The sequence below is a fragment of the Sturnus vulgaris genome, unplaced genomic scaffold (genome assembly GCF_052056855.1).
Source record: "Sturnus vulgaris isolate bStuVul1 unplaced genomic scaffold, bStuVul1.hap1 Scaffold_195, whole genome shotgun sequence".
NCBI lineage: Eukaryota > Metazoa > Chordata > Aves > Passeriformes > Sturnidae > Sturnus > Sturnus vulgaris.
The window spans coordinates 6,568,308-6,639,845 of NW_028276170.1; the positions used below are offsets into that span (position 1 = coordinate 6,568,308).

At 51.4% G+C, this 71,538-nt stretch overlaps 1 pseudogene; it reads right to left on the minus strand.

Moving 5' to 3' along the window:
• Window positions 1-308: 308 nt before the first annotated feature.
• LOC148218038 (uncharacterized) lies at window positions 309-55,353 on the minus strand (annotated as a pseudogene).
• Between the last annotated feature and the right edge of the window lie 16,185 nt (window positions 55,354-71,538).

A 71,538-nucleotide genomic window follows, 5' to 3' on the forward strand; every position in this document is an offset into this window, starting at 1 on the left:
CCTGCGTCAGAGCCCGCCTGGCCATGTGGAGGGAGCCTGGGCCGGCGTTACTTTGTGAGAGGCCAGAAGGGAAAGAGAACTTTCCCGGGTTTTTTTGTCTTTACATGTGTTTCACAAAGAGGCATAAACTTCCGTATTGGTGTAACAATGTGTCAGTATTAAAAATCCTACACTGATTGGTACTTGTCAGATACAAGGGAGACTGGCCAGGTCTCGGCAGATAAAAAATTTCAGGAAATCTTTACAAACCACCACAGTAGAAAAGACCTCCATGACCATTCAGTCAACAAATCCACTCTCCCCAAAGAATCCCCAATGTCGTGTCCTGACGTTCCTGCCCCTGAGTTCATCCAGGTGCCCACAGGGAGACAGGATGATGCAGACCCCCCCCAGCCAGGTGTCTTCCCAACACGGATCACCAGGACCACGGATCACCAGGGCTCTGCCCAACGGGGGTCACTGGGGATCATCCAACACCGATCCTCCCATGGGGGATGGAGCTGGAGCAGAGCACGAAGCTCCTCCCAGACCTGGGGCACTCGCATCCCTGGTGTGGATGCTCTGGTGTCTGATGAGATACGAGTTGCATGTGAAGCCCTTCCCACAGTCAGTGCAGCAGAAGGACCTCTGTTCTGTGTGAATGCGCTCATGTTCGAGGAGTTTGAAGGTGGTCTGAAACCTCTTCCCACACTCAGGACACTCGTAGGGCCTCTCCCCACAGTGGTTGCGCCGGTGGACAGTGAGGGTGGAGTTGCGGTTGAATCCCTTCCCGCAGTCGGGGCAGCGGAAGGGCCTCTCCTCTGTGTGAATCCGCTCATGTCTGATGAGAGTGGAGCTTCTCTGAAACCTCTTCCCACACTCAGGACACTTGTAGGGCTTCTCCCCAGTGTGGGTGCGGTGGTGGTTTATCAGGTCGGACATCCACCCAAAGCTCTTCCCACATTCCAAGCAGCTGTAAGGCCGCTCCCCTGTGTGGATCACCTGGTGCTGCATCAGGTTGGAGCTGTCGCTGAAGCTCTTCCCACATTCCCCACAAATGTAGGGCTTTTCCCCAGTGTGGATCACCTGGTGCCGGATCAGACTGGAGCTGTCTCTGAATCCCTTCCCACATTCCCCACACTCGTAAGGCTTTTCCCCGTGTGGATCATTTGGTGCCGGCTCAGGTGGGAGCTCTTGCTGAAGCTCTTCCCACAATCCCCACACTCATAGGGCTTTCCACCAGTGTGGATTCTCTGGTGCTGGATCAGCTGAGAGATGGAGTTAAAACCCTTCCCACATTTCAAGCACCTGTGGGGCTTCTCCCCTCCATGAGGCTTCTCCACCAGCTCTGAGCTCTGCCTCGATCTCCGGCCGCCTTCCCGGCTCAGGGAGGGTCTTTCCTCCTCGCAGCTCCCTGGGCTGGGTTTGCAGCCGCTCCTCGAGAGGAATCTCTGGGGCTTTTCCTCCTCCTCCATCTGCCAACGTCTTGGGAATGAAAAATCCTGGTTTGGGGAAAAAAGAAGAGAAGAGTGTGTTGGGCTGGGGGTTCTTCCCTGCCCAAGTGCAACTCAGGAAGACATTGGGCATCTTGCGTAAGAACCTCCAAAACACCAAGATTAAGACGAAAAATCCTCCCATCATGACACAGAACAAAACCCCCCCAAACACCAAGATTTAGACAAAAACCTCTCCAAAATACTGAGATTCAGCCCCTGCAAAAAACCAAAGCACCAACATTTAACCAAATAAAGCTCAGAAATACCAAGATTAACCCATGTGAAAATCATGGATCCCCCTCTCCGGTCACCTGCTGCATGTGATGGGGACAATGCTCCTGAGGCCTGGGGAGAGGCTGCAGATACAGGGAGGGGGGAACCTTGTGCTCCTTCCTGTTTCTGCTCTTCCTCCGCCTGTGTCCCTACTATTCCTCCTTCTCAATCCCACCATCTCCTCCCCGTGCATCCTTTGAACATTTTGTTCTCCATCCCTGCTTCTCCTTCCCTTCTCCTGCTTCCCCCAGGCCCAGCACCCACTGCCGGCTCCCTCTTCCCCCCAAACCCACAGCATCCCAGCGCAGGGGCAGCGATGGAACTGGGGCAGCTCGGGCTGGGGCAGCGCTGGGCTCTCGGCCGCTCCCGCCCGCACTCGCTCCCCACTGCAGCCGCTGCCGCCACCACAGCGCGGGGGGGCCCGGCCTTGGCGCTCCCCACCATGACTGCAGTCAAGTGACAGAGCTCCAGAGCCAGGCTGGGAGAGATTTAGGAGACATTCCCTGGCCTGAGGGACAAAATGTGTTTATGGATGGCTCTTCAAGGGCAGGAGAAGGGAAAAGAGCTCCAAGACAAGCTCTGATGAAGGAAAGGGAATTAGACCAAGCTCAGGTTACCGTCTGCATGGTCAGCTCAACCGGCAGAGCTGGGTGTGCTTGGAAGAGCCTGGCACTGAAATGCCCTGAACAGGAAGGCTCAAATATCTTCTGGTGACAGCATGGCAGCTAACAGGGTGAAAAAAGCTATTCTGACTTCTTCAGCAATCTCTGGATCACTTATTAAGGTATTTTTAAAACAAATAACTCCAAGATAAAGGATTGTGGAAAAAACAGACTCTCAGATGGGGAACTCTTTTTACAGCAAAGATCCTTCAGGGGGTTATGGCTGCTTTAGGAATACAATGGGACCTCCACAAGCCCTTGCACCCCCAAAGCTCAGGGCAGGTAGAAAGAACAAACAGGGAAATAAAGAAACACCTTTGGAAGCTGGTGATAGAAACCAAGATGCAATGGATACAGCTTTTGCCATTGGCTTGGGCAAGAATAAGAGCCAGACCCAGGGCAGATATTAAATTATTTCCCTTGGAATCGATCTTTGCAATTCCTTACCCTGGTAATTCTCCACCTAGTGCGGGCTGGAGATAAGGGATGGATATTTCAAGCAGTCTGTGGCCAGAATCCTGTCTCTGGTGAAATCTCTTCCACAGGAAGCTGGGCTGGCACAGAGCCTGCCTTGGCAATTTGCTGGTCACAGCATCCACCCAGGACATCGGGTCCTGCCTAAGGAGTGCAAAGAAGCACCACTGGTGGCCAAGTGCCGTGGCCCATTCCAAGAGTCCCTGAGCACAGAAACAGCCGCCAGCACAGCTCAACACGGGGAGACCCCTCACCCTGGGCTCAGGGGCTCTCAAACCCCGGAGATTTGGAATTCCCGGCTGCAGGAGCAGCATGGGAGGGCACCACTGACCCTGCACTGAAGGCAACGCAGCAGCAGCCAGGGCTCCACATCGGGCCAAGCCCCTGGGCCTGCCCACAGATCCTCTGCTGAAATCCTCTGCCTGGGCACCCTCCTTTGGCATCTCCACACACTGGGGCCAATCCTTGCTGCCACTGCTGCAGCTTCGCTGCTTTCTGTGCCTGCACTGCCACAGCTGCTGGGGAAGACAACGGCACAATTCCACTCTGCCCCTCAGTTACACTCACACACTGGGCTGCCCGGGATTCCATGGTCAGAAAATATACCAAGCTAAAATTATTAAAAATCTATTTCTCTACTCAGGCTTCATGTGCCTTTGCATTGGGGAAACGAATTTGAAAGAGATTTCTAAGGAATGTTCCTCCACTCAACAGAGATGAGTTTAACATCTCAACAGACTGGGAATAGCCCAAAAGATACAAAGATAACGACCATTAAGGCCCATCAGCAAACATCAAGGAACACCCACCCCAGACACTGCCCCTGGCATAGTTGGAGATGCCTGGTCTGCAAAAGGCTGAGAAGGAAATCCAGGAGTGCGGACCTAATTAATATAGAGGGGAAGAAATCCAGGGCCGATAGGAAATTAAATACTCAGAACTACACAACTTGGAAGCAATGAACATAAAACCAATGCATTTCTATAGGTTTTGGACTGTAAAAAGTTAAGGGAAAATCCTGTAAAACTCACATCTCTTGGAATGATTTCCTCTGCACACCCGGGCTATGTATGGCTGAAATGATTTCTGTTGCACATCCTGGCCAGAATCAAGTAATGCCTTGATTCTCTAACAGTAGAAATGGTGTTGAAGAGTTTTGGGTCCTCCCGCAGTTTTGGTGACAAGATTACATCATTAGAATGTTTTTTCTTAATAATCCTACTTTTATATTTTCAGTTACGATTGAGCCAAAGGTGTGAGAACCACATTTTAGTGTTAGGGGAATAAGCAGAAAAAATCTTTATTCCTTTGGGGATTTTTTGTGTATGTTTATGAGTGGCTGTTAGTGATGGCAAAATTTTGGTATGGAATTTGTAATGTTCACTGTTCACCTTTAGGCTGCATTTGGCAAAACCAAAAGCCCTGTATAATTTAATAGAATATTGTTTTAAAAAGAGAATAAAAAAGAAAAGCAGCGGGAGGGGGGAGGAGAGAGAGGAGGGAGAGAATATGTGAGTCCCCTGATGGGCTTTCGAGAGGTGCTTGAATTGGGGAAAAGGGGGTTGGATCCCCAGAGGTAGCAGGAGGGACCTGGAGCTGTCCTCTTTGAAACTACACCCCAAAAATACTGAAAATCAGGGATTCCTCCCAGGAAAAAGCTGCCAGGAGCTGTCCAAAAGGAGTGAAAGCGGGGGTTGGGAACCCGAGATTGAGCAGGAGAGGCCTGGAACCCTCAAAAGCAAGCACGGGGCAGGGAGTTTGATGTTGGAGTGATGATTGGGAATGGGCCAAAGAATGGGGGAAAAGAGGGAGCTGGGACGCCCAAAGATTGGGGGAGGGGGCTGGGAAACCCACATTGAGTCGTGAGGGGTCAGTAGATTTGGGGAATGATGAGAAAGAGGGGGAGAGGGGAGTGAAAGGTGGATTTGGGATGGAAGAAAGGTGGTTCCCTGTCCCTTAGCACTCGATCCCTGGAGCGATTATCTGCGGCTTGGATGGGGGGGCAGATCCGCACTGGAGGGGCCCCCTGCCCATCCCAGTGTGTCCATCTCGCTGCTTCCCTCGAGCTCCCAGCCCGGCCCTGGCTGCCTGCTCTGCTCCCTGATGGATTTCTACCCTGCCGACATCCAGCTGAGCTGCTTCCAGGGCCACCAGGAGCTCTCGGGACATGTGGTGGCCACCGACCTGGTCCCCAATGGGGACTGGATTTCTACCAGCTCCTGGTGCTGCTGGAAACTCCCCCGGCACGGGGTCAGCTCCAGCTCCAGGTGGAGCACGTCAGCCTGGAGCAACCCCTGAGCCGGCACTGGGGCACGGCCCGGACCCCACAGCGCCGGGAGGGGCTGGCAGGACACGGAGGGGATTGGGGGTCCTGGGCTTAACGTGGACACCCTCCCTGGGAACCCTCTTCCCGCTCTCCCATCTCCCTTTATACCCCCTCTCCCACCCCTTTCCCACCGGTCCCGTTCCCGCCCCGCTCACCCGAGAGAGCTCCTCGCCGGCAGCCGAGGGATGGAGGAGAAGGAGCAGGAGAGGGAGGAGGAGGAGCGTGAGGAAGAGGAGGGGTAGAGGAGGAGCAAGAAGAGGAGGAGGAGCAGCGAGAGGCGGCAGCCCGTGCGTCCATCGCTCTCTGGATGTGCAGCCCCTTCGCGCCCGCAGTATCGGCCCCCCCGTATTGTGTAGGTGACCGGGGAGGGGGACCTCGCCCCGAATATCTTGGGCGGTCCTGGCAGGGTTTTTTTGAAAGGGGGAGGGATATTTGGAGCTCACCCGAAGTATCTTTGGTTCTCCCTGTTTTTTTCGGGAGGCGGCAGGCGGAGCGATGTTTGCATCTTGCAGGGCTCCAAAGCTGTCCCGAAATCCCCTTTTGGGGGATCCTGCAGGGTCCCCGGGTGGTTTTTTGGGGATGTCTGGGTGGCGGCTGCAGACAGAGCCCCGGCGGTGGGTGGGGGATGGAGGTCCCCGGAGCCCCGTGGCGATCGCCCGGGACTGGCAGGGCGAGGGGAGCAGCCTTGAGGGGGGAAAGCGAAAAGGGGAGAGCCCCGGGAGTGCCGGAGCCTGAAATGGGGGCCTGGAGAGGGGGGACCCCGAGAGCCGGGAGTGAGGGGAGCCTGGAGAAGGGATGAGCCTGGAGACGGGGAACCCCTGGGACACCGAAGTGGGGACCACAAAGCCTCCCAGGGCTCTGGCCACGCCAGGGGCTACAAGGCCACGAGGCCGGGGCTGCTCCGGGCCGCTTCCAGGCTGTCCCTCTGCTCTTGGGTGCCGGGGGTGGCCCTTTGTGACACGGGCGTGTGTCAGGGCCCTCGGTGATGCGGGACATTGTGGTGCTGTCATGAATGAGAGCGTTTGAGATTGCTTAAAAATCGGTGACAAGGGCATGAACAAAAGTCAGATTTAATATTAAGCAACAAAGTACAATAAGTTTGTTGGCAAGATTCATTCTACTGCCTACAGGACAGGTGAGGCACAACAAGGCAAGAACAACACCAAATAAAATCCATGCAATCAGAACAGAAATTAACTGGGAACTCTCTAGGGGAGTGTGGGTGGGTCTGTGCTGTGTTTAGGTGCATGCAGGGATTAAAAGGAACACGGCCTAAAAACATTTGAACTTCTACCTTAATTTGTAACTTAACTTATACCTTAGGCCTAGCAAATCAACAGACGAACAACACCAAACTTATACCTAACTTAACTTAGAACTTAACATTAACAATTCCACAGAGCAGTAACACTTAACAGCATTTAACCTAACTTACAGCTGTAACTTCCAAGTTGTACTTAGCAACTTAATACAATAACAACACTTATGACTTACATTTAAGAACTTAGCAAAACACTTAGCATTTAACAGCATTTAAGTATCTTCATAACTATAACTGAACCTTGCTTACAGGCATAACTTAGATATCCAAGGTACTTCCACATCTAGGAAAGCTGTATTTCTCCCAGATTTGCTATAGCATATGTGCAGGGGCACACACACAGACAGGAACAGTCAGTGCAAGCAATTCCCCCCAGAGCTCAGTGAAATCCTCCCTTCAGATGTTTTTGCATCTCCCACTGGCCGAAGGATGGGGCCTTGAGCAGTGAGGGTATGGGCCCAGGACACGTCGTGTTTCAGCGATCCTCCAGGCACAGCAAAGCCGAGGGTTTGCTGGCTCTGAGAGGCCCCTCAGAGGGAGACTGCTGGTCACAGCCCACGGTGGCCCAGGAGAGCTCAAAGGTCTCCTTTTGGATTTCTGCTGACAGGGTCACAAGAGAGTGGGCTCCAGTCATAACAATGTTTCATCCTGGCCTCAGTTTGGGTTGGCACTTTCTCTAGGAGTGGGGGAATGCATCACCACACTGGGATCTCAGGGGTGCCCATGGCCTGAGTGATGCTGGCCCGATGCCAGGCACCCACCAAAGCCACTGACCCTGCCTCTCCAGCTGCAACAGTGGGGAGAAAGTTTAACCCAGAGTTCCTGGGATGGTGTAAAAAGGGGAAGCATCCCATACCAAACAGCAAAATGTGCATCACAGACCCTGCCTGGGCACAGAGAGGAAATTTATTACCAAGCAAATCACGGCAGGACAAGAAGAAGGGAAAGAAATCTCTCAAACCCCTTCACCCTCACCAAATGGGGGTCACTGGGAATCATCCAACACAAATCCTCCCATGGAGGATGGAGCTGGAGCACAGCACGAAGCTCTTCCCACACTTGGGGCATTCACAGGGATTCCCTTAGTGGAGACTCCGTTGGTGTTTGGTCAAGTGAGAGCTCTGTGAGAAGCTCTTCCCACACTCAGGACACTCGTAGGGCCTCTCCCCAGTGTGGATGCGCCGGTGGGCAGTGAGGGTGGAGTTGAGATTGAATCCCTTCCCGCAGTCGGGGCAGCGGAAGGGCCTCTCCTCTGTGTGAATCCGCTCATGGACGAGGAGATTGGAGCTGGTCTGAAACCTCTTCCCACACTTGGGACACTCGTAGGACCTCACCCCGGTGTGGATGCGCTGGTGTTTTCTCAGGTTGGAGCTCCAGCCAAAGCTCTTCCCACATTCCGAGCAGGTGTAGGGCCGTTCCCCTGTGTGGATCACCTGGTGCTTCATCAGATCAGAAATAGTGCTGAAGTTTTTCCTGCATTTTCCACACTCGTAGGGCTTCTCCCCAGTATGGACCCTCTGGTGTCGGATCAGCTGGGAGCTGTAGCTGAAACCCTTCCCACATTCCAAGCAATTGTGGGGTTTCTCCCCTCCAGGAGGCTTCTCCACCAGCTCTGAGCTCTGCCTGGATCTCCGGCCACCTTCCCGGCTCAGGGAGGGTCTTTCCTCCTCACAGCTCCCTGGGCTGGGTTTGCAGCCCCTCCTCGAGAGTGATCTCCGGGGCTTTTCTGCTTGCTCCATCCCCGCACACCTGGGGAATGAAAATTTCCGGTTTAGGGGGAAATAACAAGAAAAGAGCTCCATAAACTGGGTGTTCCTCCTTGCCCAAGTTCATCTCTGGAAGTCATTGAGGATCTTATGTCTGTAATAACCTCCCAAACACCAAGATTCCCACCCAAAATCCTCCAAACTTTAAGACACAGATCAAAACCTCCCCAAATATCAAGATTCAGCCAAAATCCCCCCCAAAATTGTGCTGATTCAAAAGCAAAACCAGTGAAAGACTCCAAGTCAGAAATACAGTTTTATAGGAAAAGAGATAAATTCATGCAATAGTACAAAAGAAAACAACTGACAGAATCAGAATACAACCTGACACCCCGCTAGTTAGAGTGGTGGTAGCAGTCCCAATGAAGTGGTCTTGTTGTAGTAGTGATGGTGTAGAAAGGTCTGGTAGCTCTTGTCCTCTGGAAACCAGTGGGTAAGGGCTGCCTTGGTGTTCCAAATCTCAGATTTTATCTAGGTAGGAAAGGCTTGGCTCCTCCCCCTGGCTGGAGCATCTCCCAATGGGATGATGGAATTTTATCAGTCATGCAGTGGCACTCAATGGCCCATTAACAGAAGATATCTTCCTGGAGGAAGGATGGGTTGTGGAAAAGATAAAGAACACTGCCCCACCTGGTTTTAACAGATGGCCCATTAGCAGAGGATATCTCCCACACAGATAAGGATCACTGCTCCACCTGGTTTTTTCCACCACTCTTTGTTCTTTTGTTTCTTCCTCTGACTGGTTACTTCATGTTTGCTGCTGATTTCCTCTCCCTTTTGAAGATGAAAATGGTAAAAGTGTCTTTGACCTGCCTTGCTGGATATTGTAAAGAGGAACAGTCATCTACTGCAAGTGGAAGTGTCACAGGTGGAGCAGAGTTCTGTGAGTGCTGTATCAAACCAGACCTCGTCAGACCTGCCAGAACAACTGGTCCATGCTGCCCTTCACTGCTCTGCCTGCTCCCCACTGTTTCATGCCAGAGTAATTTAACTGCTGTTAATTGGGTGTGTGTTTCACTCGAGCCAGTCCAGCAGAACCAGCAGAAAGCAGCCCCAGAATGAATGGGGCTCTGCAGAGGAGCCCCAGACTATTCATCAGCCTGCCCGCAGAACTGGCTCCAACTCTGAACCCTTGTGACCACACTCTGAAGAAGACACACTTCTGATATTTCTGAGGCACTTATGACTGAGGCACTGCATGTGCTTGTGCAGGTAAGAATCCCCAAGTTCTTTTTGTCAGGAAAATTAATCCACAAACACCAGAGGTTTATGTCCAAAAAGGAGACAGAGGAGTCCTTTTTGCTTTATTCAAATAAAGGGAGAGGCCATGGGACTCCCTTGGGATCTCTCAAATTTTTGGAGGACGCAGCCTCCTTTTTATCCTATTTTCCTGGCCGCATTTCCCTCTCTCTTTCCCCATTGGCTGAGGTACTTGAGAGGCACAGACTTCCCGGAATGCCTGATACCTGAAATTCCCCTCTAATGTATAACCCTCCCTTTTAATTTTTAATTCTTATAGAATTCATAGTTTTCCCCCCGTTGCTTCTTTCATCTTTCGATATCCAATTTCATTTATCAGCAGTCCTACAGTTTGTTTGTAAAGGCAAATATCTTTTTCCATTCATCAATCAGTGGAATCCATCCCATTGTTTCTTTTATCTCTCAGTGCTAGCCTTATCTACAGGCTGATCCACAGCTCATTTGTAAAGGACAAATTCAACATTCCTCTCAACCCCTCCTCTTTTATTTTTTAATAATTGTCTTTACAAACTTTAGCTCTCATTGACTTAATTTCTTGTTCCTGAGTCTTTTTTGGTTTTGTAATTATTTGGAGTGACATCAATTTCTGTCCTTTTGTAACCATGTCTGAATTAGTGGGCATGGCTGTTACCTGCATCCCTTTGATCACATGTTGAATAAGTTGTACTAAGCAAGGGAACATGCCTGGCAAAAAGATTAGAGTTGCTACAGCACATAAGAGGAAAAAAAGCAGTTGTTTAACCCATAGTCCACCACGTAGCCAAGAAAACATGTCCCATTCCCATCCTTTTCATCTTTGGACTGGTACATGAGCTAATTTTTTTAATTCATTTTGCAATTTGTTTCACCACTTTTCCATTGTCATCTATTTGCCTATTTAGGCAATAAGTGTCTTTTTCAGAAGAATGAAGCCGCCATGGACTTCCTTCTTCATCCCAAAATCCTGTTCCATTACGGACCTCAGTCAGGGTGCTAATCTACTATTGATGTTCAACTGGGCTGGCCACCCATGGCCCGTTTTCAGATTCTCCTGGCCCTCCACAGACCCAACAATTGCTAAGGTTAAAGGTTTTTGCTACTTCTTCTCCTCAGGTCAAAAAATTATTTTCCCATTCTTGGCCCCAACCTAACTGATAATATAAAGGTAACATTATTAAGAGAAACATTCTGATTGTGTAATCTAATTTCCTAACTTAATTTTTACTTTCACGTTGTCTTCCACACCACCTGTGGCGAGTGAAGGCACAGAAAGAGCTTAACATAAAGAAAACAATGACAGCAAGGGTTGGCCCCCAGTGCCTGGAGATCTGAGAGGAGGGATGCCCACACAGACTATTTCAGCAGGCACTCTGTGGGTGGGCACACGAGGCTTCCCCCGATGTCGACGCCCTGGCTGCTGCTCCAGTCCCCTCCTGCCGAGTGTCAGTCGCGGCTTCCCGTCCTTCTCCTCCAGCTGAGATGTCCAAATCTCTGGGGCTGCAGAGACCTTGGCCCGAGTGTGATGGGTCCAGCCGTGTTCAGCTGTCTTGACGGCTGCGTCTGTGCTCAGCAACGCCTGGAAAGGTCCACGCCACTTGGCCACCAGTGGTGCTTCTTCCCACTCCTTAACCAGGACCCAGTGTCCCGGTTGGATGTTGTGAACAGCAAAGTCCAAAGGCAGGGTCTGTGCCAGCTGAGCTTCCTGTCGAAGAGATTTACAAGAGACACTATCCGAGCCACATATTGTTTCAAATACACATCACTTATCTCTATCCCCCCACTAGGCTGAGAATTACAAGGGGAAGGAATTCCAAACATCAATTCAAAGGGAGATAATTGAATATCTCCCCTGGGTCTGGCTCTTATCCTTGCTAAAGCCAGGGGCAGGAGCCGTACCCACGGCATTTTAGTTTCTATCACCAGCTTCAGGAGGTGTTTCTTTATTTCTCCATTCATCCTCTCAACCTGACCCGAACTCTGTGGGTGCCAGGGGGTATGGAGGTTCCACTGTATCCCTAAAGCAGTCATAACTCCTTGAAGAATTTTTCCTGTAAAATGAGTTCCCCTATCTGAATCTCTTGCTTCCACCATCCCATATTTTGGAATTATTTGTTCCAAAAATACTTTAACAACTGATCCTGTAGTTGCTGACACAGTTGGAAATGCTTCTGGCCACCCGGTTAATTGACATACTATTACCAGAAGATATTTAAATCTTGCCACTCGAGGCATTTCAGTAAAATTTACCTGGCATCTCTGGAAGGGACGTACTGCCCAACGCCTCCCTCCCCTGGCCAGTTTCTTTGTAACTTTGTTGTTGGTTTTAGCACAAGTCAAACAGCCTTCAGTGGCTCGCTTTGCCAGGCTAAAGAGACCAACAGCAGCGTTCATTTTGAGGAAAGCTTCTGCCAGTCCTCGGGAGCCCAAATGACTCCCTTCATGAAGCTGTTTTAACAATTGTAATGCAAGAGCTTTTGGTATCCACTGCTTACCATCCCTTGTAAACCAATTATTTTCTCTTTTCTCTGCCCCACTCTTTTTAATTATCTCAAGTTCCTCTGCTGGAAAACAGAGTTTCTCTGGCAGCGGTGCAGTTACTGGGAGCAAAGGCAGGATCTTAGAGACTTCTGGCAACAATGCAGCTTTTCGAGTTTCTTCATCAGCCAATCGGTTTCCTATTGCCTCTTTCGACCATCCTGTCTGATGCCCTTTAATGTGCATTATTGCCACCTTTTTTAGTAAATTCACTGCCTCCAATAGGCGAGAGATTAAGTTCTCGTGAGCTAATGTCTTTCCTCTGCAGCTTAATAAACCTCTTTCTTCCCATAGTTTTCCAAATGCATGTAATACCCTATATGCATATTTAGAATCAGTAAAGATATTTACTGTCTTGTCCTGGTATAATTCACAGGCTCTCACAAGCCCGTACAGCTCTGCTGTCTGAGCTGATCAGGTGTGTTGTAACCTCCCCCCTTCCTTTAATTGCTTCCCATTCACGATAGAGTATCCTGTAAATCGTTTCCCTTCTACCACCTTGGAGGACCCATCAATGAACACATTCTCTCCCCAGGCCAGGGAATATCTCGTAAATCTTCCCTAGCCCGTGTCTGGAGGTCTATAACCTGGATACAATCATGGATTTCTTCATGGCCCCCCTTTTCTCCAGGGCCATTTAAATAAGAGGCTGGATTAAAATCTTCTCCACATTTAAATTCTAAATCCTCCTGTTCCATTAAACAAGATTCATACTGTAATAATCGAGCACTCGTCATCCACTTAGAGGCTCTCTCAGTTAACAAAGCTTTAATCTGATGTGGGACTTTAACAATGAGATGCCCTCCCCTTGTCAGCTTTCGGGCCTCAGCCACCATCAGAGCTGTGGCTGCACAGTTCTGCAGACAATGGGGCCGCCTCTGGCCACCGGGTCTAACAACTTAGAAAAACAGGCAACAGGCCTCCGTGTTCCCCCATGCTCTTGCACCAAAATTTCTTTAGCATGACCCTGTGTGACATCCACATATAGTTGAAATTCTTTTTCTGCATCTGGAAGAGCTAAGACTGGGGCATTAACCAATTTGTCCCTGGGGCTGCCCATATTTCCTAATTTATTTCAGCATAAGCCTTCTCAGACATTTTACACAAAGATATCACAGTTTCAGACTCCGTGTCACTTTTTTACAATGCTAATTTGCATTCCCATTTTAGCCATCAAATCTCTTCCCAGTAAATTACAATCACAATTAGGAACAAACAAGAATTCATGCACTTCAAATCTGTCCCCCACATCTATTAACAGTGGTTGAATAAAATGCACTCGCTCATCCTTCCCGCTTACTCCTTGAATAACCAAGGATCTTTTTGACAATTTCCCCCCCTTAGGTATAGAACTTCAGATGGACGGAGAGGCCCCTGTGTCTACCAGAAAACACACCTCCTCTCGATCCGGACCCACCTTAAAAGTTACCAAGGGCTCCTGAGTGGTGGGTCCTTGGTATAATAGGAGCCCCTGACACCCCTAACAATCCATTTCCATTATCCTCTGGACTTCCTCCTCCTGAGGGTCCAGTTGTTTCTGCGGACACTCGTTTTTCCAATGCCCTTCTGCCCTGCAGACAGCACACTGGTTCTTCCCCAGCCGCTGTTTGGGTCGGCTGTCCCCTGCCGAGGAGGGAATCCCTCTGCCCCTTCCTTGTGGCCGACCCCGTCCCCTCTGTCCCTGGGGACCCCTTGGACCCTGTGGTTTATTCCTCCGGGGCTGCACAAACTCTGCCATCATCCTTGCTTTAGCTTTTGCCTTTTCCTCATCCCTTCTTACATATATCTGCTGTATTTTTCTAACCAATTCCTCTAGAGGCTTATTTTGCCACTCTTCATCTTTCTGTACCCCTTTCCTTATATCAGGCCAGGCTTTAGTAACAAATTGTACTTTAAGCAATGTGTTGAAGGTTGGCCCTTCAGGATCCATCTCCCCGTGCTTCCTCAAGGCATCCCTAATCCTCTCCAACCAATGAGGGCTTTCCTGTTTCTCCTGTTCTAACGACAGAGCCTTAGCTATGTTGTTAGTTCTGGGAGCCACTGACTTGATTGCCCTGATCAAATAAGCACGGCAATCACGGTGAGCCAGACTGGCCTGGTTATTTGGGTCCCACTGGGGGTCTGCCTGGGGGATGGCATCACCCACCGTAGGTGCATTGGGTCCAGCCCCCCCTGCTGCTTGTGGGTGTTCATCCTCCCACAGCTGCCGAGCTTTCTGCAAAATCATTCGTTTCTCTGATGACCCAAACAAAATTCCCAAAAGAAAATCCCAATCCTTTCACGTATAATCTGCATTTCCCAAATATTCCTCTATATTTTCCCCCACCCCTATGGGATCATCCAAATCTTTTTTTTTTTTTTAACTCTCTTATATCCTGGGTAGTGAGTGGTACAATTACAAACCCAAATCTTCCCCCTTGACCCCCCAAAGGAACTTGACAGAGTGGCATCTGGTGTACCCCTGTCTCTTGGGGGGCTTCTGATGCCCTAAACTGAGTTCCTCTTCTAGTTCTGGGGGGTGATACAACATGCTGCTCCCCTCCCCCTACACCATCACCCTTCTCAGGTGGGGCTGTAGGAATAACATTTCCCTGATCCCCTTGCTCTGGAAGTTGAGGATACAGACGACCTGCAGCTGGCCCTGGGTCAGCTGGCAACACTGGAGGACAAGACGGGGGAAGGTGCTGAAAAACATCCCAATCCTCACCACTTTCCTCTTCTCCTTTTTTTTTTTTCCTTAACATATAAATTTCCTTAAATACCTCCACAAAATTCGACACAAATGAATTTTATCTGTTCCATAAGTAGCCATATAAGTCCCCTTGCCAACTTATACTCTGGCCACACAAAATAACAATATTTTACCATCATTTCCACAGTTACTTCTGGGTGAATATACAATCTGTCCCAAGACCTCAGCATTCACCCCAAGGGACTCTCCGGGGGTATTATGGGATCATCATCCCTTTTGCCGGGCCCCCTTCCCGGCTTCACCTTTCCAACCCTCTCTGGGTGCCCCGTTTTACCTGTGCTACCCTCCATGGGTGCCCTCCCAGGTTTGCTCCCCGAAGATCCCATTTTACTCACCGGTGAGATTTTCAGTGGTCCTTCCCTGCGGACTCTTCACGGACCCCCCTGGTCCGCCACTCGTCTGTCTCCTGGACAGTCTCGGGAACCCAATGGATCGCCCGGTACCGGCCGGCACCAAGGGGAGCTGATCACCCAAACTGGGTGAGGCGCCTTCAGCTCCACTCGCTGCCCCGGACGGTGGAAAGATCCCGGACGAGCCCCCAAAATTGTCAGGAAAATTAATCCACAAACACCAGAGGTTTATGTCCAAAAAGGAGACAGAGGAGTCCTTTTTGCTTTATTCGAATAAAGGGAGAGGCCATGGGACATTCCCCTGGGATCTCTCAAATTTTCGGAGGACGCAGCCTCCTTTTTATCCTATTTTCCCGGCCGCATTTCCCTCTCTCTTTCCCCATTGGCTGAGGTACTTGAGAGGCACAGACTTCCCGGAACGCCTGATACCTGAAATTCCCCTCTAATATATAACCCTCCCTTTTAATTTTTAGTTCTTATAGAATTCATAGTTTTCCCCCCGTTGCTTCTTTCATCTTTCGATATCCAATTTCATTTATCAGCAGCCCTACAGTTTGTTTGTAAAGGCAAATATCTTTTTCCATTCATCAATCAGTGGAATCCATCCCATTGTTTCTTTTATCTCTCAGTGCTAGCCTTTTCCAGAAGCAGATCCAGAGCTCATTTGTAAAGACAAATTCAACATTCCTCTCACGATCATCACTTTCGATTTCTCCTTGTGCTGATAGGGTATTAAGCACCTTAATAGTTTCCTTACATTCATTTCTTCTGCATTGAACACATAATGCAAATGGGGGATACCCACCATAGGAATGACACCACCACAACTCAGTACAATATGGACACCCTTTTTTCTTTATTAATGAACGGGCTACAATCACACCCCTTCACTGCATTAATTCTTCTAGGGCTTGTCCAAAAAGATTGGGAGATTCTGTAAAGCCCTGAGGCAATACTGTCCAACTCAGTTGTTGTTTCCTGCCCTTATCAGGATCTTCCCATTCAAAGGCAAAGCAATCTCTGCTACTTTCCTCTAATGGGCATGCCCAGAAGGCATCTTTTAGATCTATTACACTATACCAAGTGTAGTCAGGGGACAACTGGTTTAAGAGAGTGTAAGGATTTGCTACTACAGGAAATTTGGTAACAGTTCGCTGATTTATAGCCCTCAAATCCTGTACCAATCTGTAATTCCCGTCTGTCTTTCTGACAGGCAGAATAGGAGTATTATGTGGGGACATACATGGTTCTAAAGCCCCCTGTTGCAAAAGGTTTTCTATGACTTAAGGCCCCGTCTCCCTTCCACTGATATTGGATATTGACAAACTCGGATAGATAAATCGGGATCAGTGATTTTCACTTTGATAGGTTTCATTTTTAACTTCCCTATTTCTCCAGGGGTGTACCACACCTCAGGACATATTTGCTCCTCGTCCTTTTGGGTTAAAGCAAAAATTTTATGCTGACCTTGGGATACTTCCATTTTCAAATCCAATGCTATTATTAAATCTCTCCCCAATAAATTCTTTTCTGCCTCTGGCAGTAACAGCAAATCTTTTAATTCAATTATGTTCCGGGTCTCAATTTGCCCTAGGGATCCGAAATGGTTCACCTTTTGCTCCAGCCACGAGTGCTGTTTCTCTACTAGGTTTACACCCTTTTGGTAGGTGTTTAATTGCGGATTTTTCGGTTTCTGTATCTACTAAAATTCCACCTCCTCTCCCTGGGGACCGATTCTTAATTTTATCAAGGGCTCTTTGGATGGTATGGTCCCCAGTACATACAGCCCCTGACACCCCTATTCATCTTCCTGGAACTTTTTTTTAGCATCCTGTATCTGTGCTTTACAATTTTTCTTTATAGGACCTTTCTTGTTACATTAAAAGCAGGTTCACCTTGGTGAATTATTTCCTGCTTCATTTCCTTGTTTCGGTGGGGGTTTTCGTGGTTTCCCTCCCCCTTTCTGCTGGGTTTCTTTCTGTGTTTCACGAACTGCAGCTATAAAGATTTTAGCTTTTGCTTTCTGTTTCTCTTAGCAATTCTTGTAACCCCCGATCTTGCCAATCGTCTAACTTTTCTAATTTCTTTCTAATATCTCCCCATGGTCGAGAAACAAATTGGGTTTTGAGGAGTGCCTGACCCACTTGTGTGTCAGGGTCTATCCCAGAGTACATTTGGAGATTTTTCCTCAGTCGCTCCAACCAGTCAGTCGGGGATTCGTCCTTTTTTTCTTGTTCACTAAAGGCTTTATTAATATTTTGGTCCTTTAGGAACTGATTCTCGGATTCCTTTAACGAGTGTCCATCTTAAGTCCATCATATTCTGGCGATGGACATCATTCTGATTATCCCAGTTAGGATTATTTAATGGCCATTTCTGGTCTCCCCTAGGTCCAATCTGATGCTCCCTGTCCCATACCCTCATTCCAGCCTGTCTGATCATTTCCCGTTCTTCCGTGGTGAATAGGATACTTAATATAGATTGTAATTCCATCCAAGTATACATACTTGGTCCGAGGAATTGATCTAGTCTCTCTGATACCCCTATAGGATCTTCTAATAGTTTTCCCATTTCTTTTTTAAAGTTCCTCACTTCCCCTGTGTTCAAGGGAACATTTACAAATCCAATTAATCCAGCCTGTTGTCCTGCTAATGGCACTTCCCTCAGGGGGTAAAGGCGAGCCTTTGTGTCGTTATCTCCCTCCTCTCTGGTGATACCATCTCTCCTGGTATTCCTTTGACTGGAGCGAGTTCTTAGAGCTATGGGAGTACCAGGAGGAGAAGTGGGTGCGTGGGGGGGGGTCTCCTGTATTTTCTGTATTATACGGAGGTGGGAGATTATCGAGGGGTTCCCAGGTAACCTTTTTTCTATCCTCATCCTCTTTTTCTTTTAAAGTATATATCAAGGATGGCTTGGACTGTTTTGCCCACAGGGCAGCATACTCACATTCCTCTCTGTTAAATTTTTTTTTACAAGCCACATATGTGTTTAATGCCTGACAAATCCAACCCTCAAATGATCCGAACATGGGCCAGTATAGGTTATCTTTATGGATTATTTCTTTGGTTCATTCCACCATGCAATATTGAATCAGTATTTCTTTAGTTCTTCCTCTGTATACCACCCCTGTGTCCCAACATCTTAATATTACTCCCAAAGGGCTGCCTGGTGCTATTTCTGGCAACCTACTTGTCTTGTCTTTATTTTCCCGGTCTCCTTGTGGACCAAATGAACTTGAACCTCTTCGTGGGTCCCTGGGACTCAGAATCTTACTCCCTCTTTGTCCCATTTTTACCTCAAGGGACTGTCTTGAGGTGTTTGTACTCCCCGATGTGTTCTGCTTGAACCCCTGCCTCTCCTTGGGTCAGGATGGACTGGAACCCGCCTCTACCTGGGCTGGGATGGGAAAAGCAGCTTTTCCCTTCTCCCTCTGTGACTGGTGTGTTGCCATCTGCTTTTATTTTCCTCCCCCTTCCCCCCACCACCTTCGCGGGTCCTGCCTTTTCCTGGGCTAGGATGGGAAGGACCCAGCCTCTACCTGGGCTAGGACAAGAAAAGCAGTCTCTCCCTTTGTGCTCACTCGCTTCGTCCGGTCACCGGCCAGGTCCCTCGCGGGATGCTGGAAACGCGGATAGAAGGACTCCACTCTCGCTTCGCAGCAAAGGCCACGTCTCATTCAGGCAAGCACACAGTCATCCCCACCAAACCACACAGATACTCACAGTCCGATGCTCCTGTCTGGCTCTTCGTGCACGAGAATTCCAGGTGATTTTGCCGCGGTCTTCCGGGGAGATTTTCCTTGCTCAGTCTCTATGGTGCGGGACGTCGATGGGTCCCGAGAATCACTGACGAACCGGGGCCACAGCAGTGGGGCGCCTCCCCGAAATCGCAGTGCCTCTCAGGGCTCCAAGGACGTCCCGGGTTTCGGCACCAAATTGTTATAAATGAGAGACAAAAGTCTCGATATTCAGCAAAATTTAGATTGCTTTATTTGATATAGAAAGAGCAAGCAGCGCGCTGGGGAACGTGAGGGGTCACCGCCCACTCCACGCTCCACCCAACCTTGGTTTGCAGCCTCTTCTTATATTGTGGGTTCTCGTTGTAATCAATAATTTTTGGATTTTTGATGTCATAAGCAGTGGTGGTTGAATAAACATCCTTACACAGATTCACAAAGCCTTTGGGTGATAATCAGTCACAGATAGCCATCTGGTCCTTGTAGATAACCACCAGAGAAGTTCTGGGAGTCTGGTCCTTGTGATAAGCAGTATTGATTAGACAAAGGCAGGAAGGCCTACGGGGAAGTCTGATTTTGCAAGCTGGTAGCCGATACAACTTATTTGGAAAACATAACATAATATAACATAATATAATGTAACATAATACAACATAATATAACATAACAAGGTGGTTTTAAACAGAATGATTTTATCATATAATTTCCATTATCTAGTGTCCATGCTTCACTTCAGAGCTTAGTATTCTGGTTTATACAAACCCCAATGCTTTTGTGTTTAACACGAATCTTTTATCAATTATCACACAAAGAAAAACCCTTTAAGTTCCGCTTTTGATAACTTAAGAGTGTTCACAACTTGGTAATAAATGTCCTTTTGAGGACGGCTGAACTTAGCACTACTGATCAAATTGCCCATCCTCAAAACTCCAATGTCCCACCCAGCAGTAAAAGAAAAAACTAAAGGAAAAAGACCCCGGTATTTCTTAACTCACTCTTTTCTTCGGGCTAAGCAAAGCCCACTGGGTCAACAGAAAAGCTGCTGGGGAGGTCGTTGGGCCGTCGATTGGTCTCCAGAGATGTTCCACGGAAGGTCCCAGTCACCCCTCAGACAGCTTCCACTAGAACGCGGAGAGCTGTGCTCGGGGAGCTGGCCGTCCCGAAAAGCGGCTTGTGTCCTGCAGTTGGTGCTGCAGGAGACACTTCTCCAGGAACTCTTTCGCGGAGGTCCCGGTCTTTGGGCTCCGGTTATCGCGGCGGCACCGGCTGGAAGGAGCCGGTGGGCGTGGGGCGAGCGCTGGTGCCGAGACCTTCCAGAGAAGCGTCTTTAGAAAGACGGCCTGGGGGTTACAGGCACGTTCCCGCTCTCGGGACGAGAGGGAATTCAGCTCTCTTGTGTGAGCCCCGCTTCTGCCGACGGTGGAGAGAGGGACGAGAGCCACGTGTGGTGATCCAAGGCGGAGTTTGTTCCTTCTCGAAGGGTCCAGGGACGAAATGGCTCGAAGGGGCAGAGGGAACGGGGACACGGGGGGGTGCCATGGGTGGCACTGGTGACGCTGGGATGGCACTGGGGACACTGGGATGAAACTGGGAACACTGGGAGGGGACGTTGGGATGGGGACATTAGGAAGGGACAGGTGACACTGGGGTGGTGACACTGGGATGGCACTGGGGGCACTGGGACAGGACCAGTGACACTGGATTGATGACACTGGGACAGAACTGGTGGCACTGGGATGGAACTGGGGACACTGGGATGGTGACACTGAGCTGGCACTGGGAGCACTGGGCTAGTGGCACTAGGACAGGACTGGTGGCACTGGGCTGGTGACACTGGTATGGGTCAATGACGGGGTGGCACTGGGCTGGCACGGGAACGCAACTGGGAGCACTGGGACAAGAACACTGGGTCAGGATGGGGGACACTGGGATAGCACTGGGGACACTGGGCTGGTGATGACATTGGTATGGGGACACTGGGAATGTGGTACTGGGACAGGACTGGTGGCACTGGGATAGGACTGGGGACACTGGGCTGGAACTGGGTTAGTGGCTGGTGGCACTTGGGTGGTGACAGAACTGGTGGCACTGGGTTGGTGACACTGGTATTGTGACAATGGGGCAGTGGCACTGGGACATAACTGGGAGCACAGAGACAAAACACTGGAACAGGATGGGGGACACTGGGCTGGCACTGGGAGCACTGGGAGGGAACTGGTTTGGAGACACTGAGATGGTGACATTGGTATGGGGACAATGGGGTGGTGGCACTGGGAAGGAACTGGGGACACTGGGATTGAACTGGGAGTACTGGGATGGTGACACTGGGACACAACTGGTGTCACTGGGACAACTAGGAGCACTGGGACAGGGACTCTGGGACAGGATGGGGGACATTGGGATGGGACTGGAGACACTGGGAGGGAACTGGGAGCACTGGGATGGTGATATTGGTATGGTGGCAATGGGGCAGTGACACTGGGCTGGCACTGGGACCACTGGGAAGAAAGTGGGAGCGCTGGGCTGGTGACACTGAGACAGGACTGGGGACACTGGGATGGAAGTGGCTTGGTAGCACTGGGTTGGTGACACTGGGCTGGTGACAGTGGGATAGAACTGGCGGCACTGGGATGGAACTAGGGACACTGGGCTGGTGGCTCTGGGGTGTCCCTGGTGCCACTGCTCAAGTGCCACTGTGCTGGTTGCCCTGCTGCCGTGTCCCTGGTGCCACCGGTGCGGTGTCCCCATGTCCCCACAGTGTCCCTGGACTCGGCACGCTCTGCCCTGGGGGTGGCCAAGGACAGTCACCTGCTGTTAGCCCTGGGCACAGTGGCCGTGTCCTGCCAGGTGACCCTGCAGGCCTCAGTGACATCGTGGTGACACCTGGCCAGCAGTGCCCGTGAGCACCGGGCCATGGCCCAGCGCCTGCGTGACTGCACCCAGTGGGTGGCGATGGCCAAGGCCAGCACCGAGGCCACTGCGGCCACCAGCAAGGTCACAGCAATGTCCAGGGGCAGCTGGAGACGGTGACATGGCACCTGGGGACCTTGGTGGATGCTGTTAACTGGGACATGGTGGTGACACATGTGGGACATGGCAACAGGGGTTCCTCAGAGCTGCCCAGGCCATCGGGGACATTGTGGTGGCCTTGGGGACATCGGTGGAGGGACACAAGGAGGTGACGCGAAAGCTGGAGGCGGCCCAGGACGCGGCGACAGGGTGGGACCACGGGGGTGGCACTGTCACCCTGAGGGACACTGGGGACCTTGGGGACACTGTGGTGTCCTTGCCTTGGGGACATCAGGGCCACCCTGCGGTTGCCTGTCCTGTTTTGGGTCACTACGATGTCCCTGCAGTGTCCCCACGTGACCGCAGTTTGTCCCCCTGAATCCTTAAAAACCGGAATAATCACGGACAGAGACCCTCTAACTAATTAAAGTTACAAAGTGGTGTGTTTATTCACCGGCACGGGAGTCACCTCCCAAAGGCGTGACCGCCCCGAACAAGGTTCTTTGCCCTCTATTTATTGCCCAAGATCTTACATACAATACATGTGCATAACCCCAGCACCTCCCATCCCCATCCCATATTAAAATGAGCCCATTCGTCCTGCACGTGTGCACAGTTCTTCTCTTGAATTGGGTCAGTGCTCTCGAAATGGGTCAGTGGTCTCGAAGGATGAAGTCAGGAGAGTCTTCATCAGGTCTCTGTGATCCTCTGGCACGATCCAAGGCCTCGTGCTTCATAAATAACGGTTTATTATTTTATGTTCTTCTATATGTAAGTTCATAATAGCAGACCATTATACCAATTAGCTCTTGCCTAAGCATCAAGTAATTACCTACCTAACTCACATCTTGGCCATGGAAACTCCTTCTACCCTTAGCAAAATTCTTAACTCTTTAAAACCATGATTCAACTCTCCACGTCTGTGCCCCACCATGTCTTTGTCCCTCCGTATCCCCACCCATGTCTCAGTTCAGTGTCTTTATTTTCACCCGTGTTGGTTGTTTTAAAAGGATGAAGAGAAATGAAAAGCAAATCGAGGCCAAAAGAAAAGGATTTCCGTGTCTGTGTGAGCTGAGGACCAATGTGCTTGAGTGGGAGGGAATAATATTTTTTGGAGGACTTTCTACCCCACTGTCTCCAAAAGCTTGGTCTTTGCCTCAGTTCATCACCATTTGGCTGCGGAAGACAACCTTGGGCAATAGGAAATGAAAATCCTGGAATCAGTGAGGTTGGAAAAGATCTCCAAGACTGTTCAGTATTCCTGGATGCCAGCAGGAGATAGGATTGAACACAGAAGATTTTCTGGGGATCAAATCTGCTCTCCGCAAGGAATTCCCAATGTCAGTTTGAGCCCTGATGGACGTTCCTGCCCCTGCATTCATCCAGGTGCCCACAGGGAGACAGGATGATGCAGAGACCCCCCCAGCCAGGTGTCTTCCCAACACGGATCACCAGGACCATGGATCACCAGGGCTCTGCTCAACGGGGGTCACTGGGGATCATCCAACACCGATCCTCCCATGGGGGATGGAGCTGGAGCAGAGCACGAAGCTCTTCCCACACTCGGGGCACTCACAGGGCTTCCCTTAGCGGTGACTCCGTTGGTGTCGGGTCAAGACTGAGTTGTCTGAGAAGCTCTTCCCACACTCAGGACACTCGTAGGGCCTCTCCCCAGTGTGGATGCGCCGGTGGACAGTGAGGGTGGAGCTGTGCTTGAATCCCTTCCTGCAGTCGGGGCAGCGGAAGGGCCTCTCCTCTGTGTGAATCCGCTCATGTCTGATGAGAGTGGAGCTTCTCTGAAACCTCTTCCCACACTTGGGACACTCGTAGGGCCTCTCCCCAGTGTGGATGCGCTGGTGGTATTTCAGGGCAGAGATCCACCCAAAGCTCATCCTACATTCCAAGCAGGTGTAGGGCCGTTCCCCAGTGTGGATCACCTGGTGCTGCATCAGATAAGAAATAGTGCTGAAGCTCTTCCTGCATTTCCCACACTCGTAGGGCTTTTCCCCAGTGTGGATCATCTGGTGTTGCATCAGCTCAGAGCTCCACCTGAAACCCTTCCCACATTCCAAGCACTTGTGGGGCTTCTCCCCTCCAGGAGGCTTCTCCACCAGCTCTGAGTTCTGCCTGGATCTCCAGCCGCCTTCCCGGCTCAGGGAGGGTCTTTCCTCCTCGCAGCTCCCTGGGCTGGGTTTGCAGCCCCTCCTCGTGAGAGATCTCTGGGGCTTTTCCCCCTCCTCCATCCACCCACAGCATGGGAATGACAAATCCTGGTTTGAGGGGAAAAAAAAAAGAGCACCTTGGGCTGGGGGTTCCTCCTTCCAAAGTTCATCTCACGAAGTCATTTGGCATCTTGTGTCTTTAAGAACCTTGAAAACACAACGATTCAGCCCCAAAATTATCCAAACATCAAGACATAGATCAAAAACTCCCCAAAAAGCAAGTTTCAGCCCAAATCCCCTCCAAAATATAAAGATTCAGCCCCTGCAAAAAACCAAAGCACCAACATTTAGCCCAATAAAGCTCACAAACACCAAGATTCACCCCTGTGAAAATCATGGATCATCCTCTTCGGACACTTGCTGCATGTGGGGGAGCAACGCTCCTGGGGCTGGGGGAGAGGCTACAGATACAGGGAGGAGTGGAACATTGTACTGCTTCTCATTTCTGACCCTCCTGCGGTGTCCCTACTCTTCCTCACACTCCCGCCCATTATTCTTCTTTCTCCTGCACAATCCCACCTGCTCCTCCCACGTGCAGCGTTTGACCATTTTGTTCTCCAACCCTGCTTCTCCTTCCCTTCTCCTGCTGCCCCAAGGCTGAGCACCCACTGCCGGCTCCCTCTTCCCCCCAAACCCACAGCATCCCAGCGCAGGGGCAGCGATGGAGCTGGGGCAGCTCGGGCTGGGGCAGCGCTGGGCTCTCGGCCGCTCCCGCCCGCACTCGCTCCCCACTGCAGCCGCTGCCGCCACCACAGCGCGGGGGGGCCCGGCCTTGGCGCTCCCCCCCTCCCACCTCCCCAAATTCCCCTGCCGGGGGGCGCTGGGGCCCGGGCCGGGCGCAGGTGGCTCCAGGTGGGCAACGCTGGGAGCTGCGGCTCTGCCTGGACACTGTTGCGTCATCACCGCCGCGCGCTCTCATTGGCTCAGCGCTGCCCGAGGGGCGGGGCTGCACCAAGCCGGGACACCCTGCTCCAGGGGGGATGGCCCCAAAACGGGGGACCCCCATGCAAGGAACAACAGCAAAGGGTCTCTACAAACACATGCTGCGAATCCGCTTGGACACAGGGCCGGGGACGCGGACATAAGGAAGTGACAGCAGAAGCCATCAGGGTCAGAAAATGTTATTAATTGACCACACAGCTTGCTGCTCAGCCAAGGTCCTGCTCAATTCATGAACTCCCAGAGGAAGAACAAACACTTAATAGAGTCCTGGACATCGTTAGCTATGTGTGGTGCATACAAAGAGGTGGATGCAGTGAGTGCCTTGGGAAGTCTCTACCCCTCAAGTACTTCAGCCAATATGGAAAGGGAGAGGGAGATGAGGCTGGTAAAATTAGGATGAAAAGGAGGCTGTGTCCTCCAACAATTTCAGAAGCCCCATGGGAAATGGCCAGTGCTCTCTTGCATTTTTTATGAATTAAATTACTTTTACAAGACTCCTCTGTCTTCCTAGCAGACAGAAACCTCTGGTGATGTGAATTTTTTCAAACACCTTGGGGCTCGGCACAAATTCCTTCCCCGTCCGGGGCGGGAGCAGTGAGTGGAGCTGAAGGTGCCTCACCCAGTTTGGGTGATCGGCTCCCTTGGGTGGCTGCGGCACCGGGCATGGATTGGGTACCCGAGAGTGACCAGGAGACAGACGAGTGACAGATCAGGGGGGCTGGGAAGAGTCGGCAGCCAGAGAGCACCGAAAATCTCATCAGGGACTACAGTGGGGTCTTCGGGGACTAAACATGGCAGGGCACCCATTGAAGATAGAAAGGGAAAGCCACGAAGGAATCCCGGAAAAAGGGATGATGATGTCAAAATATCTCTGAAGGGCTCCTTGGGAGCATGTGGAGGGAGTTTGCACATTCTCCCAAAGGTAATCAAGGACATGGACACCTAGGGAGTCAATAAGGGAAGTCCAGAAGGGATTTAGACAACAGGGGATGGATGGTGTTGGTGTGCTGGGAAGGGATTGGGTGAAGGGCAGTGTGCAGGAATATGGTTCAGGCAAGAAGAAGCAGGAGCAATCTATGTGGGAAGAAAAAGGATGATGACAAAGACGAAGAAGAGAAGAATACTGAGGATGGGGATGTTTTTCAACAGGATTTTATCCTCTAAAGGTGGCAGCTGCTGCAGATCCTTTGTATCCCCGGTTGCCAGGACAGGCACACAAGGAGGTCAGGATTGCAGGGGGTTTCTCTGTGCTGGGCAGCGGCAGGAGCGGGCGCAGAGGGGCGGCACCGGGAGCACGGGCTGGGGGCCTGTGGGGAGCTGCGGGGCCGGGCCGGGGCTGTGGGGCAGCCGGGGCTCAGCGCCGGGCGCTGCCTGAGCCCAGCACCCCCCGGCAATTGCAGGCCCGGCAGTGGCCCCCGGCCCCCAGGAGGCTGCGGGACGCCCCGGCCGCTGCCCGGCCCCGTGGAGCTGCCGGCCCTGCCCGCCGGGGGGGCCGCGTTTGGACACTGCGGCAGGACAGCCACCGGCTCTGGGATACGGGCTGGCCACGGCAGCCACAGCACAAGGAGCAGCACGAAGGAACAGCTGGGAAATGGGCATTGGACGTGCAAGGATCGAGATCAGCTTTTAAGCATTTTCCTTGGGTCACTGCAGAAAGGAATGATTTAGCAGAAAGCTCAGCAGCTGTCAGAGGATGAGCACCCCCAGGCACTGAGGGGGCTGCAGGAGGGGCAGAAGAAGCCCCTGGAGCACTTGGTCACAAAGGCACAGCAGGGGAATGCAAGAAGGGAGGAGGAAAAGGCCAAGGGGAAGGCAAAGGCCATGGCAGAGTTTCTACAGCCCCTGAGGGATGAACCCCAGGGCCCAAGGGGGCCCCAGCACCCAGGGGCTCTCACATCCTTACACCATCTTCAACCAGGTGCCCTCCTCACACTGACACCATTCAGTCCTTGATGGCAAAGATGCTTTCTGGGGATGCCCACTGACACAGGATGGTAAACTGGATTTTGCCTTTGAGTGGGAACAAGAGGTAGAAGGGAAAATGGAAAAGACATGGACGGTCCTTCTGCAGGGATGCACGGAAGCACCAGCCTTATTAGGACAAGCCTTGCAGAAAATATCACAAGAATTTACCCCACCCCCAGGGATTGGGTTAATGCAGGATGTGGATGACTTGCTGCAATCAGGAGGACAAGAAGTGGCAGAAGAAGCCTCTGTGAAATGCCTGAATGTTCAGCCTAAAATTAATCTTTCAGTATTTGAAAAAAAAAAAGAGCAAATGCTAGAGAAAAGAGTTAAATAGTTGTGAGATATTTTGTCTGAAGGTTTGTGGTATCTTGAACTAGAGGGGGTCAGGGGAGTCTCAGATGTAATCCAGGAGTGAAAAGGAGGTGCAAGAATTCTGAGCATTAATAGGAAACTGCAGGACCTGAATGGAGAGTTCTCTGTTCTACCCATAACATTTTATCACTTTCTAAACCCCAATAGCCTCAAGGTTGGGGTATGGACAGAAGAAAGGGAACAAAAGCTGAGAAAATGAAAACTAACAAAATGATTGGTGCCACAGCTATGACTATTCCAGACTCAGGAAAGAAATTGGGATTCTACGTGTGTATAAGTACATATTATATTATTGTCTTTTTGCAAATATTAAAATGAATGCTATCTCTTGGAAAACTTTGCTGTATGAACATAGTTTATTTTAGCTCTGCGATTAACAGAACTTAGAAATAGTTGTGGTAAATATATTTTTTGTAATTACAACATTTTGATGTAAAAAGCTTTTGTTCATGTAACTAACTCAGAGAATGGTAAAAAAGATAATCAGGAAATTCTTCACATTCCTGGATTATGGGACACCAGAATCCCAGGAAGGAAAAAGAATGATTTACAGGTCTGGGGAGAATGAATCTGAATAATGCATGAAGGTCTATGAATATGCAACATGTTGCTGCATTTAGGAAGTGTTTTCTGAGTCAGTGTGTGCCCTTGGCTGAAGGCCAAGCATCCGGCCATTATAACCTTTGGCCAGAGCCAGGGCAGATATTCAATTATCTCCCTTGGAATTGATCTTTGCAATTCCTTACCCTGGGAATTCTCCACCTAGTGCGGGCTGGAGATAAGGGATGTCTATTTCAAGCAGTCTGTGGCCAGAATCCTGTCTCTTGTGAAATCTCTGCCACAGGAAGCTGGGCTGGCACAGAGCCTGCCTTGGCACTTTGCTGTTCACAGCATCCACCCAGGACTCTGCCTCTCAATTACACTCACACACTGGGCTGCCTGCGATTCCATTGCTGGAAAGTATACCAAATTCAATTTTTTTTACATTCCATTTTACTAGTCAGGCTCGGTTTGCCTTTCTCTCAGGAAAGAAATTTTAAAAGGTTTTTTTTAAGGCATGTGGCACCACTCAACAGAGATAAGTTTAACATCTCAACAGACTGGGAATAGCCCAAAAGATTCCCACAAAGATAACAACATTCAACAAAACATCAAGGAAACACCAGCAAACATCAAGGAACACCCACCCCAGACACTGCCCCTGGCATAGATGGAGACACCTGATCTGGAAAAGGCTGAGAAGGAAATCCAGGAATGTGAATCTAATTAACATCAGAAGAGGAGAAATCCGTGTGCAATAAGAAACCAAACACTAAGAACTACACAACCTGGAAGCAATAAACACTAAACCAATGGATTTCAATGTGTTCAGACTGTAAAATTTCAGGAAAAATCTAGTAAAATTCACATCTCATTGAATGATTTTCTCTGCACACCCGGGTATGTGTGGATGAAATGATTTCTGTTGCACATCCGGACTAGAATCAAGTAATGCCTTAACTCTCTAACACTAAAGATATTGCTGGAGAGTTTTTTATTGTCCCTGCAGTTTCAGTGACAAGATTACACCATGAGAAAAATTGTTCACATTAATCCTACTTTTAGATTGTCAGTTAGGTTTGGGCCAGGGGTGTGACAAGCAATTTTTACTCCTAGGAGAAGAGGCAGAAAAGACTTGATTGCATTGGAATATTTTTCTATATATTTGTGGTGGCTCTTAATGATGGGAGAATTTCGGAATGGATCTTTAGAAGCTCACCTTTAAGTTGCATTTTGCAAACCTAGAAGAGTATTAATGGTGAGGCTTTAACGCATAAACTGTTAATAAAAAATCGTTAAAAAAAATAAAAAAGAAAAATAAAGCAGATTGTGAGGGTGGACGTGTGAATCTCCTAAAGGCTGCTCTGGAAGAAAATCCTAGTTCCAGGCAGCCAGGAGAGGAGCTTTAGAAATGCAAATTAACATTGCTCTGGAAAAGTGTGGACAATGCCCAAGGGCCTTCTTGCCAGGGGGAGGAATTTCCCTGAGTCCATCTGCCCCTCACCCCCAGCTCTGCCTGCTTGCACAGATGGAATTTGCACAACTAAAGGCAGAGCCCATAGTGAGGATATCTGACTGCAACAGAAACTGGTTAAGCTGCAAAGGGAAACAGCAAACGGAGAATATTGAGCAAATTTCTTGAAGAAAAGTGTGTGTGGGGGGGATCATCCCTCTCCCCAAAGCAATGAGGTGTTTTTGCTAGTCCAGAGAAATGAGTTGGGAATCCAAACATTTTGTAATTTCATAAGATAAAAGTGTTCAATTGATGCAGCCGTGGCAGGAGGGAGCACCCAAAAAAGGGAAAAAGATGAACGGCCACCAGAACAAATCCTACAACACCATGGACCAGCCCCTGGGATCCCTAACGAATTCATATCAGGACACAGAAAATCCATCCGTAATTTGAGTGGCATAATTAGGTTTAAAAGTATCCTTGAAATAATAACCAAGCAGACAGCTCCAGCTCCTGATCTTCCTGCTGACCAAGCCGCTGAAATGAGGAACGAGACATTTCACCATGGGATGGAATCAGATTATCTACTTACAGAAGAAGGAGGAGTTTGTGGAAAATTAAATGACGCAAACGGCTGATGGCAAACAGATGATAACCGAAAAGTGGTTAAACAGATAGCAAAGGAAATATGAAAATATCTCGTATTCCGGAGAAAGGATGGGAATGGGAGACGTTTTCGTGGTTTTCTGGCAGACCATGGCTTAAACGAATGCTGCTCCTCCTCTGACGTGCTGCAGAAACTCTCAGCTTTTTACCATGCACGACGCCTTGCGCCAAAGAGGACACAGGAAAAGAAATTGAGTCAATGGAAATTAAAAGTCTGTAAAGGCAATTCTTGAGAATATGAGAAAAGGAAGGATTGAAAGCAGTAAGATTAATATCGTAGTAGGAGTGAATATTAAGAGGGACATGCAGTAGGTGGATCGGGAAGTCTGAACCTTCCAAGTATCTCAGCCAGAAGGGAAAGGGACAGGGAGACGCAGACGGGAAAATGAGGATAAAAAGGAGGCTGCGTTTTAGAGACCGCATGGCAAATGCCGCATGGCCTCTCTCTTTGTTCATCAATAAAGTCACTTCTACAGGACTCCTCTGTCTCCTGCGGGCACACAAACCTCTGGCCACGGGAATTTTCCCGCACAGCCCCGGGCACAGGGCAGACACCTCTGTGCCACCCACAGCAACCGGGACGAGCCAGCGCTGCTCCGGCACCGGCTCCTGCCGAGGCCCCAGCGGGAAGGAGACCGCGGGCAGCCGCTCCCGCAGCGCCCTCAGCCCAGCGCCAACACGGGCCGGCACCGGCACAACCAACCCGCCAGAGCCCCCTGCCGCCCCCTCGGCCCGCAGCGAGCCCCGAGCCCCCGCACAACCGAGCGCGGCTCCCACCTGCGCTGGGGCCGCCTCCGAGCTCCGCCGCCGCCTCCCCGGGCTCCGGCCGCTGCCGCCGCTGCCGAGCCCGCACAGACGCTGCCACAATGGCGCCTTTGCTGCTCTGCCCAATCAGCGCGCGACAACCAGGAGTGACATTGCCACAATCAGCCAATGGCAGCGAGGGCCGGGCTCTGCACACGGCCCAGCCTCGGCCCGCGCTCTCAGGGCCCCCCGGGCTGTGGGAGGGCAAAGGCGGAGATGAGGAACAGCCCTGGAACGGGCCCGGGCCCGAGCCGCCATTGGCCTGGAAACACAAACAAAGTTCTCCGCAGCTCCCGGCACGCCTTTCCCAGCCTCGCGTGTTCGCTGCCTCCGGCTCAGCGGGAAGCCCTGGAGCCTCACTTCTCCTACCCCCTAATTAGAAGAATCAGTGCATGGCTTTGATTTCCCCCGAAATGGGAAAACTGCCCCAAACCCCAGGGGATGAGTGGACGGGAGAGATTTCTGGCAGAAAACGCCAAAACCTCAGAGCAGCATAATGAGAAGTAAATGGAGACCCTTCAAACCAGCTTTCCACAACGCCTCCCTCCTTCCAGCTGCACCTCCTACCCCGGCAGTGCAGGGTGTGAGAAACGGCGCTTGCTCTTTTAAAATTTCAGCAATTTCTTAAACCTTAGAAAAATACAGAAAAAGACTGAATTAGGAGAAATATCAGCTCTGGGACTAAACCCCCACGTGCTCCCCTACAGAATGGATGTTCTGCCTTTTATGGCCCTGGGTCCTCCCAAAGTCTTGTCGCTGAACTCCTTCCCTGCCGTCCATTGCTGGAGACTCCTTTCTTACATCTGCACTGGAGGTCAGGTGTAGGAACAAGCCGGCCCTCCCCAAATGCCCCGACTGCCTGAGCCATGTCGTGACAACAATGCAAGGGGGAGGGGAAAGAGGACTATGGAGGATATATTACAATAACATCATTATACATCCACAAAACTTATCTTAACATACACACACTGTTCATCCTTTAATTGTGAGAGCCAACCACCACATTGCTCATCTGTAACAACAGCGACTGCACTGGCCCCCCTAGATCAGAGGGGGATGGAGCCAGAGCCAGTCCCCCCGAATCGGTGAGGGCAGAGACTACCCCCTGCCCACCTGGGTATTGCATCAGCCTAATACATATTTACAAAAGGCTATACATATTCAAACACTTCAACAGAGTTTCTCCCCTGTCCTACCTTTATCAAGCATGTGCAGTTTTCCCAGTCCTCATCATTTGTTACTTTTCAATACATTCAACAGGTGTGAATTCTTTCACTGGTTAAATGTTAACATTACAACAACTCCTCACCAACATTCACAACACAACATTCGCATTAAAAGATCTCTAAACTTTAGGAAAACTTCTTTTACAAAAGTCAACCTTAGAAAGCACATAGTATTCACTCTAACAATTGCTAATGCCAGCAGTGTAATATATTTAACACAGGAGCCTTGAGTTCAGAGCCAGGCTTGGGCTAGGGAGTGTGACTGGGGCTGCCATTGGGCTTAGGACTAAGAACTGTGTTGGCCTTAGGGCAGGAATTGGAGCTGAGTTTGGGAGTTCAAGCTAAAGCTGGCATTGGAGTGTGGGCTGGCACTCAAAGCTGCCCTTAGGGCTTGAGACTATCATTGGAGTTGGGTTTAGAGTTGCAATTGGGGCTGGCTTTGGGCTTAGGGCTAAACGTGGCATTTGGTTTAGGGCTGAGCATTTGGTAGGGGCTGGAATTGGGGCTGGGCTTTGCAGTTAGAACTGGGTTTTAGATTAGAGCTGGAATTGGGGTTAAGGCTAAATGTGCCATTTGCCTTAGGCCTGGCCTTGAGATTGGCTCTGGGGCTGCACGAGTCTGGCACTGGGATGAGATTAAATCCAGGAGAGTGAGTGTGTCTCAACATGGAGTGAGATTGAGATCAGGATCAGGGTGAGCTTTGGGACCGAGCGCACGCCCAGACGGACAGGGGAGATGTCACTGCAGGATGTCCCTGGCATCGTCACAGCCCTGCTCAGGCACCACCAAAAGGCAGCAGGAGCTGGCTGGTCCAACATCCAGGTGCTCCCAGCACCGAGAATATCCCTCTGTCCAATCCCTTCGGCTGTCCTGGACAGGCTCCCTCCGGGCTCTTTGTCACCTCCTCGATGGCAGAGCATGGGATATTGAGTGGCTTCTAGGACCCTGCAGAGTCCTTGAGGAGGGCAAGCCTTGCTTAGCCACAACCAAATTCTCTCCCTGTCATACACAGCATTCCCATCCTGCATCCAATCCCATCCCTGTGCCACTTTCTGGGAAGAAAGGAAGCTCAGTCAAATCCAGAACAGTGGGAACATTCAGACAGTTCTTGAGAAAATCCTCATTTATTTAACACTAATGTTCCTAAGAAATCAGATCTTGATCTTAAAAACAATCCTGGTAGTCCAGCTTTGCTTTCAAGGACCTGTAATTGTCTGTCGGGAATGCGGCTTTTGTTGTGAGAACCAGTGATTGGCAGGAAGAATGGGACTAAGAGCAAGGAAGGAATTCACTAGGGGAAAAAGAAATGGAAATATGTCAACAGATATACCCTTAAATAGCCCCCCGGGAAGAAAACTAGCCCGGTGGAAATATGACTCCATCACCAAAGAACTTAAGATGATACAGAGTTGTGTAATAGAACAGACTGAGAGAGTAATTAAGTCCAACTATGTTTACTGGTCGTGGGATGAGTCACATGAGGAAAGGATATGTCAGGTTTTAAACATCCATGTAAAAGCTAAAGAACAGCTCCTGTACAGATCAGGGAGAGGGGATTTCTCACTGAACAACCTTTCTATCTCTGGCCTCTCAGACCTGAATCTCAAGGGAAAGCTACTCTGCACCCCATTCCCTACAAACAGAAAACCATGGATTTGGGAAAAACACTGGCTTGGGGTGTGCTTTCTTTTCCTCTTCTCTTTTGCTACCTCCTGACTTTTCTCTCTCTCTGTGAACACTAATTTTGCTGTACACTTTCCCTCAGATAATTGAACTGCTTACCATATCAAATGTAACAGTTGTTCTTCACCCAAATTAAACACAAGAAAGTGTTACTTCCCTTTCAGCTTAAAATAAGAGCCTGAATGCAGTGATTTCAAAGTGAATAAATTACCTTTCCCTCTTTCAGTCGGAAATGAGCTACTGCCACCTGCACTCGCCCTTCCCTTCCTCTCCTGAACCACCGAACAGCCCCACTGGGATGGCAGGAGCTGGGCCTGGGAACTGCTGCCTTTGGAGTTGCATCTCCTCCTCCCGTGGCCGCTGCTCAGAGCCCAGAAGTGCTCTGAGAACTTGAAGTTCTGGCAGCTGGGTTAGAGCCTACATGGGAGGAGGAGAAGGTTCACCAGAGCCCTTCTCCTGCCGTGCCAGCTCCAGGGCAAGGAGTGCAATGGAAGCCAGCCAATGTCCAAAGCCCATCTGCTCTGCCAGCTCCTGTGGGAATGAGCTGCTGCAGAGGGGAAGATTTGGGTGGGAATGTGGTTCTCTAAGAAGGCCATAACTAAATGCTTGCATGGGGATTTTGGCTTCTGGAGCAGTGGGGTAGGGCTGTGGTTGGTTCCTACCCCTCCATCCCAGGATGATGTAAGGGGTGAGGGATGCCATGTGTGCTGTGCACTGGCAGTGATCCTCAAGAAATCCTTTGAATCCTCTCCTTCGAGATGGTCAAGCTCCTGGAAATGACAGGACAGAAAAAAAATAAAAAGGTGCTCAGTTTTGTGCCCTTCTTCCCCTGTGTGGTGAGGGGCAGGAGGCAGAGGTCCAGCTTGGTCTCTCTCTGACCTTTTCTTTGAGACAACACTGTCTGCTCCCACCACAAAGGCACAGAGGGTGCTCTTTGCCCCCACCAGTGGGAAGTTTCTCTGCTGACCCCACTAAGAGTGCTGGAAGATGAGTCTGTGAACTAAACAGTTGAATATTGCCTAGAGGGGGTAGCAGGCAGTAGATGTGCCACCATTCTCTTTCCAGGACCCCACTGGGAGTACTTGAACTATCGACGATGAGAGAGAGATGGGGACACTGAATGGTGATCAAAATGCAGTTTTTACTGAGCACTACATGTGCTTATATGCCATTTACAGGAAGGCTGGTAATATTTTACTGCAATCACATAGACAAACCTTACATAGAAAAACTCTCACATAGACAAACTTTACATTTGGACTTAGTAAAATCTTATTTCCCATAACCCAGACTTGATCCAGTCCTCTTGCAGTCAGGTCTCTGTTTGCTCTTGCCAGGCATCCTCGTTGTCAGGCTGCATTTGCTGATTCAATCTGCAGTACTATCAGTCTCATTTGCATTACCCATATCCACACCTCCCCCGTTTCTTTTAACTAAAAATACACTCTTAAGCGATTTGTCAATTAAATTCTTAACACACTCTAAAATACAAGGAATAACTACTACAATGCATAATATGATGCCTAATACATACAAACCTATTTGAACTAAATTCCTGACCCAGCCAGTGAGACCCCAGTGCCCTAAGAGCCAGTTCAGCCAGTCGTACCCATGATCTACCCGAAGTTTATTGACACCTTCTTTGAGGGCTTGAATGCTGGCATAGATGGGCTGGGAGTGGTCAGAAAGGTTAAGGCAACACATCCCATCGAATTCCTGACGCACAGGCGGCGGCGGAGCTCGGAGGCGGCCCCAGCGCAGGTGGGAGCCGCGCTCGGTTGTGCGGGGGCTCGGGGCTCGCTGCGGGCCTCGGGGGCGGCAGGGGGCTCTGGCGGGTTGGTTGTGCCGGTGCCGGCCCGTGTTGGCGCTGGGCTGAGGGCGCTGCGGGAGCGGCTGCCCGCGGTCTCCTTCCCGCTGGGGCCTCGGCAGGAGCCGGTGCCGGAGCAGCGCTGGCTCGTCCCGGTTGCTGTGGGTGGCACAGAGGTGTCTGCCCTGTGCCCGGGGCTGTGCGGGAAAATTCCCGTGGCCGGAGGTTTGTGTGCCCGCAGGAGACGGAGGAGTCCTGTAGAAGTGACTTTATTGATGAACAAAGAGAGAGGCCATGCGGCATTTGCCATGCGGTCTCTAAAACGCAGCCTCCTTTTTATCCTCATTTTCCCGTCTGCGTCTCCCTGTCCCTTTCCCTTCTGGCTGAGATACTTGGAAGGTTCAGACTTCCCGATCCACCTACTGCATGTCCCTCTTAATATTCACTCCTACTACGATATTAATCTTACTGCTTTCAATCCTTCCTTTTCTCATATTCTCAAGAATTGCCTTTACAGACTTTTAATTTCCATTGACTCAATTTCTTTTCCTGTGTCCTCTTTGGCGCAAGGTGTCGTGCATGGTAAAAAGCTGAGAGTTTCTGCAGCACGTCAGAGGAGGAGCAGCATTCGTTTAAGTCATGGTCTGCCAGAAAACCACGAAAACGTCTCCCATTCCCATCCTTTCTCCGGAATACGAGATATTTTCATATTTCCTTTGTTATCTGTTTAACCACTTTTCGGTTATCATCTGTTTGCCATCAGCCGTTTGCATCATTTAATTTTCCACAAACTCCTCCTTCTTCTGTTAGTAGATAATCTGATCCCATCCCATGGTGAAATGTCTCGTTCCTCATTTCAGAGGCTTGGTCAGCAGGAAGGTCAGGAGCTGGAGCTGTCTGCTTGGTTATTATTTCAAGGATACTTTTAAACCTAATTATGTCACTCAAATTATGGATGGATTTTCTGTGTCCTGATATGAATTCGTTAGGGATCCCAGGGGCTGGTCCATGGTGTTGTAGGATTTGTTCTGGTGGCCGTTCATCTTTTTCCCTTTTTTGGGTGCTCCCTCCATCCAGGGCTGCATCAATTGAACACTTTTATCTTATGAAATGATAAAATGTTTGGATTCCGAACTGATTTCTCTGGACTAGCAAAAACACCTCATTGCTTTGGGGAGAGGGATGATCCCCCCCACACACACTTTTTTTCATGAAATTTGCTCAATATTCTCCGTTTGCTGTTTTCCCTTTGCAGCTTAACCAATTTCTGTTGCAGTCAGATATCCTCACTATGGGCTCTGCCTTTAGTTGTGCAAATTCCATCTGTGCAAGCAGGCAGAGCTGGGGGTGAGGGGCAGATGGACTCAGGGAAATTCCTCCCCCTGGCAAGAAGGCCCTTGGGCATTGTCCACACTTTTCCAGAGCAATGTTAATTTGCATTTCTAAAGCTCCTCTCCTGGCTGCCTGGAACTAGGATTTTCTTCCAGAGCAGCCTTTAGGAGATTCACACGTCCACCCTCACAATCTGCTTTATTTTTCTTTTTAATTTTTTTAACGATTTTTTATTAACAGTTTATGCGTTAAAGCCTCACCATTAATACTCTTCTAGGTTTGCAAAATGGAATTTAAAAGTGAGCTTCGAAAAACCCTTTCTGAAATTCTGCCATCATTAAGAGCCAGCCACAAATATATACAAAAATATTCCAGTGCAATCCAGCTTTTTCTACTTCTTCTCCTAAGGGTAAAAACTGCTTGTCACACCCCTGGCCCAAACCCAACTCAGAATATAAAAGTAGGAGTACTATGAAAAATTTTTCTCATGGTGTAATCTTGTCACTGAAACTGCAGGGACAATAAAAATCTCTTCAACAATATCTTTAGTGTTAGAGAGTTAAGGCATTACTTGATTCTAGTCCGGATGTGCAACAGAAATCATTTCATCCACACATAGCCCGGGTGTGCAGAGAAATTCATTCCATGAGATGCAAATTTTATGGGATTTTTCCTGAAATTTTACAGTCTGAACCCATTGAAATCCATTGGTTTAGTGTTCATTGCTTCAAAGTTGTGTAGTTCTTAGTGTTTGGTTTCCTATTGCACACGGATTTCTCCTCTTCTGATGTTAATTAGATCCACATTCCTGGATTTCCTTCTCAGTCTTTTCCAGACCAGGTGTCTCCATCTGGGCCAGGGGCAGTGTCTGGGGTGGGTGTTCCTTGATGTTTGCTGATGTTTCCTTGATGTTTTGTTGAATGTTGTTATCTTTGTGGGAATCTTTTGGGCTATTCCCAGTCTGTTGAGATGTTAAACTCATCTCTGTTGAGTGGTCTAACAGTCCATAAACAATACCTTTTAAAATTTCTTTCCTGAGGGCAAACCGAGACTGACTAGTAAAATGAAATGTAAAAAACTGTAAATTTGGTATATTTTCCAGCAGTGGAATCGCAGGCAGCCCAGTGTGTGAGTGTAATTGAGAGGCAGAGTCCTGGGTGGATGCTGTGAACAGCAAAGTGCCAAGGCAGGCTCTGTGCCAGCCCAGCTTCCTGTGGCAGAGATTTCACAAGAGACAGGATTCTGGCCACAGACTGCTTGAAATATCCATCCCTTATCTCCAGCCCGCACTAGGTGGAGAATTCCCAGGGTAAGGAATTGCAAAGATCAATTCCAAGGGAGATAATTGAATATCTGCCCTGGCTCTGGCCAAAGGTTATAATGGCCGGGTGCTTGGCCTTCAGCCAAGGGCACACACCGACTCAGAAAACACTTCCTAAATGCAGCAACATGTTGCATATTCATAGACCTTCATGCATTATTCAGAATCCTTCTCCCCAGACCTGTAAATCATTATTTTTTCTTTCCTGGGATTCTGGTGTCCCATAATCCAGGAATGTGAAGAATTTCCTGATTATCTTTTTTACCATTCTCTGATTTAGTTACATGAACAAAAGCTTTTTACATCAAAATGTTGTAATTACAAAAAATATATTTACCACAACTATTTCTAAGTTCTGTTAATCGCAGAGCTAAAATAAACTATGTTCATACAGCAAAGTTTTCCAAGAGATAGCATTCATTTTAATATTTGCAAAAAGACAATAATATAATATGTACTTATAACACACGTAGAATCCCAATTTCTTTCCTGAGTCTGGAATAGTCATAGCTGTGGCACCAATCATTTTGTTAGTTTTCATTTTCTCAGCTTTTGTTCCCTTTCTTCTGTCCATACCCCAACCTTGAGGCTATTGGGGTTTAGAAAGTGATACAATGTTATGGGTAGAACAGAGAACTCTCCATTCAGGTCCTGCAGTTTCCTATTAATGCTCAGAATTCTTGCACCTCCTTTTCAGTCCTGGATTACTTCTGAGACTCCCCTGACCCCCTCTAGTTCAAGATACCACAAACCTTCAGACAAAATATCTCACAACTATTTAACTCTTTTCTCTAGCATTTGCTCTTTTTTTTTTTCAAATACTGAAAGATTAATTTTAGCCTGAACATTCAGCCATTTCACAGAGGCTTCTTCTGCCACTTCTTGTCCTCCTGATTGCAGCAAGTCATCCACATCCTGCATTAACCCAATCCCTGGGGGTGGGGTAAATTCTTGTGATATTTTCTGCAAGGCTTGTCCTAATAAGGCTGGTGCTTCCGTGCATCCCTGCAGAAGGACCGTCCATGTCTTTTCCATTTTCCCTTCTACCTCTTGTTCCCACTCAAAGGCAAAATCCAGTTTACCATCCTGTGTAAGTGGGCATCCCCAGAAAGCATCTTTGCCATCAAGGACTGAATGGTGTCAGTGTGAGGAGGGCACCTGGTTGAAGATGGTGTAAGGATGTGAGAGCCCCTGGGTGCTGGGGCCCCCTTGGGCCCTGGGGTTCATCCCTCAGGGGCTGTAGAAACTCTGCCATGGCCTTTGCCTTCCCCTTGGCCTTTTCCTCCTCCCTTCTTGCATTCCCCTGCTGTGCCTTTGTGACCAAGTGCTCCAGGGGCTTCTTCTGCCCCTCCTGCAGCCCCCTCAGTGCCTGGGGGTGCTCATCCTCTGACAGCTGCTGAGCTTTCTGCTAAATCATTCCTTTCTGCACTGACCCAAGGGAAATGCTTAAAAGCTAATCTGGATGCTTGCACGTCCAATTCCCATTTCCCAGCTGTTCCTTCGTGCTGCTCCTTGTGCTGTGGCTGCCGTGGCCAGCCCGTATCCCAGAGCCGGTGCCTGTCCTGCCGCAGTGTCCAAACGCGGCCCCCCCGGCGGGCAGGGCCGGCAGCTCCACGGGGCCGGGCAGCGGCCGGGGCGTCCCGCAGCCTCCTGGGGGCCGGGGGCCACTGCCGGGCCTGCAATTGCCGGGGGGTGCTGGGCTCAGGCAGCGCCCGGCGCTGAGCCCCGGCTGCCCCACAGCCCCGGCCCGGCCCCGCAGCTCCCCACAGGCCCCCAGCCCGTGCTCCCGGTGCCGCCCCTCTGCGCCCGCTCCTGCCGCTGCCCAGCACAGAGAAACCCCCTGCAATCCTGATCTCCTTGTGTGCCTGTCCTGGCAACCGGGGATACAAAGGATCTGCAGCAGCTGCCACCTTTAGAGGATAAAATCCCGCTGAAAAACATCCCCATCCTCAGTATTTTTCTCTTCTTTGTCTTTGTCATCATCCTTTTTCTTCCCACATAGATTCCTGCTGCTTCTTCTTGCCTGAACCATATTCCTGCATACTCCCCTTCACCCAATCCCTTCCCAGCACACCAACACCATCCAGCCCTTGTTGTCTTAATCTCTTCTGGACTTCCCTGATTGCCCCCTTTGGTGTCCGTGTCCTTGATTTCCTCAGGGAGAATGTGCAAACTCCCTCAACATGCTCCCAGGGTACCCTTCAGAGATATTTTGGAATCATCATCCCTTTTTCCGGGATTCCTTCGTGGCTTTCCCTTTCTACCCTCCATGGGTGCCCTGCCATGTTTAGTCCCCGAAGATCCCACTGTAGTCCCTGCTGAGATTTTCAGTGCTCTCTGGCTGCCGACTCTTCCCAGCCCCCCTGATCTGTCACTCGTCTGTCTCCTGGCCCCAGCACCCCCCTGGATGGGAATTTGGGGAGGTGGGAGGGGGGGAGCGCCAAGGCCGGGCCCCCCCGCGCTGTGGTGGCGGCAGCGGCTGCAGTGGGGAGCGAGTGCGGGCGGGAGCGGCCGAGAGCCCAGCGCTGCCCCAGCCCGAGCTGCCCCAGCTCCATCGCTGCCCCTGCGCTGGGATGCTGTGGGTTTGGGGGGAAGAGGGAGCCGGCAGTGGGTGCTCAGCCTTGGGGCAGCAGGAGAAGGGAAGGAGAAGCAGGGTTGGAGAACAAAATGGTCAAATACTGCACATGGGAGGAGCAGGTGGGATTGTGCAGGAGAAGGAGGAGTAGTATGTAGAAGAGAACTGTGAAGAAGAGCAGGGATACAGGAGGAGGAGGAGGGTAGAAACTGGAAACACCGCAATGTTCCACTCCTCCCTGTATCTGCAGCCTCTCCCCCAGTCCCAGGAGCGTTGCCCCCCCCACATGCACCAAATGAGGGGTGGCGAGCTGTGGGCTTCCACAATTATTAGAGGGTGCATATTGGTGTTTCTGAGCTTTAACTGGCTAAATGTTGGGGATTTGTTTTTTTCAGGGGCTGAACCTTAGTATTTTGGAGAGGGTCTTGTTTAAATCTTGCTGTTTGGGGGGGTTTTGATCTGTGTCATGATGTTTGTAGCATTTTTAGGCTGTATCTTGGTATTTTGGAGATTCTTACAGACACAAGATGCTCAATGTCTTCCTGACTGGCACGTGGGGAAGGAGGAACTCCCAGTCCAAGACTCTATCCCCTTGTTTTTTCCCCAAACCAGGATTTTTCATTCCTAAGGCGTCAGTGGATGGAGGCAGACGAAAAGCACCAGAGGTCCCTCTCGAGGAGGGGCTGCAAACCCAGCTCAGGGAGCTGCGAGGAGGAAAGACCCTCCCTGAGCCGGGAAGGCGGCCGGAGATCCAGGCAGAGCTCAGAACTGATGGAGAAGCCTCCTGGAGGGGAGAAGCCTCACGAGTGCTTGGAATGTGGGAAGGGTTTCAGCTACAGGTCCCAGCTCATCCGGCACGAGTGGATCCACACTGGGGAAAAGCCCTACGAGTGTGGGAAATGTGGGACGAGGTTCAGCAAGATCTCCAACCTGATGCGGCACCAGGTGGTCCACACAGAGGAACGGCCCTACACCTGCTTGGAATGTGGGAAGAGCTTTCAGTCGAGCACCAACCTGAGAAGACACCAGCGCATCCACACTGGGGAGAGGTCCTACGAGTGTCCCAAATGTGGGAAGAGGTTTTACACAAGCTCCCATGTCCTCCTACATGAGCGGATTCACAGAGAGGAGAGGCCCTTCCACTGCCCCGACTGCGGGAAGGGATTCAAGCAAAAGGGACACCTTACTGTCCACCAGCGCATCCACACCAGCTACAGGCCCTACAAGTGTCCCAGGTGTGGGAAGAGGTTTCAGACCAACTCCAATCTCCTCGTCCATGAGCCGATTCACACAGAAGAGACGCCCTTCCACTGCCCCGACTGCGGGAAGGGATTCAAGCACAACTCCAACCTCACTGCCCACCGGCGCATCCACACTGGGGAGAGGCCCTACGAGTGTCCTGAGTGTGGGAAGAGCTTCGTGCTCTGCTCCAGCTCCATCCCCCATGGGAGGATCGGTGTTGGATGATCCCCAGTGACCCCCGTTGGGCAGAGCCCTGGTGATCCGTGGTCCTGGTGATCTCCGTGGGGTGGGGGAAAGGTGTTGGAGAGATTTCTCTCCCTTCTCCTTGTCCCGCTGTGATTTGGTTGGTAATAAATTCCCTCGCTGTGCCCAGGCTGGCTCTGTTGTTCCCGTGCCGGTGCTCGGGGCGGGATCTCTCCTGTTCCTTCTCTCAACTCCCGGGCCTGTTCTCAGCCAATCAGAGAATGCGATGAAGAAGATTCAGCCAATGAGAGAGAGCAGCTGTGATGACTCACCGGTTGCCGGGCAGACCCGCAGCACCCAGTGTTCCCCACCTGGACCCCACCCTCCCCGCCCAGTCACGATCCCCCCGCGGGGTCCCCCCAAGTCCTTTCCCAGTCCCGCCCCACAATAAACGGGACGGGGCGAACTGGGAAACTTTACTGGGAACACTGGGAGCAGCCAGGCTGGGGCAGAGTGACAGTAGGTCTGGGGGGAACACACGACCCCCCCAAAATCAGCGTGGGGACGGAGCGGGGGGTCCCGGCCGCACCCGAGGCCATGGGGAGGGGCTGCAGCAGCTGCTGGGTCAGGAGCTCTGTGGGCAGAGAAAAGGGGGCAGCACCTGACTGGGTCCCCATGGGGAGCGCACACGCTGCGGGGTCGGAACACGACCCCCGGGACCCTCCCCCCACCCTTCTTGCACAGGTAGAAGCCGAGCCCCAGCTCCAGGAAGACGAAACCCAACACGGAGCCCCCGATCCCCATCAGCACCTTGCTGCTGGCGGTGTCCGGCAGCATCTCTGGGGGTCCACAGGCGTCAAGACCTCCCAAAATCTCTCACAGACACCCCAAGCTACTCCAATCACCCTCCCAGTCACCTCTAACCCACCCAGGACTCCTTAAATCCTCCTCCCAATATCTTCCCAGCCTCTCCAGGACCCACCAACGCTCCTCCTGTCCCTCTCACGATCCCATAACCCCCTCCCAGTTGCCCCCCACCACCTCAGGACCCCCAAACCCTCTCCCAGTCCCTACCCGGTCTCACCAGGACTCACCAGGATTCCTCCCAGTCTCTTCCCATCACAGCCAGCCTAATTCCAACCCTTGATTTCCAGCTCCAGATCTTTCTCCATCCCCTCCAGGCTCACTCAAATCCCTCCCTGTTCCCCCCAGCTGATCCCAGTGTGTCCCCACTCTCTTCCAGTGTCCCCTAGTGTGTCCATCTCACGGTGGCCCTCGAGCTCCCAGACCGGGCCCAGCTGCCTTCTCTGCTCCATGGATTTCTACGCTGCTGAGATCCAGGTGAGGTGGTTCCAGGGCCAGCAGGAGCTTTCAGGGCATGTGGTGGCCACCAGGACCAGGTCCCCAACAGGAGAGGGCTGGTGTGGCACTGAGAGGGACTGGGAATAAAATTGGAGAGAGTGGAGGAACACTGGGAGAGAGTGGATTGGATTGGGGTAATGGGAGAGAGGGTGGAGGTCTGGGAGTGGACTGGGAATAGAATGGCTGGGGACTGAGAGGAATTGGGAGGGACTCTGGTGACACTGGGAGGGACCGTGAGGACAATGGAAGAGACTGGGATGGAGTGGGAGAGCCACTGGAGTCACTTGGGGTGAGGGGGCAGGAGGCCCCGGGGATGGGCACAAGAAGGGCTGACGTGTCTCGGGTGATTCCCAGGGAGGTTTTGAGGGGCTCCAGGGTCATTCCCAGGGCAGGGCCCGAGGGGACACGCTCTGCCCCACGCTCACCTCTGCGCTCCACGAGGAACGGGCTGGACAACTCGTAGTTGTGCCGGCAGTGCCTGTCCACCGCAGCCCGTCTGGACTCCATCCATTGCGGGTCGCTGTTCCAGTGCCTGGCAGCCTTGTCCCCAAAGGAGGTGTCCCCACGTGCAGCCCCACATCGCTGCCCAAGTGCAGGAACTGCTCCCGCTTGGAGATGTTCCTCTCCACGAACCTCAGCCGGTCGGTGCCGTGAATGAAGTGACACTCGGACTAAACCATCTCCTGGAACAGCGCTGTGTGTGCAGGACACAGGTCCGGGGGTGCCCCCCCAGCAGCCCCCCCCAGCAGCCCACAGTAGCCAAGAGCTCCGGTTCCCCGCCACACCCCCCAGGGCCAGCCCCAGGCAGGGTCTGACACCTCCCCCTATTGCAACTCTGGAAACTGAGGGGTTTGGGCTTTCTGTGCTGACAGGCATTGACCACCAGGAAATCACTGCTGTTTAGCAGAAGCCATGAAGAAGCTTTCCAGAATTGAGTGATAGAACTGAAATCACTGGTGTGTAGTTTGAATAGGAGTGTGTAATGTTCCATGGTGGAAAATTTAGAATTTGGGGTTTTAGAATATATTAATATATATAAAACAAGATGGAGGGTTTAGGGTGGAGTTTTCTTGCTTTTTCACCGTCTTCACGGCTCTAGGTGGTACTTTTCCAATTGGATAGAAAATTCCACATTGCAGGTCACAGGTGATTGGTTCTTGGGCTATTATGGTGTCTTTTTTTAATTGGACTCATTGGCCCTTAAAAGGCCTTGTAGAGAGAGATACGTGTCCATTTTTAGCCTGTTAGCTGTAAGTGCTGCAGAACTCACTGTAATATAGATAAGAATTAATAAATATCTGAATCTGAACACGAAATTCCGTCTCTCGAGCATTTAATCTCGACTCTAGAAAAACAAAAAAGAAGATAAAACGCGATACCCCCCGCCCCAAATTCTCCTGGCGGGGGGCGCTGGGGGCGGGGCGCGGGTGGAGTCCAGGTGAGGAGCTCTGGGCGCTCTGGGACTGCCTGAGGAGTCATCAGCGCCGCGCGCTCTGATTGGCTCAATTATTTTGGTGCCTTCTCTGATTGGCTGAGGAGAGGCCCGGGAGTTGAGAGGAGGACCGGGAGAGATCCTGCCCCAGGCTAGCGGTGGAAGAACATCCAATTAACAAGGCATGCAGATCATTTCCCAGCGGTCCCCACACTCCTGTAGGAACTAAATGCACCGAGGATCTCACGAGGGTCACCAACTCTCTGGCGGCCAAATCCAGCCCTGCGCTCCCTGCGGGTGCGGGCACTCTGGGAAGGGCTCAGCTGCGGGTCAGATGGCCGGAGAGTGGCTTGGTGGTCACCTCGTGTGTGAGGCACTGATGGGCTGGGGAGATGCGTGGACACCACATGATCAGAGAGCTGACTGGGTAAAGGGACACGTCAGCAGCGACACCGCAGTGACAGGCAGCCAATGCGGGCTTGTTTCAGTAAAGTTTGGGTTAAGTTTCTGTTGGGGGTTGTTATTTTTCGTTTTTTTCCATGCCTCACTGTCTGGAATTTTTTCCCATGCTAAGATGGCTAGTGATAGGGGAGACTCTCTGACCGTTTTTGGAGTTTCTCTCGTAGGGCAGGGGGGATGGGGGAGAAGAGGGAGAACACCGCGAGATCAGGGGCAGGTAAAGGAGAGGTGTGTGCAGCTGCTCGCTCTCTCGCTCGTTTGGCTCGGAGAAGGATGGCCACTGGAAAACCTCGCCCTGCCATCCCAACGCCGGGAGCTGCCTTTCCTCGGCTGTGGGACCCTGCACCCTCCTGCTTGGACACCCTCGCACTTCAGCCTGCCACCTCCACACATCTTGTTGGAGCACTGGGACTGACACTGCCTCCAAGGATCCATGAGCAGAGTCTTTCCTCCGCCCTTTCCACCCAGGACACAGCCGCCATCACACCCAGCACTCCTGCAGCCACACGGGATCACCGCATCTGCCCCTGCCCACCGGGAGCCGGCTGGCACTGACTGCCAACTGGGAGGCTAACTGCAGCAGAGGGGAAAGGTGTCCACAACAGAAAAACTGTTTCTGGGTTCCTGTCTTCTATTTGCTGTTAATTACTTAGTTGTTGTTGTTTTGTTTGCCTTGTTATATATATATACACATACTAGTAAAGAACTGTTATTCCTATCCCCGTATTTTTGCCTGAAATCCCCATAATTCCAAAAGTATACTAATTCAGAGGGAGGGATTTATTAGCTCCATTTCCAGGGAAGGCCCTGCTCTTCTCCAGCACAACCTGTCCTTTTTAAAACCAGGACAGATTTTTGGTGCCCAACATGGCCCCTCTCCCTCTGGGAATGGCTTTTAATGAGTGTAATAGAGAAGTTTCTCCACAGAGAGAGAATGCAGGAGCACCATCATAGAATGTGCTGGAAGACCCTTGAGGAAGGGATCCAACAGCTGAGAGAAGTGGCAGTGCTGGAGGTGCTCTTTGGGAGGGATGGACAGCATGACAATGACCCTGACAAGGTCAGGTGCACAGGGCAGATGGCAAACCTGGGGCCATCTCAATACACCACCTGTACTGCAATGGTTAGTGCTGACAGCAGCCGAGAAATACTGGGTTCTGTCACCAACAAACTTAGACATTAGGAGAGTACGATCAATGGCCTGATGCAGGCTCATGTGTTCCGCCCGAACCCCTGCCTCTCCTTGGGTCAGGAGGGACTGGAACCCGCCTCTACCTGGGCTGGGATGGGAAAAGCAGCTTTTCCCTTCTCCCTCCGTGACTGGTGTGTTGCCATCTGCTTTTCTTTTCCTCCCCCTTCCCCCCCTCCCCGGGTCCCGCCTCTACCTGGGCTAGGATGGAAAGGACCCAGCCTCTACCTGGGCTAGGACAAGAAAAGCAGTCTCTCCCTTTGTGCTCACTCGCTTCGTCCGGTCACCGGCCAGGTCCCTCGCGGGATGCTGGAAACGCGGATAGAAGGACTCCACTCTCCCTTCGCAGCAAAGGCCACGTCCCATTCAGGCAAGCACACAGTCATCCCCACCAAACCACACAGATACTCACAGTCCGATGCTCCTGTCTGGCTCTTCGTGCACGAGAATTCCAGGTGATTTTGCCGCGGTCTCCCGGGGAGATGTTCCTTGCTCAGTCTCTATGGTGCGGGACGTCGATGGGTCCCGAGAATCACTGACGAACCGGGGCCACAGCAGTGGGGCACCTCCCCGAAATCGCAGTGCCTCTCAGGGCTCCAAGGACGTCCCGGGTTTCGGCACCAAATTGTTATAAATGAGAGACAAAAGTCTCGATATTCAGCAAAATTTAGATTGCTTTATTTGATATAGAAAGAGCAAGCAGCGCGCTGGGGAACGCGAGGGGTCACCGCCCACTCCACGCTCCACCCAACCTTGGTTTGCAGCCTCTTCTTATACTGTGGTTTCTCATTGTAGTCAACAATTTTTTGGATTTTTGTTGTCATAAGCAGTGGTGGTTGAATAAACATCCTTACACAAAGCGTTCGGGTGATAATCAGTCACAGATAGCCATCTGGTCCTTGTAGATAATCACCAGGGAAGTTCTGGGAGTCTGGTTTTTGAGATAAGCAGTATTGATTAGACAAAGGCAGGAAGGGCTATTGGGAAGTCTGATTTTGCAAGGTGGTAGCTGATACAACTCATTTGGAAAACATAACATATTATATAATGTAACATAATACAACATAATATAACATAACAAGGTGATTTTAAACAGAATTATTTTATCATATAATTTCCATTATCTAGTGTCCATGCCTCACTTCAGAGCTTAGTATACTGGTTTAGAAAAACCCCAATGCTTTTGTAATTAACACGAATCTTTTATCAATTATCACACCAGTCAAATCCAAAACAGTGGGAACATTCTGACAAGTCTCCTCCGAGAAAATCCTAATGTATTTAACACTAATGCTCCGAAGAAGATCAGATCTTAATCTGTAACACATTCCTGGTAGTCAGAGGCCATCTCACTAGTAGAGGGGAGAAGCTTCCTGCAGATGCAAGAGCCTCCTTGGTTTCATGTGAATCTTTCCCGCTGCAAAGTGTGGGGGGTTCCCCACTGGAACAGGGACAGCGTTCTGGGAACTGACTGTAGGCTGAACACAAGTGGCTCCAGGACACTTCCTGCCGGGACACTTGCCTCTGGGATCAGCTTCTTGGAGAAGTCTGGGCTCCCCTTTTTACTTCCAGGCATTTCCTGCCCATCTGCATCCTCAGGGATGAGGCTGTTTGTCTCATAGCCGTGGCTCTGAGGGAGCAGGGACGCCTGTCCAAAGGGCTGCCTCCCTCTGCACTCTGGCTGCTCTCACCCAGGCTCTGGCAGGGGTGAAGGCTCTTGCAGAAATACCCCAAGGCTGGAGATCTTCCTCACCCTGCTCCTCCACTGCTGATACCACAGAATTCCCTGCACATAGGAACATCACCTTTTCTTCTGCAGGAACCTGTTTCAGCACAACACCCAAGGGTCTTCTCCTGTAGCACCACCACAGCATCCTTAAAGCCGTGGACTAGCAAGTGACAGCTCCTGGAAACTGCTGCTGTGTGTCTGGCTGCAGGAAACCCCTTCTGGAATGCCCTTGGTCTCTATTTTTTGCTTTCTGGATTTTCCTGGCCAATCTGCATTGATTGCCAGCGAAAATCGCGAGGGTGCCGCGTGAGCAGCGGCCGAAAGCGCTGAGCGGGGCCATCAAACCCAGCCCAGCAACTCCCGGCGTTCGCCAGCCCAGAGGTGGCGCGGACAGCGCGGCCGAGGGTGGAGAACCAGCCCGGCTGTGCGGGAGGGCTCTCACGTGGGAATGTGGTTCTCTAAGAAGGCCATAACTAAATGCTTGCATGGGGATTTTGGCTTCTGGAGCAGTGGGGTAGGGCTGTGGTTGGTTCCTACCTCTCCATCCCAGGATGATGTAAAGGGTGAGGGATGCCATGTGTGCTGTGCACTGGCAGTGATCCTCAAGAAATCTTATGAATCCTCTCTTTCAAACTAGTCAAGCTCAAGGGAAAGATGTGTCCAAAAAAAAATGTGTTCAGTTTTGTGCCCTCCTGCCCTTGTGGGGTGAGAGGCAGGAGGCAGAGGTCCAGCTTGGTCTCTCTCTGACCTTTCCTTTGAGACAACACTGTCTGCTCCCACCACAAAGGCACAGAGGGTGCTCTTTGCCCCCACCAGTGGGAAGTGGCTCTGCTGACCCCACTAAGAGTGCTGGAAGATGAGTCTGTGAACTAAACAGTTGAATATTGCCTAGAGGGGGGTAGCAGGCAGTAGATGTGCCACCATTCTCTTTCCAGGACCCCACTGGGAGTACTTGAACTATCGACGATGAGAGAGAGATGGGGACACTGAATGGTGATCAAAATCCAGTTTTTACTGAGCACTACATGTGCTTATATACCATTTACAGGAAGGCTGGTAATATTTTACTGCAATCACTTAGACAAACCTTACACAAACAAACTCTCACATAGACAAACTTTACATTTGGACTTAGTAAAATCTTATTTCCCATAACCCAGACTTGATCCAGTCCTCTTGCAGTCAGGTCTCGGTTTCCTCTTGCCAGGCATCCTCGTTGTCAGGCTGCATTTGCTGATTCAATCTGCAGTACTATCAGTCTCATTTGCATTACCCATATCCACACCTCCCCCCTTTCTTTTAACTAAAAATACACTCTTAAGCGATTTGTCGATTAAATTCTTAACACACTGTAAAATACAAGGAATAACTACTTCAATGCATAATATGATGCCTAATACATACAAACCTATTTTAACTAAATTCCTGACCCAGCCAGTGAGTCCCCAGTTCCCTAAGAGCCAGTTCAGCCAGTCGTACCCATTATCTACCCGAAGTTTATTCACACCTTCTTTGAGGGCTTGAATGCTGGCATAGATGGGCTGGGAGTGGTCAGAAAGGTTAAGGCAACACATCCCATCGAATTCCTCAGCCACAGGCGGCGGCGGAGCTCGGAGGCGGCCCCAGCGCAGGTGGGAGCCGCGCTCGGTTGTGCGGGGGCTCGGGGCTCGCTGCGGGCCGAGGGGGCGGCAGGGGGCTCTGGCGGGTTGGTTGTGCCGGTGCCGGCCCGTGTTGGCGCTGGGCTGAGGGCGCTGCGGGAGCGGCTGCCCGCGGTCTCCTTCCCGCTGGGGCCTCGGCAGGAGCCGGTGCCGGAGCAGCGCTGGCTCGTCCCGGTTGCTGTGGGTGGCACAGAGGTGTCTGCCCTGTGCCCGGGGCTGTGCGGGAAAATTCCCGTGGCCAGAGGTTTGTGTGCCCGCAGGAGACAGAGGAGTCCTGTAAAAGTGACTTTATTGATGAACAAAGAGAGAGGCCATGCGGCATTTGCCATGCGGTCTCTAAAACGCAGCCTCCTTTTTATCCTCATTTTCCCGTCTGCATCTCCCTCTCCCATTCCCCTCTGGCTGAGATACTTGGAAGGTTCAGACTTCCCGATCCACCTACTGCATGTCCCTCTTAATATTCACTCCTACTACGATATTAATCTTACTGCTTTCAATCCTTCCTTTTCTCATTTTCTCAAGAATTGCCTTTACAAACTTTTAATTTCCATTGACTCAATCTCTTTTCCTGCATCCTCTTTGGTGCAAGGTGTCGTGCATGGTAAAAAGCTGAGAGTTGCTGCAGCAGGTCAGAGGAGGAGCAGCATTCGTTTAAGCCGTGGTCAGACAGAGAAACACGAAAATTTGTCCCATTCCCATCCTTTCTCCGGAATACGAGCTACTTTCTTATTTCCTTTGTTATCTGTTTCACCACTTTTCGGTTATCATCTGTTTGCAAACAGCCGTTTGTGTCACTTAATTTTCCACAAACTCCTCCTTCTTCTGTAAGTAGATAATCTGATCCCACCCCATGGTGAAATGTCTCGTTCCTCATTTCAGCGGCTTGGTCAGCAGGAAGGTCAGGAGCTGGAGCTGTCTCCTTGGTTATTATTTCAAGGATACTTTTTAACCTAATTCTGCCACTCAAATTATGGATGGATTTTCTGTGTCCTGATAGGAATTCGTTAGGGATCCCAGGGGCTGGTCCATGGTGTTGTAGGATTTGTTCTGGTGGCCGTTCATCTTTTTCCCTTTTTGGGGTGCTCCCTCCAGCCAGGTCTGCATCAATTGAACACTTTTATCTTATGAAATGATAAAATGTTTGGATTCCCAAGTGATTTCTCTGGACTAGCAAAAACACCTCATTGCTTTGGGGAGAGGGATGATCCCCCCCCCCCACACACTTTTTTTCATGAAATTTGCTCAATATTCTCCGTTTGCTGTTTCCCTTTGCAGCTTAACCAATTTCTGTTGCAGTCAGATATCCTCACTATGGGCTCTGCCTTTAGTTGTGCAAATTCCATCTGTGCAAGCGGGCAGAGCTGGGGGTGAGGGGCAGATGGACTCAGGGAAATTCCTCCCCCAGGTAAGAAGGCCCTTGGGCATTGTCCACACTTCTCCAGAGCAATGTTAATTTGCATTTCTAAAACTCCTCTCCTGGCTGCCTGGAACTAGGATTTTCTTCCAGAGCAGCCTTTAGGTGATTCACACGTCCACCCTCACAATCTGCTTTATTTTTCTTTATTATTTTTTTTAACGATTTTTTATTAACAGTTTATGCGTTAAAGCCTCACTATTTGTACTCTTCTAGGTTTGCAAAATGCAACTTAAAGGTGAGCTTCTAAAGATCCATTCCAAAATTCTGCCGTCATTAAGAGCCACCACAAATATATAGAAAAATATTCCAATGCAATCAAGTCTTTTCTGCCTCTTCTCCTAGCAGTGAAAATTGCTTGTCACACCCCTGGCCCAAACCTAACTGACAATCTAAAAGTAGGATTAATGTGAAAAATTTTTCTCATGGTGTAATCTTGTCACTGAAACTGCAAGGACAATAAAAAACTCTCCAACAATATCTTTAGTGTTAGAGAGTTAAGGCAGTAGTTGATTCTGGTCAGGATGTGCAACAGAAGTAATTTCATCCACACATAGCCCGGGTGTGCAGAGAAAATCATTCCATGACATGTGAGTTTTACTAGATTTTCCCTTAACTTTTTACAGTCCGAACCCATTGAAATCCATCGGTTTAGTGTTCATTGCTTTAAAGTTGTGTAGTTCTTAGTGTTTGGTTTCCTATTGCACACGGATTTCTCCTCTTCTGATGTTAATTAGATCCGCATTCCTGGATTTCCTTCTCAGTCTTTTCCAGACCAGGTGTCTCCATCTGGGCCAGGGGCAGTGTCTGGGGTGGGTGTTCCTTGATGTTTGCTGGTGTTTTGTTGATGTTTTGTTGAATGTCGTTATCTTTGTGGGAATCTTTTGGGCTATTCCCAGTCTGTTGAGATGTTAAACTCATCTCTCTTGAGTGGTGCCACATCCCTTAAAAAAACCTTTTAAAATTTCTTTCCTGAGAGAAAGGCAAACCGAGCCTGACTAGTAAAATGGAATATAAAAAAAATTTTTAAATTTGGTATACTTTCCAACAATGGAATCGCAGGCAGCCCAGTGTGTGAGTGTAATTGAGAGGCAGAGTCCTGGGTGGATGCTGTGAACAGCAAAGTGCCAAGGCAGGCTCTGTGCCAGCCCAGCTTCCTGTGGCAGAGATTTCACAAGAGACAGGATTCTGGCCCCAGACTGCTTGAAATATCCATCCCTTATCTCCAGCCCGCACTAGGTGGAGAATTCCCAGGGTAAGGAATTGCAAAGATCAATTCCAAGGGAGAGAATTGAATATCTGCCCTGGCTCTGGCCAAAGGTTATAATGGCCGGATGCTTGGCCTTCAGCCAAGGGCACACACTGACTCAGAAAACACTTCCTAAATGCAGCAACATGTTGCATATTCATAGACCTTCATGCATTATTCTGAATCATTCTCCCTGATACCGAAATAATGAGAAAAAGGACTAATGTAGATATAGTAGTAGTCATGCTAAGGCTCAGAAAACTGCAGTTGTCGGACAGGCCCTGGGAACCAGCCCTGGGAATGAGCTGGGGACTGTGGAAACAATAATTAAAGATAATTAAAGAATTTAGTGGAGCATATAAGAACATCTAGAAACTTTCAGGATAAGGCTAAAGTATAATAATAAATAAAGGGTTCTGGTGATGGGAAAACATGCAAGGGGGAATTAAAGGGGGGTAGCCTATAGTTTTGAATAGACAAGCATGCAAAATTTATAACTTTTAGGAATGATATCTACAAGATTTATGTATCTGTATTGTCTTGAAGAATGTGTACCTCTGCACGTGGACTACATTGTAAAAAGGTATAAAAAACTTGACGAAAAAGGGAACTGTGGGACCCTGACTTTGGACGCTAGTCTGCAGGTTCCCCGGGCCCTGAATAAAGCACCGCATAAACTGACACTCTGTTAGTTTGTGTTCTGTTTGGAGCATCGGGCAACATCCCCAGACCTGTAAATCGTTATTTTTTCCTTCCTGGGATTCTGGTGTCCCATAATCCAGGAATGTGAAGAATTTCCTGATTATCTTTTTTACCATTCTCTGAGTTAGTTACATGAAGAAAAGTTTTTTACATCAAAATGTTGTAATTACAAAAAATATATTTACCACAACTATTTCTAAGTTCTGTTAATCGCAGAGCTAAAATAAACTATGTTCATACAGCAAAGTTTTCCAAGAGATAGCATTCATTTTAATATTTGCAAAAAGACAATAATATAATATGTACTTATAACACACGTAGAATCCCAATTTCTTTCCTGAGTCTGGAATAGTCATAGCTGTGGCACCAATCATTTTGTTAGTTTTCATTTTCTCAGCTTTTGTTCCCTTTCTTCTGTCCATACCCCAACCTTGAGGCTATTGGGGTTTAGAAAGTGATACAATGTTATGGGTAGAACAGAGAACTCTCAATTCAGGTCCTGCAGTTTCCTATTAATGCTCAGAATTCTTGCACCTCCTTTTCAGTCCTGGATGACTTCTGAGACTCCCCTGACCCCCTCTAGTTCAAGATACCACAAACCTTCAGACAAAATATCTCACAAATATTTAACTCTTTTCTCTAGCATTTGGTCTTTTTTTTTTTCAAATACTGAAAGATTATTTTTAGGCTGAATATTCAGCCATTTCACAGAGGCTTCTTCTACCGCTTCTTGTCCTCCTGATTTGCAGCAAGTCATCCACATCCTGCATTAACCCAATCCCTGGGGGTGGGGTAAATTCTTGTGATATTTTCTGCAAGGTTTGCCCCAATAAGGCTGGTGCTTCCCTGCATCCCTGCAGAAGGACCGTCCATGTCTTTTCCATTTTCCCTTCTACCTCTTGTTCTCACTCAAAGGCAAAATCCAGTTTACCACCCTGTGTAAGTGTGCATCCCCAGAAAGCATCTTTGCCATCAATTCCTGAATGGTGTCAGTGTGAGGAGGGCACCTGGTTGAAGATGGTGTAAGGATGTGAGAGCCCCTGGGTGCTGGGGCCCCCTTGGGCCCTGGGGTTCATCCCTCAGGGGCTGTAGAAACTCTGCCATGGCCTTTGCCTTCCCCTTGGCCTTTTCCTCATCCCTTCTTGCATTCCCCTGCTGTGCCTTTGTGACCAAGTGCTCCAGGGGCTTCTTCTGCCCCTCCTGCAGCCCCCTCAGTGCCTGGGGGTGCTCATCCTCTGACAGCTGCTGAGCTTTCTGCTAAATCATTCCTTTCTGCAGTGACCCAAGGAAAATGCTTAAAAGCTGATCTCGATGCTTGCACGTCCAATGCCCATTTCCCAGCTGTTCCTTCGTGCTGCTGCTCCTTGTGCTGTGGCTGCCGTGGCCAGCCCGTATCCCAGAGCCGGTGCCTGTCCTGCCGCAGTGTCCAAACGCGGCCCCCCCGGCGGGCAGGGCCGGCAGCTCCACGGGGCCGGGCAGCGGCCGGGGCGTCCCGCAGCCTCCTGGGGGCCGGGGGCCACTGCCGGGCCTGCAATTGCCGGGGGGTGCTGGGCTCAGGCAGCGCCCGGCGCTGAGCCCCGGCTGCCCCACAGCCCCGGCCCGGCCCCGCAGCTCCCCACAGGCCCCCAGCCCGTGCTCCCGGTGCCGCCCCTCTGCACCCGCTCCTGCCGCTGCCCAGCACAGAGAAACCCCCTGCAATCCTGACCTCCTTGTGTGCCTGTCCTGGCAACCGGGGATACAAAGGATCTGCATCAGCTGGCAACTTCTGAGGATAAGAGCCTGCTGAGAAACATCCCCATCCTCAGTATTTTTCTCCTCTGTTCCATCAACCTTTTTCTTCCAACATAGAAATCCTGCTGCTTCTTGCCTGAGCCATATTCCTGCACACTACACTTCATCATCCATCCGCGGTTGTCTAAATCCCTTCTGGAATTCCCTTATTGCCCCCCTGGCTGTCCATGTCCTTGGTTACCTCTGGATGAATATGCAAACTCCCTCCACATGCTCCCAAGGGACCCTTCAGAGATATTTTGGGATCATCATCCCTTTTGCTGGGAGCCCTTCCTGGCTTTCCCTTTCTACCCTCCACGGGTGCCCTGCCATGTTTAGTCCCCGAAGATCCCACTGTAGTCACTGGTGAGATTTTCAGTGCTCTATGGCTGCCGACTCTTCCCAGCCCCCCTGATCTGTCACTCGTCTGTCTCCTGGCCCCAGCGCCCCCCGGCAGGGGAATTTGGGGAGGTGGGAGGGGGGGAGCGCCAAGGCCGGGCCCCCCCGCGCTGTGGTGGCGGCAGCGGCTGCAGTGGGGAGCGAGTGCGGGCGGGAGCGGCCGAGAGCCCAGCGCTGCCCCAGCCCGAGCTGCCCCAGCTCCATCGCTGCCCCTGCGCTGGGATGCTGTGGGTTTGGGGGGAAGAGGGAGCCGGCAGTGGGTGCTGGGCCTGGGGGCAGCAGGAGAAGGGAAGGAGAAGCAGGGTTGAAGCACAAAATGGTCAAATACTGCACGTGGGAAAAGAAGGTGGGATTGTGCAGGAGGAGCAGGAATAGTAGGAGGAAGACGAGTGTGAGGACATTTGGCGAAAACAGAGGAGGAGGATGAGCAGAAACGGGAAGCAGCACAAGGTTCCCCCCTTCCCTGTATGTGCAGCCTCCCCTCCAGCCCTAGGAGTGTTGTTCCCCCCACATGCAGCAGGTGACAGGGGAGAGGGTTCCACGATTTTCACAGGGATGAATCTTAGTGTTTCTGAGCTTTATTGGGCTGTTGGTGATTTAGTTTATTTGCAGGGCCTTAATCTTTCTATTTTGGAGAGGATTTTGGCCCAGTCTTGCTGTTTGGGGGGGTGGGGTTTGAGGTGTATCTTGATCTTTGGAGGATTTTTGGGCTGAATCTTGGTGTTTTGAAGGTTCTTACACACAGACACAAGATGCATAGTGACTTCCTGAGATGATCTTGGGAAAGGAGAAGCCCCCAGCCCAAGTACCTCTTATCTTGTTCTTTTCCTCAAACTAGGACTTGTCATTCCGAAGGTGTGGGCAGATGGAGGAGGAGGAAAAGCCCCAGAGATCCCTCAGGAGGAGGGGCTGCAAACCCAGCCCAGGGAGCTGCGGGGAGGAAGGACCCTCCCTGAGCCGGGAAGGCGGCCGGAGATCCAGGCAGAGCTCAGAGCTGGTGGAGAAGCCTCCTGGAGGGGAGAAGCCGCACAAGTGCTTGGAATGTGGGAAGGGTTTCAGCTACAGCTCCCACCTGATCCGGCACCAGATGATCCACAATGGGGAACAGCCCTACGAGTGTGGGAAATGTGGGAAAAGCTTCAGGACGATTTCTGATCTGATGAAGCACCAGGTGATCCACACAGGGGAACGGCCCTACACATGCTTGGAATGTAGGAAGAGCTTTGGGTGGATGTCCTACCTGAAGAAACACCGACGCATCCACGCTGGGGAGAGGCCCTATGAGTGTCCCAAGTGTGGGAAGAGGTTTCAGAGCAGCTCCAATCTCCTCCGACATGAGCGGATTCACACAGAGGAGAGGCCCTTCCGCTGCCCCGACTGCGGGAAGGGATTCAATCTCAACTCCACCCTCATCAGGCACCGGCGCATCCACACTGGGGAGAGGCCCTACGAGTGTCCTGAGTGTGGGAAGAGCTTCTCCAGGAGCTCTCACTTGACCCAACACCAGCGGAGTCACCACTAAGGGAAGTCCTGTGAGTGTCCCGAGTGTGGGAAGAGCTTCATGCTGTGCTCCAGCTCCATCCCCCATGGGAGGATCGGTGTTGGATGATCCCCAGTGACCCCGGTTGGGCTGGGCCCTGGTGATCCGTGTTGGGTGGGGGGAAGGAGTTGGAGAGAATTTTTCACTCTCCTTGTCTTTGAGCTATTTGGTTGGTAAAAAATTTCCTCCCTGTTCCCAGGCTGGGTCTGTGATGCCTGTTCTGCTGTTTTTGGACGATCTCTCCCTGTCTTAATCTGACCCAGAAATTCTCTGTTAAATTTTCTGTCCCCTGTGCAGCTGGAGGGGCAGGGTCATATTGGCTTTGATGGGTGCCTGGCATTGGGCCAGCGTCACTCAGGCCATGGGCACCCCTGAGATCCCAGTGTGGTGAAGCATTCCCCCACTTCTAGAGAAAGTGCCCACCCAGACTGAGGTCAAGATGAAACATGGTTATGACTGGAGCCCACTCTCTTGTGACCCTGTCAGCAGAAATCCAAAAGGAGACCTTTGAGCTCTCCTGGGCCACCGTGGGCTGTGACCAGCAGTCTCCCTCTGAGGGGCCTCTCAGAGCCAGCAAACCCTCGGCTTTGCTGTGCCTGGAGGGTCGCTGAAACACGACGTGTCCTGGGCCCATACCCTCACTGCTCAAGGCCCCATCCTTCGGCCAGTGGGAGATGCAAAAACATCTGAAAGGAGGATTTCACTGAGCTCTGGGGGGAATTGCCTGCACTGACTGTTCCTGTCTGTGTGTGTGCGCCCCTGAACATATGCTATAGCAAATCTGGGAGAAATACAGCTTTCCTAGATGTGGAAGTACCTTGGATATCTAAGTTAGGCCTGTAAGCAAGGTTCAGTTATAGTTATGAACATACTTAAATGCTGTTAAATGCTAAGTGTTTTGATAAGTTCTTAAATGTAATCATAAGTGTTGATTTTGTATTAAGTTGCTAAGTACAACTTGGAAGTTACAGCTGTAAGTTAGGTTAAATGCTGTTAATTGTTACTGCTCTGTGGAATTGTTAATGGTAAGTTATAAGTTAAGTTAGGTATAAATTTGGTGTTGTTCCTCTGTTGAATTGCTAGGCCTAAGGTATAAGTTAAGTTACAGATTAAGGTAGAAGTTCAAATGTTTTTAGGCCGTGTTCCTTTTAATCCCTGCATGCACCTAAACACAGCACACACCCACCCACACTCCCCTAGAGAGTTCCCAGTTAATTTCTGTTCTGATTGCATGGATTTTATTTGGTGTTGTTCTTGTCTTGTTGTGCCTCACCTGTCCTGTAGGCAGTAGAGTGAATTTTGCCACCGAACTTGTGCTTTGTCGCTTAATATTAAATCTGACTTTTGTTCATGCATTTGTCACCGATATTTAAGCGATCTCAAACGCTCTCATTCATGACAGCACCACAATGTCCCGCATCACCGAGGGCCCTGACACACGCCCGTGTCACAAAGGGCCACCCCCGGCACTCAAGAGCAGAGGGACAGCCTGGAAGCGGCCCGGAGCAGCCCCGGCCTCGTGGCCTTGTAGCCCCTGGCGTGGCCAGAGCCCTGGGAGGCTTTGGCCACGGTGGGAGCCGGCAGCCCCAGCCCCGGCCTGCAGAGCCCTGGGGCTGCAGCCCGGGCTGGCCGGGGCAGGAGGAATTGGCCGGGCCGGACGTGCCAGGGCCTTGTGGGCAGTGGCTCCGTGTCCCGCGGGAGGCCGGGGACGAGGGGTGTCCCTCAGGGCTGTGCCCGGGCACCGGGGCTCGTCAGTGCCTCGCTCAGTGACACCCAGGGGCACCGAGCGCAGCCTCGGCGCCTTTGCAGGGCACGGGGAGCTGAGCGGGGCAGGGGCACCACGGAAACACCGAGTGCCTGCCCGGGGCAGAGCCGGGGCAAAGCCGGGCTGGAGAGCCGGGAGAGGCTGCTCAGAGCTGGCCCGGGCACTTGGGCACCTGGGAGACAGAGCCCGGCTCGGAGCTGACACTGAGCCCAATACCTGAGAAATCACAGCCGGCTTTTCTAGACACACTTCATATTGTATTTCTCAACGTGACTTTCTATCTTTTTCAATGTTCATTTTACTTTATTTTTTACCCTATAGAAATAATTCCATTGTATTTTGTAATGTGCGAAGAGGTACGTGCTGGGAAAGGTCGTGGGAAATGGAGTTTTTTATTCAATGTATTTTCAAATCTGAGATGTGACAAGTCCAGACTTTGACTCCAGCAGCAGTGTCTGGTTCCAGACTGCTCTGCTTTTCACAGTGACATCTCAGTTCATTCAAATCCATCAGTCAATGCCCTTGAAACACGGAAAAGCTGGGAATGAGTTTAAAGCCCTTGGAGGGTTTGCTGTGTCCGTACATTCCCCATCTCTCCTGGTTTCCGTTCATCCTCTCCGCTCCTGTCCTAGAGCACATTGCTGTATCCAGAGTTCAGTACATGCTTTTATAGATAGATATTTACATGTGGTTATTGTATACAAGAATCTCTTGCAGTGAGTTATTGTGATGGTAATTCCATGATCCTCTGCTTTGTGCCCAAAGAATGGTTATCGTATCTAAACCCCGGCAGCCCGGGAGGGGATGTGTGCGGGGCCGGGGCGGGGAGAGGCTCCTTGTTCATTCCGCGGGCGTTTTGAAGCCTCGCTGCTCGGGTTTTCCGCGGCTCTCTCTGTGCACCGTGGGTTTCTGTTTGCCTGAGAAGCGGTTTTGCCCCAAGCAAACAAAGGATTTTTTCCCTTTTCTTGGCTCGGAGAGGCTGCAGGGGCAGCCTTGCCGTGCCTGGAGGCGAACTGAGCAGCTGCTGTGTCGCAGCCCGGGGGCTCCGCGCCGGCAGGAGCGGAGCGGCGCCGCTGCAGCCCAAAGCCGCTGCGAGCCGGGCCGAGCCGGGAGAGAAAACAGCCCGAGGCTTCAGCCCCGCTGCTTCGCCTGCCGGGACCGTGCCCGCGGAGTCCGGCTGGGGCGGAGCTCAAGGGCAGGCGAGCCCCGGGCTTTCATCTCCTTCGGGACAGCCCCTGGTTGGTTTTTCCCCTGGGGGAGAAGCCGGCGGCTGTACCGTGTGTTGTGAGCGGGGATTTCTCTGGCATTTTGGGTCTTTTGTCCCAGGTGTCTGTGTGGGATAAGATCTGACAATTTAATATCTAGCAGTTATTTACTTTTTCCCCCTTGCCCTGTGGGCTTGCTGTTTGTTAATAAACTGTTGAAGTGTTTTCCACTTTATTCTATTAATATTAATTTCGTGTTGGTGGAAAGGGATTATTGGAAACCTGTAGAGGAGATGACACTCACTCCAGAGTGTCCTCTTAAAAACCATCTCTCAAACTGAGACACCCTACAAGAGCTTCGTACATGAAATGAGCTCCACCCATAGCTCCCACTTGATCCGGCACCAGGAGATCCAAACTAGGAAATATCCCTGCTGGTGCTTGGAAGGCGGGAAGAGCTTCAGCAAGAACCCCCACAGCATCAAGGACCACAAGATCCACACTGGGGAGAGGCCCTACGTGTGTGGGGAGTGTGGGAACAGCTTCTCACCGAGATCAGCCTTGACCAAACGCCAACGGAGTCACCACTAAGGGAAGCCCTGTGAGTGTCCCGAGTGTGGGAAGAGCTTCGTGCTCTGCTCCAGCTCCATCCCCCATGGGAGGATCGGTGTTGGATGATCCCCAGTGACCCCCGTTGGGCAGAGCCCTGGTGATCCGTGGTCTGGTGATCCCCGTTGGGTGGGGGGAAGGCGTTGGAGAGATTTCTTTCCCTTTTCCTTGTGCTGCTGTGATTTGGTTGGTAATAAATTCCCTCGCTGTGCCCAGGCTGGCTCTGTTGTTCCCGTGCCGGTGCTCGGGGCGGGATCTCTCCTGTTCCTTCTCTCAACTGCCGGGCCTGTTCTCAGCCAATCAGAGAATGCGATGAAGAAGATTCAGCCAATGAGAGAGAGCAGCTGTGATGACTCACCGGTTGCCGGGCAGACCCGCAGCACCCAGTGTTCCCCACCTGGACCCCACCCTGCCCGCCCAGTCACGATCCCCTCCCCGGGGTTCCCCCAAGTCCTTTCCCAGTCCCGCCCCACAATAAACGGGACGGGGAGAACTGGGAAACTTTACTGGGAACACTGGGAGCAGCCAAGCTGGGGCAGAGTGACAGCAGGGGAACACACGACCCCCCCAAAATCAGCGTGGGGACGGAGCGGGGGGTCCCGGCCGCACCCGAGGCCATGGGGAGGGGCTGCAGCAGCTGCTGGGTCAGGAGCTCTGTGGGAAGAGAAAAGGGGGCAGCACCTGACTGGGGTCCCCATGGGGAGCGCACACGCTCCGGGGTCGCAACACGACCCCCGGGACCCTCCCCTCACCCTTCTCGCACAGGTAGAAGCCGAGCCCCAGCTCCAGGAAGACGAAAACCAACACGGAGCCCCCGATCCCCATCAGCACCTTGCTGCTGGCGGTGTCCCGCGGCATCTCTGGGGGTCCACGGGCGTCAAGACCTCCCAAAATCTCTCACAGACACCCCAAGCTACTCCAATCACCCTCCCAGTCACTTCTAACCCACCCAGGACTCCTTAAATCCTCCTCCCAATCTCTTCCCAGCCTCCCCGGGACCCACCAACGCTCCTGCTTTCCATCTCAGCATCCCATAACCCCCTCTCAGTTGCCCCCCACCACCTCAGGACCCCCAAACCCTCTCCCAGTCCCTACCCCGTCTCACCAGGACTCACCAGAACTCCTCCCAGTCTCTTCCCATCACAGCCAACCTAATTCCAACCCTTGATTTCCAGCTCCAGATCTTTCTCCAACCCCTCCAGGCTCTCTCAAATCCCTCCCTGTTCCCCCCAGCTGATCCCAGTGTGTCCCCAGTCTCTTCCAGTGTCCCCCAGTGTGTCCATCTCACTGTGGCCCTCGAGCTCCCAGCCCGGGCCCAGCTGCCTGCTCTGCTCCATGGATTTCTACGCTGCTGAGATCCAGGTGAGGTGGTTCCAGGGCCAGCAGGAGCTCTCAGGGCATGTGGTGGCCACCAGGACCAGGTGCCCAACAGGAGAGGGCTGGTGTGGCACTGAGAGGGACTTGGAATGAAATTGGAGAGAGCGGGGGAACACTGAGAGAGAGTGGATTGGATTGGGGCAATGGAAGAGAGGGTGGAGGTCTGGGAGTGGACTGGGAATGGAATGGCTGGGGACTGAGAGGAATTCGGAGGGACTCTGGTGACACTGGGAGGGACCGTGAGGACACTGGAAGAGACTGGGATGGACTGGAAGATCCACTGGAGTCACTTGGGGTGAGGGGGCAGGAGGCCCCAGGGATGGGCACAAGAAGGGCTGACGTGTCTCGGGTGATTCCCAGGGAGGTTTTGAGGGGCTCCAGGGTCATTCCCAGGGCAGGGCCCGAGGGGACACGCTCTGCCCCACGCTCACCTCTGCGCTCCACGAGGAACGGGCTGGACAACTCGTAGTTGTGCCGGCAGTGCCTGTCCACCGCAGCCCGTCTGTACTCCATCCATTGCGGGTCGCTGTTCCAGTGCCTGGCAGCCTTGTCCCCAAAGGAGGTGTCCCCACGTGCAGCCCCACATCGCTGCCCAAGTGCAGGAACTGCTCCCGCTTGGAGATGTTCCTCTCCACGAACCTCAGCCGGTCGGTGCCGTGAATGAAGTGACACTCGGACTAAACCATCTCCTGGAACAGCGCTGTGTGTGCAGGACACAGGTCCGGGGGTGTCCCCCCAGCAGCCCCCCAGCAGCCCACAGTAGCCAAGAGCTCCGGGGCAACCCCAACCTTGCACCCCCAGTGCCCCGCGGCCGCCATGGGACCCTTCTTCCTGCAGTCCCAGTTCCTCTTTTCCAGGCTTCTCTGTATTTTCCTCCCCGTTTCCCAACATTCCCCAGTCACCGGCCCCATAACATCTGTTTGGGATCCCACCTCCCCATTTCCCTTTCTCTCCCCACCGTTCCCACCACTTCCCTTCCCGCGCCTCATGCTCACCCGAGAGCTCCGCGCCCCCAGCCCGGGGGGCTCCCAGTGGCACCAGTAGGTCCCCAGCTGCCCCACACGCCCCATGGCCAGCGCTGGGCAGGGTCTGACACCTCCCCATGTTGGAACTCTGGAAACGGAGGGGTTTGGGCTTTCTCTGCTGACAGGCATTGACCTCCAGGAAAACACTGCTTTTGACCTGAGGCCGTGAAGAAGCTTTCCAGAACTGAGTGATAGAACTGGGATCACTGGTGTGTAGTTTGAATAGAAGTGTGTACTGTCCCATGGTGGAAAATTTAGAATTTGTGGTTTTAGACTATATTAATACATATAAAACAAGATGGAGGTTTTAGGGTGGAGGTTTCTTTCTTTTTCACTTCTTCACAGGTCTTGGTGGTACTTTTGTAATTGGATAGAAAATTCCACATTGCAGGTCACAGGTGATTGGTTGTTGGGTTAAAAGTAAAAAGAATTTAGCTGTGTGTTCTTAATTGGACAGATTGGCCCTTAAAATGCCTTGTAGAGAGAGATACGTGTCCATTTTTGGCCTGTTAGCTAGAAGTGCTGTAGAACTCACTGTAATATAGATAAGAATTAATAAATATCTGAGTCAGAACATGAAATTCCGTCTCTCGAGCATTTAATCCTGACTCTGGAAATATAAAAGATAGAACGTGATACTCCCCCTCCTCAAATTCTCCTGGCGGGGGGCGCTGGGGGCGGGGCACGGGTGGAGTCCAGGTGAGGAGCTCTGGGCGCTCTGGGACTGCCTGAGGAGTCATCAGCGCCGCGCGCTCTGATTGGCTCAATTATTTTGGTGCCTTCTCTGATTGGCTGATGAGAAGCCTGGGAGTTGAGAGAAGCAATGGGACAGATCCCATGCCGAGCACTTACATGGGAAGAATAGACCCAGCCTGAGTACAGCGAGGGAATTTATTACAAACAAATCACAGCAGCACAAGGAGAAGTGAAAGAAATCTCTTCAACCCCATCCCCCCACCCAATGAGGATCACCAGGACCACGGATCACCAGGGCTCTGCCCAACGGGGATCACTGGGGATCATCCAACACCGATCCTCCCATGGGGGATGGAGCTGGAGCAGAGCACGAAGATCTTCCCACACTCGGGACACTCACAGGGCTTCCCTTAGTGGAGCCTCCGTTGGTGTTGGGTCAAGTTAGAGCTGTGTGAGAAGCTCTTCCCACACTCAGGACACTCGTAGGGCCTCTCCCCAGTGTGGATGCGCCGGTGCACAGTGAGGGTGGAGTTGAGATTGAATCCCTTCCCGCAGTCAGGGCAGCGGAAGGGCCTCTCCTCTGTGTGAATCCGCTCATGGATGAGGCAATCGGAGCTGCTGTGAAACCTCTTCCCACACTTGGGACACTCGTAGGGCCTCTCCCCGGTGTGGATGCGCTGGTGTTTTCTCAGGGCAGAGCTCCACCCAAAGCTCTTCCCACATTCCAAGCAGGTGTAGGGCCTTTCCCCAGTGTGGATCACCTGGTGCCACATCAGGTGAGAGATCCTTGTGAAGCCCTTCCCACATTTCCCACAATCATAGGGCTTTTCCCCAGTGTGGAACCTCTGGTGCTGGATCAGATGGGACCTGTACCTGAAGCTCTTCCCACATTTTCCACACTCGTAGGGCTTTTCCCCAGTGTGCATCCTCTGGTGCTGGATCAGATTGGAGCTCCACCTGAAACCCTTCCCACATTCCAAGCACTTGTGGGGCTTCTCCCCTCCATGAGGCTTCTCCACCAGCTCTGAGCTCTGCCTGGATCTCCGGCCGCCTTCCCGGCTCAGGGAGGGTCTTTCCTCCTCGCAGCTCCCTGGGATGGGTTTGCAGCCCCTCCTCGTGAGAGATCTCTGGAGCTTTTCTGCCTCCTCCATTCCCGCACACCTGAGGAATGAAAATTCCTGGTTTAGGGGGAAATAACAAGAAGAGAACTCCATAAATTGGGTGTTCCTCCTTGCCTAAGTTCATCTCTGGAAGTCATTGAGCATCTTGTGTCTGTAATAACCTCCCAAACACCAAGATCCCACCCAAAACCTTCCAGACTTTAAGACACGGATCAAAAACACCCAAAATATATAGATTCAGCAAAAATTCCCTCCAAACTTGTGCTGGGTTGAAAGCAAAACCAGTGAGAGACTCCAAGGCAGAAATACAATTTGATAGGAAAAAAGAGAAGAGAAATAAAATACATGCAATAGTACAAAAGAAAACACCTGACAGAATCAGAATACAACCTGACACCCCGCTAGTTAGGGTGGTGGTAGCAGTCCAGATGAAGTGGTCTTGTTGTAGTAGTGATGCTGTAGAAAGGTCTGGTAGCTCTTGTCCTCTGGAAACCAGTGGGTAAGGGCTGCCTTGGTGTTCCAAATCTCAGATTTTATCTAGGTAGGAGAGGCTTGGCTCCTCCCCCTGGCTGGAGCATCTCCCAATGGGATGATGGAATTTTATCAGTCATGCAGTGGGACTCAATGGCCCATTAACAGAAGATATCTTCCTGGAGGAAGGATGGGTTGTGGGAAAGACAAAGAACACTGCCCCACCTGGTTTTAACAGATGGCCCATTAGCAGAGGATATCTCAGACAGAGATAAGGATCACTGCTCCACCTGTTTTTTTCCATCACTCTTTGTTCTTTTGTTTCTGCCCAGGAGCTCTGACTGGTTACTTCATGTTTGCTGCTGATTTCCTCTCCCTTTTGAAGATGAAAATGGTAAAAGTGTCTTTGACCTGCCTTGCTGGATATTGTGAAGAGGAAGAGTCATCTACTGCAAGTGGAAGTGTCACAGGTGGAGCAGAGTTCTGTGAGTGCTGTATCAAACCAGACCTCGTCAGACCTGCCAGAACAACTGGTCCATGCTGCCCTTCACTGCTCTCCCTGTTCCCCACTGTTTCATGCCAGAGTAATTTAACTGCTGTTAATTGGGTGTGTGTTTCACTCGAGCCAGTGCAGCAGAACCAGCAGAAAGCAGCCCCAGAATGAATGGGGCTCTGCAGAGGAGCCCCAGACTATTCATCAGCCTGCCCGCAGAACTGGCTCCAACTCTGAACCCTTGTGACCACACTCTGAAGAAGACAAACTTCTGCTATTTCTGAGGCACTTATGACTGAGGCACGTGCTTGTGCAGGGAAGAATCCCAAAGTTCTTTCTTACTTCAGGAAAAACCCTGCAGCAGTGCATACCCAGCATCTGCTATCAGCACATCCTGGCTACACGTGCAGGAGAAGCAGCAGCAGCATTGGACACGTGGGTTTGTTAAGCTGAACTCCCCTACACTTTGAACAGTGCTCATCACAAACATATTTAATGGCACACCGATGCCATACATTTCTCCTAAAAGCCTCCCTTGTAACTAAACTTTACTGGAAAGTTAATGCCGAGGATGAACGAGCAACTTCGGTCTCAGTGCGGAGGTGGAGGGGTTCTAAACACTGACTTTCCGAGAGCAGCATCTCTCCTGAAGCGCTCGGGGCCACCCGAGCCGCCGCCGGGAGCGCGGTGCAGAAGCCGGCCCGGACTCAGCCGCAGCGCCGGGCACCGCGCATCGCTGCTCTGCAGGGCGGCCCGCACGTCCTCCAGCAGCTGCCGCAGGCTGCCCTTCTCCTGCTGCAGCTCGGCCATGCGCTCCTCGGCCCGCTCCAGCGCCACCATCTCCTCGCAGCGCTCTCGGGAGCAGGGCCCCGGCGGCCGCCGCTCGGGCTCGGCGGGGGCTGCGCGGGCGGATGTGGCTCTCGATGTGCTCGCCCTCCCGGCCCAGCGGCAGCCGCGGTGCTGAAGTGGCCGCAGAGCCGCGCGTGGAGCTGGCGGAAGGTGAGCTCGGCCCAGAGCCCGTCCCACAGCCCCGCGCACTCCTGGGGCTCCGCCGCCTCCTCCGGCGCCAGCGCCCGGCACAGCGTGCGGGACTCCTCGCCGGGGATGCGGCCCGGCCCGGCGCAGTCCCGCTGCTGGAAGATCTCCTGCAGGGACTGCTCCGGGCCGCTGGCCAGCACGACCATCTCGTTCTCCACGCCGCGCTCCAGCCCGTAGCGGTGGGCGAGGGCGCTGAGCAGCCACTGCGTGCGCCGGGCCGGCCGCCCGGAGGGGTCCCAGCCCTCAGGCGGCTCCATCGCGCCCGCCCGGCCCGCGGCGCTGCCCGAGCATCCTGAGCGCCGCCCGCCCGAGCGCTCGGCCCCGGCCCCGGCACGGAGCGCCCGGCTCGCCCCGCACGGAGCCGCGTCCGCCTTTGTCCGGCAGGAGCAGGGACTCGGGCAAAGCGGGCAGGTGCCGCCCTGATCCCTTTGTCTGACAAGCCCGAGCCCCAAGTGTGGTTCTTATTTCTTAGCTAATTTCTCTCTGGTTTCTCTCTGACACAAGCAAGACAATAGCATCGCACAATCCAGTTTGACAAGTAAGGCTTGTGAACGAGTGAGCGCTTCCACTAAATTAAAAACCCAATGTGCTTGAATGTCGACCTTCTGTTCTCTCAGGCTCCTCAGCTCTGTAGATGAGGTGACTTCCCGGTATTGGTATGTGGGTGTTAAGGGGTCTGTGTTAGAGATGAGTAAGTGTTCAACTCGTTTAAACGAGCTGCCCAAAGCAGTGATTTTGGTCTCTCTTTGGCTGGGCAGTAGGACCGGCGTTGTTGAACGCAGGCAGCAGCACGAGCAGGGCTCCTCCAGCAGCAGGGACACGCCAGGAGCCAGAGGGGACCGTGGCACCAGAGGGGACCGTGGCACCAGAGGGGACCGTGGCACCAGCCGTGCCCGAGGTCTGAACAGGCTGCCAAAGTCAGGTGGTGCTGACAGGCTGCGTTAACAGCCCAGGCAAGGCGTGGTGAGGAGCCAGGGCTGGGGGCCACCCAAGGAGTCCTGTCAAGAGCAAATGGTTCTAATATTCTCTCTAGGACAAAAAAGGAACAAACCAGTCCAGTTGATATGTGAGGAAAAAGAATTCAAGTTCGTTTAAAACGCTGCTTAATACAGGGTTGGGTTTCTTTTGAGTGAACTGGTGTTAATAAATATTCGGTCCCATATGATGGGGTTTCTCTGCAAATAGGCCTTGATGGGAAATTACTGAATACCTTTTGTTTTGCTCTTTCTTAAGTTGAGCACCTGAGTAGCTTTGTTGAGGAATGGAGAACTATTTGTAGGTCGGTATTTTCTCAGGAGGAGCCTTAAATTTTAGCACAGGAGGAAGGAAAGGCAAAGGTTTGAAAGCCTTCCCCTGCTGAAGCGACACACTTTGAGAGGAGTCTGTGAGGAGAAGTCCCCTCAGGCACTGCCAGGGCTGTTTGCCTCCTCTGCAGGCTCAGTATTCTGGGAGTTCCACAAGTCTCAGCTGCCACTGTATTTTCCCCTGAATATTTCTTGTCGTGCAGTACACAGGGAGAATATTTTGTGCTAGATTCTCCTCTGGGCTGAGAGGAATGTTGAATTTGTCTTTACAAATGAGCTCTGGATCTGCCTGTAGATAAGGCTAGCACTGAGAGATAAAAGAAACAATGGGATGGATTCCACTGATTGATGAATGGAAAAAGATGTTTGCCTTTACAAACAAACTGTAGGGCTGCTGATAAATGAAATTGGATATCAAAAGATGAAAGAAGCAACGGGGGGGGGAAACTATGAATGATATAAAAAATAAAAATGAAAAGGGAGGGTTATACATTAGAGGGGAATTTCAGGTATCAGGCGTTCCGAGAAGTCTGTGCCTCTCAAGTACCTCAGCCAATGGGGAAAGAGAGAGGGAAATGCGGCCGGGAAAATAGGATAAAAAGGAGGCTGCGTCCTCCAAAAATTTGAGAGATCCCAGGCGAATGTCCCATGGCCTCTCTCTTTATTCGAATAAAGCAAAAAGGACTCCTCTGTCTCCTTTTTGGACATAAACCTCTGGTGTTTTTGGATTAATTTTCCTGACATAGGTGACCCGGGAGGGGGACCTCGCCCCCAATATCTTGGGCGGTCCTGGCAGGGTTTTTTTGAAAGGGGGAGGGATATTTGGAGCTCACCCGAAGTATCTTTGGGTCTCCCTGTTTGTGTATTTCGGGAGGCGGCGGGCGGAGCGATGTTTGCATCTCGCAGGGCTCCAAAGCTGTCCCGAAATCCCCTTTTGGGGGATCCTGCGGGGTCCCCGGGTGGTTTTTTGGGGATGTCTGGGTGGCGGCTGCAGACAGAGCCCCGGCGGTGGGTGGGGGATGGAGGTCCCTGGAGCCCCGTGGCGATCGCCCGGGACTGGCAGGGCGAGGGGAGCAGCCTTGAGGGGGGGAAAGCGAAAAGGGGAGAGCCCCGGGAGTGCCGGAGCCTGAAATGGGGGCCTGGAGAGGGGGGACCCCGAGAGCCGGGAGTGAGGGGAGCCTGGAGACGGGGAGCCCCTAGGACACCAAAGTGGGGACAGAAAGGGGGGGACCCCTGTGAGCCCCAGCAGGCCGGAGCAGGGAGTCAGGGGAGGAGGCGCCCCTGGGAGCCCAGAACTCTCGGCATCCCTTAGTGCCACCCAGAGAGGGGCACCCATGGGACCCTCAGCAGCCCAGAGAAGGGGGAACCCCAGAATCCCAAAGTGGGGAGACCAAAGAGGGGGGACCCCTGGGATTCCCGGGAAGCCTGGAGCAGGGGGACACCCTGCAGAGGAGGGACCACGAAATATATGCAGGATCCAGGGCATTCAGGACAAGGGGACCCCCAGAACCTCATAGTGGGGACCCCTGTCTTGGGGTGACTGTATGATGCCTGTACCCACAAATCGTCTGTTCTGCTGGTGTTGGATATTGAATTCTGCAGTTTTAAGACTGGTTCCAGGAGTGAAGGGGGAGAAAGAAGAAATGCAGAGTTTGTTATCAGAGACTGCACAGGCTCCCCCACATTCCTGCTCACAGACTGTGTTGTCTGCAGTGGACAGCCAGAGAGAACTCTCTTTTTTTGCTTTTGGTTAATTTTTCTGCCTAACTGAGGCAGAGAATCTCCCTGGACTGTGTGTTTTGGGTTTTTTTCCTTTTTCCTGGAACTGTTTGAACCTGCTCTGGACTGAAAACCCAGAAGGGCACCGGGAGCTCACACCTGTGGCCCACCAGGCCTGGCCTGGGCCGTGGCATTTCCCAGCACAGGAGGGACTGAGAACAGACTGAGTGAGCCGGGCAGCCCAGGGAAAGAAATCTTCTAAATCTGTCATCTCTTGGGAACAGCGAGGGGTTTTGCTGTTTGGTTTTGTTCATTTTTGTGCTGGGAGGTGTATTGCCTGTTGAATAAACAGTATTTTCTCTTTCCACTTCTCTCCGAGGGAATATTTTTTTCCTGAGCTGGCTGGGGGAGGGACGGCTTGAATCTGTTTCATAGAGGGACCCCATTCAGAGGTTTCCTACCAAATTTGCCCTAAATGAGCACAAATACTTTTTTGGCACCCAATGCGTTGCAAGAAAGTGGAAAAGAAAACCTGCTCTGATTGCATTTTGGTTGGAGGGGTGGAGGCCTTTATGTGTCTCGGGTCCCCAGGCTTTTTTGAGGTTTTAATACCTTTCTGGTCTCTGGGCTTGTTTTCTTATCTGGAGATGTCTCCAGTAGTGCCATTAACATGCAACTTTTTCAGTAGAGGAGCACGAATTAGAATAGCTGTTGTGCTGGGCTCAGTGATAATGATTTATAGAAAGTTTATAAAGCTACTGGAGTTTGTTCTAGGTATCTATGGTTTATGGTTTCTTCGTCCTACCCTGCATCCCAGTTCCAACAGCATGTTTTGGGAGTTCATTAGTAATTGCATCCAGTTTGTTAGAGGAGGAGCACGGGATGAGGCTTTTTGGCCTTTCCTTCTCCCTTGAATATGTTTAGACATTTGTTGAGAATGTTCAGTTTCCCCTGAATGTCAAGGATACCACTGTCCTGGTATTTCATCTGGTAAGCTTCCTCTGCACAGTCTGCAGCCTCTCTAGAATGAGGGCTGAGGTGTCCAGAGGAGCTGATGGGACCCCTGATCCAGGAGTAGGCCCGGGCATGGAAAATTCTGAGTGGGATGGGGAATGGGAGAGAATGGGCAGAACCCTGAAGAAATTTTCTGATCTCCCAGCCTGGGAATCTTCACGTGAACAAATTCAGAACCCAGATGAGGGGGGGAAATATCTGAAAGAGAAGTGCCATGATGATTCTAATGAGAAAAAGATCATTGCAATAAGCTGGGCCCTAGCATATGCTTATTGCACACTGCTAGATACTGTAGGGCAGCAGAGAGAGGCAGGGGGGCAGGGAGATAAATCAGCCAATACCCCAGTCACTCAGGCTGTAGCTAAACCAGACAGTGAGCCTAAGCCACTGGCAGTTGCTGTGGGGAGGAAGCACACCAGCAAAACTGATGGGCCAGTGGACGATGATGATCCAGGGGAAGGATCCTCAAAGTGAGCTCCTGGTACAAAATCAGAAGTCAGAGCAACTGAGACAGGATCAGGAGCCAATATTGAGTCCTTATCCC